The 72089-nt window shown below is 40.7% G+C and overlaps 2 protein-coding genes and 1 pseudogene across 2 annotated transcripts in view; 2 read left to right on the forward strand and 1 right to left on the reverse strand.

Moving 5' to 3' along the window:
- Positions 1-20838: 20838 nt before the first annotated feature.
- Positions 20839-47166, forward strand: TBPL2 (TATA-box binding protein like 2). The gene is made up of 7 exons (XM_047079877.1): positions 20839-21141; positions 24124-24584; positions 25435-25522; positions 28102-28193; positions 34404-34571; positions 39124-39218; positions 47090-47166. The coding sequence occupies exons 1-7, from the start codon at positions 20839-20841 to the stop codon at positions 47164-47166; spliced, it is 1284 nt and encodes a 427-aa protein (XP_046935833.1).
- On the reverse strand, positions 23377-23797 carry LOC124512358 (40S ribosomal protein S15a-like; annotated as a pseudogene).
- Positions 47167-48977: 1811 nt separating the features above from the next.
- Positions 48978-72089, forward strand: part of ATG14 (autophagy related 14) — a 39921-nt gene continuing 16809 nt past the window's right edge. Inside the window, exons 1-5 of the mRNA XM_047079606.1 lie at positions 48978-49198; positions 62681-62743; positions 64083-64125; positions 66518-66599; positions 70846-71083. Of these exons, the coding sequence (XP_046935562.1) occupies positions 48978-49198; positions 62681-62743; positions 64083-64125; positions 66518-66599; positions 70846-71083 (647 nt within the window). The remainder of the gene's footprint in view (positions 49199-62680; positions 62744-64082; positions 64126-66517; positions 66600-70845; positions 71084-72089) is intronic.

The following is a 72089-nucleotide window of genomic DNA, read 5'->3' on the forward strand; positions in this document are numbered from 1 at the left end:
ATGATATGTCTCCTCTACAGTAAAATAAGAATAACACTTGGATTAAGAACATGCCAAAAAAAAAAAAGAGAGAGAGAGAGAGAGAGAGAGAGAGAAAGAAAGAACATTCAGGTGTGCCTGGATGGCTCAGTCAATTGAGCATTGGGCTCTCAATTTCTGCTCGGCTCATGATCTCAGGGTCGTGGGATCAAGCCCTGCATTGGCTCCATGCTGAGTGTGGAACCTCCTTGGGATTCTCTCTCTCTATTCCTCTGCCCGTCACCCGTGCTCATGTGCTCTCTTTCACGCTAAAAAAAAAAAAAAAAAAAAAAGCATGTGAAGGATATACAGAACACCTGGGAGCAAATGCTCTGCAACTGTGGCCAAGTTAATTAAGCTCTAGGAGCCTCAGTTTCATTTGTAAATGGAGATAATAATAGTACCACTCTCAGTGCTGTCGTGAAGATTAAATGATTTAATTCATTAAATGAGTTAATTCAAGTGCTCAGTAAATGTTAGATATTAAAGGAATTAGTTTTCTTCTTTACATTCCACTCCTTCACTGCCCAATATCAACATACACCTTTTTTCCACATACTTGTAGTCCCCAAAGTGTTCTTACCTAACAAAATTAAAGTATCCTTATGGAAACAAAAATATATTCACTCCTTCTTTAAAGTCTCAGAGCCTAAACCATTGCCAGGTCCAGTTTTAAGTCTAGGATGTCTGGGAGATATCTATTTCTCTTTTGTTCCATCACAGCCCTTATTAATAGCCTATAGCATGCAAACTAAAATTTAAAGTTAACTGCCTCCCATTTGCCCTATATGTACCTGTAAGGGGAAAGTGGAGAAGAAAGGGAAATTGAAGTACATAAACATATCCATGACATAGCGGAGGAGAAAACACATGTTCCTGAAATTGTTCTTACTTCTGCAATGTTGTATAAATACCATAGTTGGTATTTTTGATTTATTTCTTGTGTTCCCTTGGCTTTCTACCAGCATCTCAGCTGGCTTTTTTCTTTTCTTTTCTTTTTTTTTTTTTTTTTTTTTTGTGATGAAGTGAACCAGACCTTAATTTCTGCAGGATCCAAGCCTTTTAACCATCCAGTTTCTGTCGAGTTACTATAGTGTTGCACTGACTGGTACCATGGGCAGTGGCAGTGGCAGCACCGGAGAAAGCCCGCTGGTTCCCCTGAGCCCCACGGGTAGTCCTTCTCCCCTTCACCGTGAGCCAGGTGTGCCGATTGGATTATCTGGAAGCAGATACTGAGGTAGAGCCTGGGGTGCAAGGTGTTTGTTAGGGGATCAACACCCGTGATGTTAAGAGAGCAGAAGCAGAATTGAGCCCAAGAATCACACTGCAGCACAAACCTAATGCCAGCCTGGTAGGGAGCTCTGGAAAGAGCATTGCCACACAGCTCTGTCACCGGCTATTCCAGGAACGATGTGGCCACAGGCGAGCTGGCTCTCTGCTGATAGTTGGGAGGACCTGATAGTTGGGAGGACCAGAAGCTGTCTGCTAACTATACTGCTCCTAGCACGGTGGCAAGTTTTTCCTTCAGAGAAAGCTGGGGGGCTCATGTCCTTGTTTTCCACAGCAATTCCATTTCTCTTCAGGAGGCGGGCACAATCATCCCATAAATGTTATAAACGGTCTTTTTTTTTTTGGTCTGTTTGCTCAGTGGCATGTGGAAACCTCACCTTCCAATCCATTAGAGCCATTGTTGTGTCTGCTGGTAGAAGCATTCCTCCCCGTGGGCATGAGGCAAATCACTGAGCTTTGAAGATAGGCAATGAGAATTTTCCAGTTGGGTCATTGCGTGTAATGGTCAAAGGTGCCTCCTCGATCCCTTTGTCATTTGGAGCATACAGCTCCAATATTGTAGTTTTAGGAAAACAGATGGACGTGTTTACGTTATAGATGTGCTCCTAGAAAAAAAAAAAATCTGTGTTTAAGCCAAATTGTGGCAAACTGAATTGTGTTTTAAAAACATTCAGGGAGCTTATAATGTACAGGAAATTGTTCTGCAAAAAGAATATTATTTTTATTAATCACCCTCTAACTTCCCTTTTCCATTTCTCTCTACCTCCAGCAAAAAGAATACATTTTTTCAATTAACTTGTTTGATACTGAGTTTTAAAAATAATACACACCTGCACTGTTAACCACAATGTAATATCCCATAATGTTTCCTGGAAATAGTGGTTTCTTACTCCTAATGAGATAACTAGGGCTTATGAAATTATCCCAGCAGGAGGTAATAGAAATGTGAATGTTAAAACCTTTCCATTAACGAATGAGAAAAATTAAATAAAAGTTCCCATCAAAGGGCCCAAGCACTTAATCTCATTAAGAGAAATTCACAGTAGCCTGAAGAGTTAAGTGGAGATATGTGCATGACGAGTTGACTACCCTGGAAAATGGAGTATTTTGGAGCTTCAGGAGTAAAATGAGTAAATGTCTTAGAATCATTATGATTTGACTTGAATTTTAATATACTGTGGGTCTTAAACAGACTCTTTAAATTCCCCTTACCTTGGTAAGTTCTGTTTTTGCGATGTTCTGTAGTGTTTGTACATTAATTCAACACTTCAGACCAAGGGCTTATAAAATACTGCCCTTCCCCCACTATGCTCATGATCTCATGGGCATACAGAAAAGTAAATAAAAAATTATGATGGTGCCCTAGTAGAGGTATGCACGAGATTGCCTGAAGGCGAGCCACGGAGGGTGGTCAGGAAAAGGGGCGCATGGACTTATCACTCAAGCCAGACTGTGAGGCTGTGTAGGAATTACCAAGAACATGCTTCATTTGTTCCTTCAACTGTAAGAATGCTCCTTCAGCTCGCCCTGTGGGAAATAAGAGTTCAGCTGTCTTTCACCCCTACCTTGTTGCCTGCCACTCCCTCGAGAAGCTCCTACTGTAATTTTGGTTAGATCAACTTCCGTATTTACATCATAGTCACAACATAAAGGCCATTCGTAGTTGAGCCGTTTGGCATATCAAAACTTCTCCTTATTATCTCTCTCTCCTCATTTGCTTGATTTTCAGCCGAAAATTCTGTTTGAGTCTCTGAATCTCCCCTCCACATGTGATATATCAGGTTTCGGATTGATTGCCTTTTCATCTCTCCTGGAGTCTTATGATCTGTTCCCAATCCAAACCGGTTGCCCTCCACGCCAGGGCCAGCAGCACAGATTGCAGCGGGCCACAAACTGGGATTTCCCGTCATGCCCATGCTGAGGGTTCCACGTTCTCTCTCCTGGGTTCCCTATGCCATTTCCTTCTCTCTTCACTTACCCCCTCATGTTGCGAGGCATATCTCCTGTCATCTCAAAAACGTGTGTATAGGAAGTAAAATTGCTGAGATCTCTCACGCTTGGAGAGAGGACTGGGGAGCAAAAGTTGGATTACAGAGGAGCATGAGGACACTTTGGGGTGAGATGGATGTCTTCGTTATCTTGTTTGTAGTAATGGTTTCATAGTTGTACATATACAGGCAGAACTCATCAAATTGTGTGCTGTATATTTTATGTCAATTATATCTCAATCATGCTGCAAGAAAATAAAAAGCATATAAAATTCAAAAAACTTTAAAATTGTATTGTTAGCAAGTCTGTGACAAAGCAGATGTTGTCCTGTTCCAGAGCGCAGGAGGGAATACTAACGTACAATCTCTGTGGAGAGGAATTTGACAATATCTAGCCAAACTGCAAATGTATTTAACCTTTGGCTCAGAAATTCCACTTCTAAGAATCTGTACCAAACATACACTGGCAGAAATGTGAAATGATGCCCACAAAACTCTTCATTGAAGCACTATTTTGAGCAGCAAAAGACTGGAATCAATCTAAATGTCCATCTGCAGAATATTGATAAATGATGGTACAGCTACATAATGAAGCACTACTCAGTAGTAAAGAAATCAAGAAAGTCTCAACATCTTGCCATGGAATGAACAGGATGTATTATGAAGTGAAGATATCAAGTTATGAAACACTGAGGATATTGTTACTTTTTGGTCCTGGAAATTCTCTATATCTTGATCTGGGTGGTAGCTACATAGGGTGTATGAATATGCAAAACTTCATTGAGCTGTGTACATTTAAGACTAGTGCACACTGCCATCTGTATATTAAAATCTCAACTTAAAATTTACAAAAAAAGGTTGAGAGCAGATTGAGTAGAGTGGGAGAAAAGGAAATGGAAACAGCAAGATTTTTGGCCATGAAGAGGAAGCACTAGCCGGAACAGAATAGAATGTTGAATATAATTTCCTCCTTCCCTGTGTCCCTCCCTCCTTCCTTCCTTCCTTCCTTCCTTCCTTCCTTCCTTCCTTCCTTTCTTCCTCCTTTCCTTGCTCCCTTCCTTCCTTCCTCCCTTCCTTCCTGTAATGGGAAAGACTCAAGCAAATGTAAAAGCTGATGGCTGATGAGCAAGACCAGTTGAAAAGTAAGACTGTATATACGAAAAAGAAAGTAGGCGCACCTGGGTGGCTCAGTCAGTTAAGTGTGGGACTCTTGATTTCCGCTCAGGTCGTGATCTCACAGTTGTGAGATGGAGCCCAGCGTTAGGCCTCATGCTGAGCATGGAGCCTGTTTGAGATTCTCTCTCTCCCTCTCTCTCTCTGCCCCTCTGGCCCTCTCCCCTGCTCGCACTTTCTGTCTCAAAAAGAAAAAAAAAAAAAAAGAAAGTATAATTGATAGCATAAGGTCCTTGGAAAGTTGGGAGGGTGTGGGAATGAAAGTACAAGTGGAGGGATTGTCCTTTGATGGAGGAAAAACATATCCACCATCCCAACAGGGGAAAAGGAGTCTCGAATGAGGGCAGCTATAGGAGCTGCAGGACTGGGCACGCCAGGCACACTGTGCTCTGTAAAGGAGCTAGGCCGGTAGAGCATGCAGTGGGAATGGAGAGAGGTGGTTATACAATCCAGAAAGTAAGAAGAGTTTGAAGTAGTATCACAAGAAGGTGGGAGAGTAAGAAGTGTGCTGACAGGAAATACGGTGGGATTATCAGATATTAGGGGCCTATTTGGGGTTCATGGTCCTATAGCTTTCTCCAGCAGGGCTCAGAGGAAGCAGAAAGCTGGATTCATCCACAGTTGGGGTTTTCCAGCTGAGTACAAGTAAGAGATAAGGGGGTTTAGATAACTGGCCAAGCGTGACACTAAAATGATGAATCATTCAGTCTAAGGTGGATAAACAGGGAAGTAAAGAAATCAGAGGGCTACTGATTAAAAATAAACAGAGGTGCTGGAAGGATTGGAGTTTCAGTTAGGTTGGAAGGTGGTTGCAGTGGGACTGGTTGAAAGCTGTGAGTCAGCGTTTCCCAGTGTGTGCTGAAGAGTTTTATCAGATAAATGGCTCAGGCACTAATAATGCATCATTAAGATTCTGAGAAGTCTTACATCACAGAAACCTGTTTACCGTGTTTAACCAAGAACTCCCTGAACCCTTGAATTACTAAACCTTTCTCCGTGTAACATCTATTAACATTTTTCTAAGCCAGTGGCTCTTCCAAACATCCTTTAGCAAGGATGCTTTCTAGGTCCCATGCTGAAACTCTCACATTAATGGGATGAAGTGAATAATTCGCACAGCATATGATCATTGTTTTTATATCTGCCTTAATGTATTTCAATATGAAAAGATGATTTTCCTGTTGTAAGTATGTATAAGAGTACAACATATTTCTAAAAGGTTGAGAGGGCTGTGGCTCAGGAGGCAGTACTGTTGGGTTTATCTTATTCCACTGTGAAGGTAAATAAAAGACAACACTATTTGGGTGCCTGGGTGGTTCAGTTGGTTGAGTGACTGACTTTGGCTCAGGTTATGATCTCAGGGTTTGTGGGTTCAAGCCCCACATCGGGCTCTGTGCTGAACGCTTGTTTGGAGCCTGGAGCCTTCTTCAGGCTTCTTCTTCTTCCTGTGTCTTCTCTGCCCCTCTCCCGCTTGTGCTCTGTCTCACTCTGTCTCTCAAAAATAAATAAATGTTAAAAAAAAAAAGACAACACTATTGTGTTGGATAATTAGAGTCCAGATTTAACCACTAAGATTACTATCTTGGTCTGTGTTAATAGACCTAATTTTGACCGTTAAGCAGCCTTCTGTTAAAACGAATTACATCCCAGCTGCAGAAAAGATATTGAATAAGAAAGATCCTGATGTTAATGTGTATTTCTATTCTTTAAACCTCATAATAAGATTTCTACCATATATAGTAAGAAGAATAAAGAATAGCCATTAAATTTTGATAAATAGAAAAGGTCTCCATTTTCCTTCACTTCATTTCTGCGACATTTAAGAACATTAAAGAAGGAGGTATCTGATGTAAACTGAATTCATGTCTTTGCTCTCCATTCCTGAGGGAAGATTACTCTTGCCTACGTCACTGACATTAGCCTTGGCCAATGAAATGTGAGTGGAAGTGACAAGCATTACTTAAAAGTAGAAGCTTTAAGAGTCAGCGCATGGTTCAACAGGATCTATTTCCTTCTGCCACTAGGCCAGCAATGTTCCGGATACAGGCTGCTCTGCCAGCCTGTCTCCCTGAAGAAAGGTGACACAGCAGAGCTTCTGCTGACCCTAAAGGACATGTGACATCAGCAAGAAGTACCAAGATTCAAGGGTCGTTCATGACCACAGTATAACCCAGTTCGTGCTGACTGATACAGAAATCACATTCCCCACACTCTGTTCATTTCCCCAAACTGGCAACTGTTAGGGAACAGAGAGAGAAGCCATCACCAGAAGCATAAACTCCCTCCACACAATGTCTACAAGTGTGGTGGCACATGGGCTTCATTCCTCATGTCAACTCTACTGGACTCCTAACAATGGCCTGAATCAATTCCGTAGAGAAGGACTCTGAAGCCGTGTCCTTTCCCAGCAGAAAAAAAGGTTATCACATTTATCAGTATGTTTTGTAGTGGAAGGAAGAATAATAAGCTGTCCATCCCTCACCTGTGAGTCACAGCCTACGTTCACCTTTATTTCTGTTTTTTTTTTTCTCATTTTGGGTGGGAAGCACTTTTTAATGCACTCAGATATAAATAGAAACTAGTTGACAAAAATATTTAGATCAATAAATAATTTCATCTCATTTACTGATGAAGGGAATAAAAAAATGTTTCTATCAGAGCTGGTCACAGAATTTCCCCTCAGCCAGAGAACAGTCTTTGTGAGAAACATCTCAAATGGGGCTTTTAGTTATCAGGATGGTCCCGTATAGGCCAAGTCTGGAGGGTTTGTGGAGAGAGGAAAATAGTTAAACTGTTTTGCTTCAGAAACGCACAGTAATTTTTGGAGTTATAACTGGATGAAACAGGAAGAAGCAAGGAGAGGTCCAAGAAGAACGTCAGAAGGGATCCAGCAACATGGCAGGAGGCTGGGGGAAGAGGACCCCAGGAATTTCCCCAGAGGATGGAATGGCTGAGGAACTTTTAAAACCAAGATGGTTAAGGAGTGCCTGGGTGGCTGAGTCGGTTAGGCATCCTACTCTTGATTTCAGCTCAGGTCATGATCTCACAGTCATGGGGTCATGGGATCAAGCCCTGCATTGGGCTCTGCACTGATGGCACAGAGCCTGCTTGGGATTCTCTCTCCCCCTCTCAGCCCCTTCCCCGCTCACGTTCTCCTCACTCTCTCTTCTCTTTCACACACAAGCATTAAAAAAAACAAAACCTGAGATGATTAAATATTCAGTTGCGAGTGTTTTGCCTTTCCATTCTTTCAGGTAACACCCCTGGCCCTGACACACACACACTGTTATGGATTGAACTGTATCCCCTCCAAATTCACATGCTCAAGTCCTAACACCTCTGACCTCAGAATGTGACCTTATTTGGAAATAGGGTTGTAGCAACGAAGACAAGGTTACACTGGAAAAGGGTGGGCCCCTGTTCACATATGACTAGTGTCCTTCTAAAAAAGAAGAAATTTGGATACAGACCCACACACAGGGAAAACACTCTGTGTAGAGAGGAATTATATTGCCATAAACCAAGGAACTACCAGAAGCTAAAAGACAGGCTGCAAATGAATCCTTCCCTCCTGCCTTCAGAGGAAGCATGGCCCTGCTGACCCCTTGACCTCAGACTTCTGGCTTCTAGACCTGTGGGACAATAAGTTGCTTTTTAGTCCATTCTGTGTTATTTCGTTATAACAGCCCTAGGAAACCACGTGCACAGGCATGCGTGTACACACACACACACACACACACACACACACGCATTCCATGGCCCAAATCCTCAGTGAAGTCTGAAGCACACACAGATACAAATAGTGGCATAATGGGGCCTGAGGGTTTGTTAGGAGTCCAGTGAGCAGATACTATCTGCAGAAGGAACAGGGTGTGCAGGAGGCAGAACACAGAGGCCAAGAAAGCAGTGCAGAGACTAGTGGCAGAGGGAACACAGACTCCTTCTATACACCTCACCAGCTAGGATTCTCAGAGCTATTGGAAAGTATCTGGGCATAAGGGCTGGGCATTCGAGACAATTTTTACTAAATCACAAAGGACCAGAGGAGCTCAGCAAGCTGGGGAAGTTAGAAACATCTAGTGGCTGACATCTGGCTCACACGACTAATGATGTCAAGTGGGTGTCTCTGGTTCACCGTCAGTGAGTAGCATAAAAGTCACGGGCGATTGAAAGAAAGTGGCTCATTGCACCATCCCTGAAAAAGAAAGCAGCCCCTGCCACAGTCCAGGCTGCCCTGTCCTTGGCCTAATGCTCATTATCTCCTGTGCAGCGATAACAAGTTTGCTGCTTTGTGGGCTTTAGAGGTAAGGGGGAGAGATGAGCTTGGTTTAATGCCTGCTGACTCATAAGACACAGGGGCCCTGCCCTGCCTCTGATGCAACATGTGCACTTGATTTGGGGACGATTTCCGTTTCTTCCCTAGCAGGGAGAGGTTGCTAAGGAAGGCCAGCTAAGCATCAGAGATGGAGACCTAAGAACCCTGTCTCTGCCACCAGGGAGGATGTGAAAGAAGAAGGAGCAGGTACATTCCCTGCTAGGTTTTAGCTCCCCTTCTAGCTCCTCTCCAGGCCAGCAAGCTGCTGAAAAGCATTAGAGCTGCTGCTGATTCCTATCAGACAGGAATTACACCGAGCACAGCCAGCCTTAACGAAAGGCTGCTCATCCTACGTTAGGCATTAATTGGATGCAAAGGTGAGTCAACAACTTTGCCTTCTGCTCCTCAGGCAGAGTGCAATCCAGAAGGGACGGAAACAAGGAGATACAGGACAAAGTTAAATAAAACTCAGGCCAAACTGGGCGAACATGACATGGTACAGGCATTCAGAAGAAAAACTCTCTTCACTGTGTCTTGGGAGATTAAGGAGGTCTCCACATAGAAGGTGGCCTCTGAAGGGCAGGAAGAATTTCCAGGGCAGAAAATCTGGAAATGATATTTCCAGCTGAGGGAATGGTAAGAGCAATGATAACCCAGTGCTTAGTCAGAGCCTGGAAGAAAGAATAGTTTGGAAACTAAACATGGGGAGTTTTGTTTTGTTTTATATTTTGCTCCTTTTGGGGGGGGGGGTTAATTCCATGCTCAGGAATTGCACTTTATTCTGTCCCCAGTGAGGAAAGTAATGCAGATTTTATAAGGTAATCTGTGTTGTAGAAATGTGTCTGCAATTTACAGATGCAATCAATAATTAACGCCCCCATTGAATGCCCAGCATTCTGCCAGGCACCGCGAGGCCAAAAGGAAAACTGAACTCCCTACGCTAAGAGGCTATAGTCAATTAAAGAGAGAATGCACAGACCCAGAATAAGAAAGAAAGCTGGGAGCAACACCACAGAAGCAAACTGGCTGCAGGAACTCAGTGATGGAAAGCAGACGAGGAGAGGCTTAGTGATGTGGGGCTGAGCCACGAGCAAAGTTTAGGATTGAATTGCAGAGAGAAGGGAGAAGTACCTCCTGGGAGTGAGCAGGAGAAAGGTGGGACAAATGCAGCATGAAGAGAGGTGGGGTTAGAGTGGTGGGCCTTGGGTCCTGAGGATATCGGCCTGGGTCTGGAAACTAGAGAGTTGGAACAGGGGTCCTAGCGTCACAGGTATTGCAGGCAGTACCACCGTGATGCTGTATCCAGGCCATTTCTTTTCCCTGAACCAACATAGAGATCAAGGCTACATAAGAGGACCCATTTTATTCATCCTTTCCAATACAATGACACCTAGAGATGCAACCAGACAACTGCAGACTGTAACCTGATGCTAAAACACACTTTAGTTTCCTTTGGGAAACAGCCCAAGTTTATCAGCCTAGAAAATTCTCAAACATTCCTGAAGCCGATGTCCAGGAAGTGCTAGGTCAGTGCCTGGGCTCTAGGAGGGACCAGGGGATACATGATGATCCAAAATCATGTCACAAATTGAAAAGGCAGCATGCATCAGGGAAATCCTGCACATATGCCAGAAACTGAATTCTACCATTTTAGTAGCTGACAAAAAATAATCTCCTACGTAGGAGGCAGTGTGGTATCTGGGAAAGTCCCAAGGTTGAATCCTGGCCGCACCACTCACCGTGTGACCTAATTGCTTTGAGCTTTCATTTCATCATCTGTATAAAGAGGATAATAGCACCCGCCTCATGGTTCTGACATGAAGAAGAGATGAGATAACATAGGCAAAGCGCCTCGCACGATAAGTAAGCCCTGGGTAAAGGCTGGTTCCTCTTCTTCCCCTTTCATTCGTTCCGGATTCTAAAGCCAGATGAAGAGAGTCAGTGTGATTTGGGGAAACTATCGAAAGGAATATGATGCTAATGAGGGTTGAAGGTTCAGACCACATTAAAGGTCTCCAGGGCACGGGCAATGTCCAACTTCTGACATGACTGGAAGATCTGTTCCAGATGTCACAGCTTGATCAATGCCGCCTCTACATCACCCTTAGCATCAAATGTTAAGACGGGATCTGTAACAGAATGCTGGAGTGAGGCCAGCGCGGCGGCCCTGAAACCCTGCCTCCTGTGCCCAGCTCAGGCAGAACAGGAGCCAAGAAGAGGTGACTAAGGGTACTGAAGCCGTTTCTAAAGGCATAGCTCACATAGGAGGAACAGGGCAGAGAAGGCAAAAGAAAGGTTCCCTAAGATTCCAGGAAAGAAAGTCGTCTACACGGAGCACAGCTTGACTGCCAGAAAGCCAGGACAAGTTAATAATCCAACTTGACAGGCAGCCAAAAGACTTAGGATAGCTCATTTAAAGTGTGGGTGTTCGGCATCCCCAGAAGACAAAGATGCATAAACAATAGCAGGTAAAATATGAATCAAGCTACTTAGCAGGAGTCAGATCGAGAATCTGCTGATTGCCAAGTGTCTTAGATTCCTACAAGATACTTTCCCTCTGTCCCTTCTCTTCATTCCCACTGCCCTCGCGCTAATTCAGGCCCACATTACCTCCTGCCAGCTCAGGGACACCTTGATTCTCTAAATATACAGCACTCATCAAGTTCCTTATTGCTCATCAAGGAAAATCTATCTAGATTTCCTAACCTGACATTCAAAGCCTCCATCATGTGACCTTCGCCTCAGAAAGCTAGCTCCCTTTCAGGGTCCTTGTGCTTCAGGCAAACCAAAACAGACACTCAAACCTCCGTATTTTTTCGTTTTGCTGTCTTTGCTCGAGCCAGCGTTTCGGAGCAGTTCTCGCACACCCTCACATCCCCAGGGCTGCCATAACAAATTACCACACACTGGGTGGCTTAAAACAATAGAAATTAATTTTCTCACGGTCCTGGAAGCCACAAGTCCAAAACCAAGGTGCTGGCAAGGTTGGTTCTTGCAGGAGGCTCTGAGAGAGAATCTGTTCCCTGCCTCGCTCGTAGTTTTCGATGCCTGCCCGTATCCTTGGCGTTTCTCGGCTTAGAGCTGTCAATCTCTGCCCTCCAGCTTCATGTGGACTTCTCTTTGTGTGTCTGAGCCTGGCATCTCCCTCTGTCCTTCTTTTATAAGGACACCTATCATTGGCTTTAGGCCCCACCCTCAGTCCAGGTTGACCTCATTTTGAGTTCCTTAACATAATTACATCTACAATAACTTTTTCAAATAAGGTCACATTCACAGGTTTGGGGAGGGCGTGTCTTTTGGAGGGGCCACAATTCAACGCCCTACACCCTTCAAGACTTTGTTTCTCCTACCTCCTCTGGAAGTATGCCCTGATGCCCATGCACAGGAAGTGATCTTTCCCTCCCATAAACTGCCAGGACATTGAACTGAATTCTGCTTGGTGTTGTGTGTTTGTATGTAGCGCTCACCTTTGAGTGTGTTCCCTAACCTCCCCAGGCCTCAGTCCCCTCATCTTTGAACCTGAGATGATCATTACACCTACTTACAGCATTGTTTTGATAAAAAAGGGGTTTCAAGGAACTTGAAGAGTACCTGGGGTAAGTAAATCATCACTGAGTGCCGTTATTATCACTATCCTTATTATTATTGTTGCTATCGTCTTCCTTACCATGTTGTAAGTTGCTTATAAAGACTGGCATCTCTGGGGCACCTGGGTGGTTCAGTCAGTTAAGCGTCCAACTCTTGGTTTCAGCTCAGGTCATAATCTCACAGTTCGGGGGTTTGAGCCCCATATCGGGCTCTGTGGTGACAGCATGAAGCCTGCTTGGGATTCTGTCTCCTTCTCCCTCTTCTCCTCGCCTGCTCACTCTCTATCTCACTCTCTGTCTCAAAAATAAATAAATAAACATTAAAAAGAAAAAAGACTGAAATCTCTGCATCGTTTATGGTGTCTAAGGAGGGTCTTGCACAGAGTATTGGATGAGTGACCATGGTATGGGGGGATGACAGATAACTTGTCTTGAAATAAAATGCTCAACGCAGACACCTGTCTGGAAATGTTCCAAAGGGAATGAGTCCCCTGCCCAATTCTCTGTCAGCAGTGGTATCGTCCCCAAAGACAGAGAGTCTCTTCTTGGTCACTGCTAAGACATTTCTGCCAACAGTTACTGCCTCAGACTTACACGAAGCACAACTTGCAGAGACACCACTCAGTGGCCTTTCTGAGGAAGCACAGCATATCCAAAGGAGAATTCATTTTCACAAGGAACATCGTTTGCAGATTTGTCATCATGGTAATTATATTTTATTATTCCCATTATACCTCTTAGCATTAACTTCACTCTGAAATAGAAAGAAAAAAAGGGTGGAGGAGGGGCTGACTCCTGGTTTAAGGGAAGAGTGACTCAGTGGCCCTAGGGAGCCTTCTCTCAGGAACTGGGTAGGTGTGCTGACTCACCTCAGCCTCCAGCTTGCTCCCAAAGGTTGCTCCCTCGAGGGCCTCTCAGGGGCTGTGGAAGCTTTCAGTGCAACTGCACCCACAGCATTCTCTCCCCCACATAATCCCAGGGGCTACCTTATAAAGTTGCCTCCTAAAGTCTCTTGACGTATGGTTCTGACTTTTGTTTTAGAATCCTCTGAAGTTTTCCAGAAGATTTTCACTATTACAAATGAGGGCTAAAAGTCACCCCCACGTGGCTGCAGGTAATATTCTAGCAACCCCACCACACTGACCGGGCACTGTACTCCGTGCTCTACTGATTATCTCTCATGTAATACTTACCATGACTTTAGGGTTAGCTCCATTTCACAGGGGGAGAAAGTGATGTTAACAGATGTCGAGTAACCTGCCTAGAGTCACAATCCTTGTGCGTGACTAGGCAAAGATTTGAACAAAGTTCTAACTCTCAAATTCTGGCTCTTAACACACTGTACTCCCTGCCTCCTAATATGCATCTGCTCAACAGGAAAGGCAGATTTTCTCTCTCCACAACTGCAAAAATGAGGCCCACTTGACACGGAAGTACTGAATGAAAATAACAGTCTCCTTGCGTTTCCCAAGTTAGAAACATAGAGGCCGAGCGTGCACAGATGAGCAAACAGCCACGATCTCAGAAGTTTACTTTTTTACCTAATAAATGTAAACGTGTTCCAATTTTCCTGAGAATGCCTATCAGAATTAAGATTTTAAATGTTAATTCTCGGGGTGGGGAAGAACGGTATTGGAAATTCACTCCCAACTTGACTCTAATTATGTAGTATACAAGTACAGGCACGTACAAGGTTTAGTTCGGTGAGAAGACTGAAGCCGAAATCCGTATATGTACTTTGCTGAGCAAATTCTGTAAACCCTGAGCTGCTGTGCATGGCAGGGGGCCGGCAGTTGTCCTCTGGGATGGGACTGCCCTGGATGAATTCAGTTTGACAAATGGTAAAGCAACTCTCTCCTGCCCAGACTCAGTGCTGATGGTCTCCGTTCCATTTTCATGGAACAACAGCCAAAAGTGTGCCCATAAATAATCCTTCTTATTTACAATATGCTTTTAAAAATAACGTGTTCTTTATTGTAGAAACCCTCTCACGGTAGATGTCCATACAGAGAGAAAAGAATAAGGATTCATCAAAACGAGAAAAGGAACTTGTGAAATTTTAATTCTTGGCTTTAATTTTACATGAGATCGAGCCATTTTCCTGGGAAAATGACAATACAGCAGGTCTCTTTTACATTCGGTGCACAGTACCACCTGAGAAGAAATGCACAAGTGTCATTAAGGGGGAACAGTGTTGACGTTATCATTCAAGATTTTCAGGGGACTGAGAATGGTGAGCTGTGGCTGGGGTGACTAAGAAGGCTGTTTGTGACAATGCTTCATCACCTCCTTGATTAAGCCATCACACAGGCTCCTTCCCAAACGCTGGCATTGATGCTGCGTATCCAATGAGAAGGGGAAGGCTGGGTTATTGTGGGATCTTTTTATTTCAAATGATGACCGAAAGGATAAAAAGTCACTAAGTTTTGACCTCAAAATGACCTTCAAGCAATGCTCTGGTGCACTTTTATATTCTCGTGTATAACATCCCTGTCAGGAAACTTACAGCTCAATGTAGAGATTAATTGCAATGAACCTCCACAGCTCCTAAGACAAAAAGAAGGCTGCATCTAGAAAAATTGCCACAGATCAAAAATGTTCTCTCCTAACATGGCTTCAAGAAACCTAAAAACATTTATGAAAATCCTTGTTTTTCAGATTTTTCCTAGGTAGCAAAATTGCTTCTCATATATAACACCCATCAAGATAGCATGAATGTGGATTACTGTACAAGCACTTTCGGTTGGTTTAGCCACAGTTAGGTTGAATCTCCTTGTATAAATATGTGCAAATGCATTTGCGTTAATTGGTACAGTGACTAATCCTATATTTTGGAAGTATCCCTTGGTCTTCTGCCACAGAGAAATATCCACGTTTTATTTTAACAGCTGGGGATGCATTGACCCCTTTGTTACCTGATTCCAAAAGTTGTTTGCTCCCCAACCAGAAGATATCTACGGAGAGAAAAGAACGCCCCCTAGTGAAACAATGTTTCCCAACATCCCTTCAGCCCTGAAATTCCATCTTCTTCCTGTCAGAGAATAAATAATCTGGCCCCAATAGGGGCGATTGCATTGTATTTTTTTTAAATTTTTTTTAACGTTTATTTATTTTTGAGACAGAGAGAGACAGAGCATGAACGGGGGAGGGGCAGAGAAAGAGAGGGAGACACAGAATCGGAAACAGGCTCCAGGCTCTGAGCCATCAGCCCAGAGCCCCACGTGGGGCTCAAACCCACGGACCGCGAGATCGTGACCTGAGCTGAAGTCGGACGCTTAACCGACTGAGCCACCCAGGCGCCCCTGCATTGTATTTTTTTATGTTTATTTATTTATTTTGAGAGAGAGAGAGAGGATGAGCGGAGAAGGGGCAGAGAGAGATGGAGACAGAGAATCCCAAAGCAGGATCCATCCAACCTGTCAGCACAGAGCACTGCACAGGGCTCCAACTCACAAACTGTGAGATCATGACCTGAGCTGAAACCAAGAGTCAGACGATTTTACCCACCGAGTCACCCAGGCACCCAAAAGGGCGATTGCATTTTAGAGGCCCAGTGCTCTTGATTGTTTGAGAGATGAGATGAATTTATTGGCTCCAAAATGTTTTTAAATTCCAAAATTAAATTAGTAAATCTGATTAAATGTCTGCAAAATGGGACATATCAACTGGTCATAAGCAACTCAACTCTTAGAGATTTATAAATTACATTTAATGTGGGATATTGGTTCATTTTAATATTTTCAATGATGAAGGACAGGGCCTATTAAAATAAGAGTTAAAGGCCTACTCTCCAGAGTTGACCTCTCTTAAATATTCTTCATAGCTATTGGCATGAGCCATCTAAGTCTTGACATTACTCTCTTGAAGACGTTAAAAACAATACTTTAGTGGCCCCTGGGTAGCTCAGTCAGTTAAGCCTCCAACTTCAGCGCAGGTCATGATAACACAGTTCGTGGGTTCGAGCCCCTCATCAGGCTCTGTGCTGACAGCTCGGAGCCTAGAGCCTGCTTCAGATTTTGTGTCTTCCTCTCTCTCCACACCTCCCCCACTCACACTCTTTCTCTCTCAAAAATAAATAAACATTAAACAAATTTTTTTAAAAAACAATAATTCAGGGGTGCCTTTTGGCTCAGTCAGTTGGATGACCAACTCTTAATTTCAGCTCAGGTCATGATCTCGCGGTTCGTGAGTTCAAGCCCTTCATCAGGCTCTGCCGTGACATTTGGAGCCTACTTGCAATTCTCCTTCTGTCTCTGTCCCTCCCATGCAGTCTCTCTCTCTCTCTCTCTCTCTCTCTCTCTCTCTCTCTCTCTCAAAATAAACTTAAAAAAATTAAAACAAACAACAACAAAACAGTATTTTATACTTTCTGAGTGCTTGCTAAAAGCTTACACATACTCCCATTAATTCATTTAATGTTCACAACAGTAAATTAAGAAAGAATAACTTGAATAAGGTTATTTTGTTTTCCTTTATCTTTTTTTGCCAAAGTAAAAAATATAAAAATCTGAAGAAAAAAATCAGAATCAAGCTGATCAACAAACACAGTTCAAATGAAACAAACTACTAATTTGAAATGGCATATGTAGACTTTGGTGGGGAACAACACATAGCATGAGGCTCAAGAGTCAAATACTCTGAATAGAGCTGTGTTATCAGGGACAAGTTACCTCCCTCTCTGTGCCTCTGTATCTTCAACTGTAAGTGGGGATAAAAGAGTACTTACCTAAAAAGAGTGTGGTAATGTTTAAATGTGTTCATGTCTGAAACACTAAGAATAGTGTTTGGCACATAATAAGAGTTCAGTGAGTGCTCGCATTTAATATTTAATCAAACCATATCAATCTTTGATTCTCAGAAATACAATTTAAGATTTTGGATAAATTAACTCTCAATGAAACAGCTAAAAACATCCACCCAACAGTCATGCCTGTTTTATTCTAAAACTTTATTCAGAAGCGATTTCAAACTTAGAACAAGTTACAAAAATAAAAGTAGTACAAGAACACTCATGTACTTCTTACCCAAATTTGCTTATTGTTAACATTGTATTCATTTGCTTTACCATTTACCACTGCAGATCACTGCAAATCTGTGTCCCTACTTCTTATTTATAATTTATGATGTATCACAAGTTTTGTGGCTTAAAACAACACCACAAGGTTGTATAGCTCAGAAGTCTGGGCCCAGCATTACTGGATTCTCTGCTCAGGGCTTCCAGGGCTGAAATGAAGATCTTGACCAGGCTGAATTCCTTTCAGGGATTCCTTTCTTTCTTGTTGGCCAAATTCAGTTCCTTGCAGCTAGAGGAGGAGATCTCCATTTCCTTGCTGGCTGTCAACTCTGGGCCACTCTCAGTTCATACAGGTCACCCACCTTCATTGAGACGTATCTCCAGTCATCTCCAGAGCCAGAAACGGAGAACCTCCCTCATAGTAAAACCTTCTCAAGCTTTGAGTCTCCCACACTCCTAGTTCCTTATACAGTCTCACCTGATTGGGACAGGCTCACCCAGGATAGTCTTTCTTCAAGTTGACTGATTTAGGACCTTAATTAGATCTGCAAAATCCCTTCACAGTGGCACAGTAAATTGGTGTTTGAATAACTGGGAGAAACTGTATGCATCAGGGGCTGGGAATTTGGGGAGCCATCTCAGAAGTCTGCCTACCACATATGATGAGACCCTTTATAATTCAATGTATTAGTTTGCTACGGCTGACATAGCAAAATAGCACCGACTGAGTGGCTTAAACAACAGAAATCAACTCTCCCACAGTTCTGGAGGCTGGACATCCAAGATCAAGGTGTCAGCATGTTTGGTTTCCTGAGGCCTCTCTCTTCAGCTTGTAGATAGCTGCCTTCTCACCATGTCCTCACATGGAATTTTTCTCTGTGCACATGCATCCCTGGTGTCTCTCTTCTTATAAGGACAACAGTCATGTTGGATTAGGGCTTTGACATATGACTCTGAGGGAGAACACGATTCATTACATAAGAGTCTAATAACAAAACCAAGAGCTAGTATTTCAGCTACAAGGCAGGTATCGTGCCAAACATTTTTTGTAGGCATAATTGTAACAAAATTACATGCCATTATAAACCATTATATAAAATTCAACTTTATCAAAACGTTTCCTATATTCTTGATTAGAAATTCCGTAAGATTTCTATTGTGATCTGATAGAGCCATAATGTGCTTCGCATGCTCCATTTTTTTTCAATATATGAAATATATTGTCAAATTGGTTTCCATACAACACCCAGTGCTCATCCCAAAAGGTGCCCTCCTCAATACCCATCACCCACCCTCCCCTCCCTCCCACCCCCCATCAACCCTCAGTTTGTTCTCAGTTTTTTTTTTTTGAATTTTTCCTTTTGTTTTTTTTTGTTTTATATATATATATATATATATATATATATATATATGAAATTTATTGACAAATTGGTTTCCATACAACACCCAGTGCTCATCCCAAAAGGTGCCCTCCTCAATACCCATCACCCACCCTCCCCTCCCTCCCACCCCCCATCAACCCTCAGTTTGTTCTCAGTTTTTAACAGTCTCTTATGCTTTGGCTCTCTCCCACTCTAACCTCTTTTTTTTTTGTTCCTTCCCCTCCCCCATGGGTTCCTGTTAAGTTTCTCAGGATCCACATAAGAGTGAAACCATATGGTATCTGTCTTTCTCTGTATGGCTTATTTCACTTAGCATCACACTCTCCAGTTCCATCCACGTTGCTACAAAGGGCCATATTTCGTTCTTTCTCATTGCCATGTAGTACTCCACTGTGTATATAAACCACAATTTCTTTATCCATTCATCAGTTGATGGACATTTAGGCTCTTTCCATAATTTGGCTATTGTTGAGAGTGCTGCTATAAACATTGGGGTACAAGTTCGCATGCTCCATTTTGAAGGCAGTTTCATTCACCAATGAATTTTGTTGATCATCTATGAGCTTGGTACAGAGACACAAAGATGAGCAATTAAAATTCCTGCTCTCAGAGAGTATAGTCGAACGGGAAAGACATATTTTATGTGTGTCTCCTGCACATTTTGAAATATCTTACATAGAAAGTGTCAATTATATTTATAGAACCATCCTACACATGAAGTTCTTATGAAAGCTGAAGCATTGAAAATTAATGATTTCAAGAAAGGAAACTCTTGGGGAGGCGCCTGGGTGGCACAGTCGGGGCTTCTGACTCTTGACTTCCGCTCACATCATGATCTCGTGGTTGGTGAGTTAGAGCCCCACGTGGGGCTCCTTACTGGCAGTGAGGAGCCTGCTTGAGATTCTCTCTCTCTCTCTCTCTCTCTCTTTTCTCTCTCTCAAAATAAATAAATAAACTTAAAAAGAGAAAGGAAAATCCGAATATTTGATTTTTGTATTATTTTCTTGAGCTGCCTCAAACTACAGCAGCAATTCAAGTGTATGTAGCTTTATTTTTTAATTCCAGTAGAGTTGACACACAGTGTTGCATTAGTTTCAAACTGTATGGAGTTGTAGGCTGAATTCTGTGAGTGGAGAAAAAAACACCTGGGATTTGAGGGTGAAAAGCAATCATAACATAAAAGTACTGCACCTGATTGGGTAAGGGTGTTTGAAATTTCACTTGCTCTGTTCGGGAGAGAAAAAGACATCCCTTGAAAAGAGGGGTGGGGATATCCTTTGTTTTCTCATTGGCCAACGTGTTCACCTTTTTTTTTTTTTTTCCACAATGCTTTTTATTAAAAACTGTTTTAAGATAGGTAAAACTAAATTCATGCAATTCACAATACTTCTTGAGAGTCTAATACACATACGGGCACTAAACACATTATTCATAAATTGATCGCTCCCTGTCTCAGTCCTTCAGCACAGAATCCTGAGGATTAGTGATACCAGTTGATTTCTATCTATCTATCTATCTATCTATCTATCTATCTATTACATTTAAATCCAAGTCAGTTAACATACAGTGCAGTCTGGGTTTCAGGAGTAGAACCCCAGGATTCATCTTACATATGTCACCCAGTGCTCATCCCTAAAAATGCCCTCCTTAATAATGCCCATCTCCCATTCAGCCCACCACCCCCGCCCCCACCTCCCTTCCAGCAACCCTCATGTGTTCTGGAACCCTAATGTGTTCTCTGTATTTAAGAGCCCCTTATGGGGCCTCCTTCTCTGTTTTTGTCTTATTTTTCCTTCCCTTCCCTTCCCTTCCCTTGTGTTCAAAGTTTCACGTCCTTTGCTGCTAACACGGAGACCTCTGCCCTTTGGAGGCCAAGGCAGCCCTTGGCAGGTACTGAAGGAAATCTCCAGATTTGTGGGCCAAGCGGCTTCTCAGCTGTAGGCGGAGTGCGGTGATTGCACCCAGGCGAGGGCCCCTTCCCTGCGGTCTCCTCGCACGCTCCCCTCTCCCCCTTTCTTCTAGTGACCCGTGGGCAGGCGGCTGAGTTCGGGTGCCCTCCCTGGCTCTTCACATGGCTCCCACGGTCTGCAGCGCCTTGGACCGGGTGGAGGCGGAGGCCCAGGGGAGGGACCTGAGGGGCCCCTGCCCAGCCCCTTCACGTGCCGACCCCCAGCTCGGCCCCGCCTCGCCATTTGCGCCCGCGGGGCTGATAAATGGCCCGTGCGCCACGCGCGCTCAGTCGGGCTCAGCTGCAGCTCAACTCGCCTGGGCGCTTCCCCCTTCCCGCCTCTCAGCTCTCCTAACGGTGGGGCCTCCACCCATGGAGGAGGAGCGGACGTACCTGGAGCTCTACCTGGACCAGTGCGCCGCCCAGGTGAGCCCGGAAGCTGCCGCCACTGTCCCAGAGGACAAAGCGTGTCCCCGCCCGGTTGCTGAGCGCCCAGTCCCCAGCCCAGAGGGTTTTGCCTTAATGAAGGCTTAATGAAGAACTCCTAGCGACCGTAAGAGGTGGGCTTGATTGTCCTCCTCTTTATGTTGAAAAATAGAAGCTTCCAGAGGGGGAATAACTTGCCACGGTTGCCAACCAGAAGTGGAACCTGGCATAGTGTGACTCCGGAGCCATGGTTCGATGGCCCCATCACGGTTATAAAGACGCAGACGCGGAGAGCTTGCTTCTGTGTCTCCAGTAGCGACCTCTGGTCCCAAACTGTCTCTGCTTTGCTAGGACAAACGTACGCGGGAAGCGTTGATAGTACACTTTCAAGGGGGTAGCTCCCAAACTGTCTCTGCTTTGCTAGGGCAAACGTACGCGGGAAGCGTTGATAGTACACTTTCAAGGGGGTAGCAGCCTTGGATGCTAAGAACAGGCCTCAAAAAACAGCCTCGAGGTGGCTAGGGGTGGAGTTGGCCGTCCTCGGAGTGGGGGGTGGGGGACAGACAAGGGTGGCCAAACTTGAATTGGAAACACCTGTGGCTTCTTTCAGTTCGGAGTTAAGTTTTTGGTTTTTTTTTATGGAAGGCATCTAGGTTTTTAAATTTTAAAAAAATGTTTATTTATTTCTGAGACAGAGCATGAGTGGGGGAGGGGCAGAGAGAGAGAGAGGGAGACACAGAATCCGAAGCAGGCTCCAGGCTCTGAGCTGTCAGCACAGAGCCCGACTCGGGGCTTGAACTCAAGAGCCGTGAGATCATGACCTGAGCCGAAGTTGGTTGCTTAACTGACTGAGCCACCCAGGCGCCCTTAATTTTTTTTTATTGTAGAAAAGAGAGCAAGGAATCTTCAAAAAGAAAGGCAAAAGGGCAACTTTCAGGGGCAGGGGGATTTTTAAAAAGAAGATAATTAGCACTGAGGTAGAAGTAGTGAAGCCTCAGCGTTTCACAAAGCAAATGAAAGCCCATGCTGGAAAGATGAGTTGATGGTTCTGCAAAGACAGTGTAACAAAACATTTCTTCTGATGCAAGGCCGAAGATGCCGTGAATATGCTGTAAGTACATCCTCTAAAGTGTGTTCCTAGGGTAAACTTGAAAGGAGGCTGTCAAGCTTCCATTGCCATAAAACATCCTCCTTGGATATCCTGTTGGCATTGCCTCAGGAAGCTGGGTTGCCTGGGTGAGAGCTTCCTCCCAGCTAAAATGCCTTGAGGGAAGAAGGAGGGGAGGGAGACCCCAGAGTGTTGCAGACAGTAGTGCTTTGGTGTAAACTGGCTGATGAGATAGATCCTTTCCAGCTAGTAAAGGAGAGGCCAATAAAACAATGGGGAGGAATCCAGGCCATTGTCCCCACCTCACTTTTCTTAAAGGCCACCTGTGGGTGAGGGTAAATGGGGAGAATTACATAATTCAAAATGAAACATAGTGCAAAATCTTATTTCAAGAGAATGACTGCATTCTTCTAAACAAGTGTTTTCTTTGAACAATTAGCCACCCCTGCCATCTGCTGGACTTAGAGTAACAGAACAATTCAGTAGGATCTAACCAGTTTGTTAGCTCGAGGTAGCTTTGTCACCAAGAAGATCCAATCTGAGACGTTCATGAGTGTTCAGTTGTTAGAAGTCTGATCTTCTAACGGATGAGGTTATCCTGCAAGCAGTGCTCAAAGTCTAGAATGTAGGTCTGCAACTTGGGCGAAGCAGGTGGCAATGTATGTATCAAGGTAATCGATTCTTTTCCATAAAAAAGCCCATGAATTTTACATTAGCTGTTTCCTTCAGTTGCACACCTCATTCCCTCAGTTGATATTAATAGAGGTTGAACAGCCTTCCCTGGGCTGGAAATACAATACATTGATTTAAACTATTCTTGTCATTTAAATTTCAATAACTGTTTTCCTATTGTAAATTCATGAAACTAGAACATTTACTCATCTCTCCTTTGACTAGAAGGAATAACCTTAGGTCTTCAGTGGAGTATTGATCAGCACTCACTACTCCATCTTAAACTTTGTTCACTTTTCTCTTTGAAATAGGAATTTAAAACTCTAAAAAATACCTAAATTAACTAAAGTTTATAATCAACTTATGGCATACAGTAAATCTATTCAAAGTACATACAAGTTTTAAAAATTATTTTGTCCATTGAGGCATTTTATTTGCACGTATATATTACATCTCTAGAAAAAGAATCCCAGGACTTTCCCTCCTGTGTGTTTTCGTCTGTCTTCTTCATGGTCCATGATGCCAGCTGAGGTTGTCAGTATAGTGAAACCAAGCTCTTTTCTACAAGCTGGTGGGATGGGAGGAGGTCATTCTGCTATTTTTCTAGATCTTGGAGTTGTCAAATCTGGGGCTGATCACTCCACGCTTGTTTAACCTGCCTATGAGGTTCACAACAATTTTCCCAGCTCTGGGATCATCAATGATTTCAAATTCGCCGATGTAACCATACTTCATCATCATAGTTACGAACTGGTTGAGGACTTTGGAACATGGCCTAATAAGGACCTGGTGTTTGCCTCTCTTTTCAACATTGTTCATGCTCTTGAGAGCTTCTGCTAGGACATTCATGCACACCATTATGGAGGCACAGAAAGAGGACTCAGAGTACACACAATTTAGAGTATGATTGCTGTGTCCTTTATTATAAAATTACAGTGGTAACTTCCTACGGATCTAACGTAGGAAAAATATTTTATGAAAAATGCTGTCTCTGCATTTTAAGATCTACTTTCCTGTTTCTGTTAAGTGTGCTATAACCCTGTAATATAACTTAGTGATACCTTATGGAAGGAGGCTTGAAATGACTAGAAGCTATCTTGGATTGCTTTGCATCTTGAACATGCTGCCTGCTAGCTGTAGTGGTATCCTTTTGGTGTGACATGCTATTCTGTTTCTTGCATTTTGTTTTGGAAATGGCCTAGGATGATCTCGCTCCACCTGGGTCACCGCTGCTCAGCCCAGTTGTACCTGATGATGGGTACATACCTAATACATCCAGTTCAGAGACTGTGTTTAATTCACATCTTCAAGAAGTCAAAGGAGCATCTGGCCATTTCTCATCTGTGGATCTTAGCTTCCTACCAGATGAACTTACCCAAGAAAGTAAAGACCAGAGTGTTATTAGAAGCAAGCAGGACATAGAAGAAAATTGTAAAACTCAAAGTCAGCAAAGTAGGTTGTCATTACCCAGAGAACAGGACATGGGTCTGGGGTTAATCAGTGACAGCACTTTGTCAAAGTCCCATTCACAAGCATACCCTGGTGATGCTGACTCAGTCCAGCCCTCTCCTGAGAAACCAAACTCCACGCCTCTGATGTCCATAACTCCCATGACACCAGTGACCCCTGTTTCAGAATGTTCTGGAATTGTGCCTCAACTACAGTAAGTTGTTTGTGTGTGTATATGTGTGTGTGTTTTTAATGGGTGAGCTCCTGGGTATACCGTTTATGTTCTTGAATGTGAGGACAACTAATTTCAGAATAATAGTGTGGGGAAGAGAATTTTAGATTTAATTATTCTTTTTTAAAATATTTTTTTAATTTATTTTTGAGAGAGAGACAGACAGAGTGTGAGCAGGGGAGGGGCAGAGAAAAAGGGAGACACAGAATCCGAAGGAGGCTGAGCTGTCAGCACAGAGCCCCATGCGGGGTTCGAACTCATAAACCGTGAGATCATGACCTGAGCCAAAGCCGGGCACTCAACCGACTGAGCCACCCAAGTGCCCTATTAATTATTCTTTTATCAGTTTTTAATGGATTGTGTCTTTAGACAGTTTGGTTATCTGTTAAATGAAGTACCAATTCTTGATCTGCTAAGAGAGGGTTAAGAGTTAGTATATACATTCTTAAGGATTATATTGTTTATACTAGAGCACTGTAATTGCTGAGAATTGTGGTTGGGGTAGGATAAACACAAAGAATATAAAGATGTAAAATTGGATTCAACTTGCAAATTGATTTAGGATTACGCTTGCTATTTTGAGACATGGTTTTGAAAAAGATTTAAAACTTGCTTTTATTCAGCTACTCACGACATTACAGAAAAAACTATTTTAGTACTTCACTTTGGAATTTTTACATTTTACTAGAGTTCTTCATGATACAATGTATTTCACATTGAGAATAATTCTAGGAAGTTGCTAATAGCTACTTATAAGATGAAGTTAATACATTTTAATTTTTTTTTACTTCTTGTGTCTGATATAATTTTCTAAGTTGACTTCTTTCTTCAGGAATATAGTTTCCACTGTAAACCTGGCCTGTAAATTGGATCTGAAGAAAATAGCTTTACATGCAAAAAATGCAGAGTATAACCCAAAGGTAAGATTTCTCGGTATTTCATTCAACAATTAGCTTCTATTTAGATTTACTTTAGTGCTTGCTTTGGCAGTACATATACTAGATTTACTTCATATGATCATGTTATTGACTCATTCCTTTGGTGTTGTTTTTTTTATTAAAAAATTTTTTTTCAATTACATTTATTTATTTTTGAGAGACAGCGCGAACGGGGGAGGGGCAGAGAGAGAGGGAGACACAGAATCCAAAGCAGGCTCCAGGCTCTGAGCTGTCTGCACAGAGCCCGACACGGGACTCGAACCCATGAACTGTGAGATCATGACCTGAACCGAAGTCGGACACTTAACCTACTGAGCCACCCAGGAGCCCCGTTTTGTTATTGTTTTTAAAACAGGAAAAAATTGTTAGTGCAGAACTGTTAACAACTCAAGGGATTAATTGCCTCATTGTCTGTTTTGAAGTTATAAAAAATAACCTCATTCCCTGTGCTGAATAAAGCAGTGGTTGAGCGGTTCCTAAAAGTTAAGATTTTTCCCTTGTCATTCAAACAGATTTTTCAGTATGACCACTTTGAGCCTACAAGGATGCTAACTTTCTTAAAATGCCATCATATTTCTGGAAATAGTTTTTTCTAAATGTTGTTCCACCTACCTGACACATACTTTTCCTATTACAATTTCTCTTGTTTGAGAAAGCTGAATTGTTTAAAGTGTGAAGTTCAAGCTTCTACTTACTCGAGTAAGAGTCAGGGATTTCTTTTCCCTCAAAGTTTAATAAAGTCTACTCTTTGTTGTGTCCTGCCAAGGCGAGGCATCCAATTTTTAATGGCCTATCAACCTAAGAAGTAGGTTTATTCATTCAGTCAACATTTAGTAATTTGCTGGCCTCTGTACTTATGAGTACAGTGTAAGATCTGGTGCCTACTGGGGAGAAGTTCACCATCCTGGGTGGTGGAGGATTTATGGCGTTAGATGAAGAAGGCCGTGCAGAGTTCCTACAGAGGAACCCAGTGGACCTTGTGAGCATCAGCTATGTATGGATTAAGTTGTTTTTACTGTTTTGGTAGTGTTCTTGCTGACATCTGAGTTTAAATGTACTTCAATACTACCCAGATATTTCCTTTTCCCCTTTCATGTAGGCGGCTATGATGAGCACAGAAACACAATGCTAAGCTAGGATTCGTACAGCCGCATCCATGATTGACCACACTATTAAGTCAGCATATTTAAGCATATTTTATTGCCCATCATGCTCAGTGCTCCCTCATTTTATTTCTGTGTATAGGATCTATCCAAACTTGGACTTGATAGCCAGAGAAATTCTGGCTTGGCACTTGAGCTATCTTAAGATAGCTCACCTTAAGGTGAGGGCATCACCTTAAATGTTGGAAAACATTCACAAGATTCAATCGGCTCTGTGCGGTGCTGACTCGGGGTTCTTTCACTCTCTGTCAACACTTCAAATCTGAAATTTCTAGTCCCACCTTGGTTCTGTGGAGGAGCTCTGACCCAGGGGACCTGCAGTCTTGCATACTACCCACTCCAGTTTCCTTCCCGGCTTAATGGGGGAAGATGAGAGCAGGAGAAGGGAGTGCGTGTGTAGGACCAGAAGGAGAAGCAGGTCTTTGGTGACATGTCAGTGTGGCAGCCCTCCCTTGCATCAGTACCACCTGAAGGGCTTGCCCATGCTGCTCATGTGGGGGAACCGCACTTCGAGAACTACTATGGTAGGCAAGAACTTGACAAATATATATATATATATATATAGTTATATATATATATATAGCTATATATATATAGTTATATATATATAGCTATATATATATAGTTATATATATAGTTATATATATATAGTTATATATATAGTTTTATATATATATAGTTATATATATAGTTTTATATATATAGTTATATATATATAGTTATATATATATATAGTTATATATATATAGTTATATATATAGTTATATATATATATAGTTATATATATAGTTATATATATATATAGTTATATATATAGTTATATATATATATAGTTATATATATATATAGTTATATATATATATAGTGGCTACTAGTACATTATAGAGTCTTGGCAAGCCTGTAACATACCTCATACTTCTCCCCCCTCCCCAAATATTCTTTGAAAGAAAAAGGAAGTATTTCAAGGTAAAAAAACAGCATCCAATTAGTCATGGTTTTAAATCTCAACCTTACCATTCCCTGTGTAATGCTGGAAGCTGAATAACCACTTAGTTTCCCTGTGCACTAAATGGTGATAATCATGGACTCAGTTGAGATCTAGCATGAGGATAAAGGTGACAAAACTTTTAAACCTCTTAGCATTGGGCTTGAAATATAACAGGCATTCAAATTTTAGCTCTATTGTTATTATTCTTACCTGTTTTTTCTGAGTACATTTTAGAATCATGATTGTTTTTATTAGCATTAGCGCGGGGAGAATAGAGACCCAGACATTTTTTCCCTTTCCCATCCAAAATCAATTTATTCAAGACCGATTTCATGTCCAGCTCAGCTTTTCAATTGGAATAGTGTTACATCCTGGCAGAAGCTAATTGTTCTTTTGACTTTTGTGTATAGAGGTTTGCTGCTGTCATAATGAGGATCCGAGAGCCCAGGACCACAGCCCTCATATTTAGCTCTGGGAAAATGGTCTGCACGGGAGCCAAAAGGTATGCGGAACCACCTTCACTGTTATCAAACAAATAATTCCGTATGTAAAACAAGGAAGGATAGTATTCATGTTCTAAAACACATAGTAGGAACAAAATACTTTGCTAAAGAGTTTTAAGTTCATGAAATGCCACGTAAGACTGACTTAGGTGTCATTTTGCGGTTCCCCTGTTAAAACTGAGGGGACTTAGCTACGCTGCTAGAACTTGTTCTTAAGGTGCATTTAAAAACTATAGTGGGGTGCCTGGGGGGGGTCAGTTGGTTGGGCACCCGACTTCAGCTCAGGTCATGACCTCACAGTTTGTGAGTTCGAGCCCCGCGTCAGGCTCTGTGCTGACAGCTCAGCCTGGAGCCTGCTTTGGATTCTGTGTCTCCCCCTCTCTCTACCCGTCCCCTGCTCATGCTCTGGGTCTCTCTGTCTCTCAATAATAAATAAATGTTTTTAAAAAATTAAAAAACTATAGTGGTGACAAAGCCTGTTATAAGCCTGGGGAAGTAGTTATTGTATATTTTCCTCATTGCAGATAAATGGATAGAACTTTTTAAAGGAGGTAAATTAGGCACTTCTTGACCATTAGCTTGAGCATTAGCTCAGAAGGCAACTCTTAAAAGGCTTGTTTTTTTTCTTGAATCTCCTGCAGAGGCAGCCCTGTACTGATATAGATCCTTTCAGCATAAAACTGTGGTAGGAGCTGCTTTTCCCTCTAAGTGTTAGAAGATGAGTAGTAAATTGTCCGCCTGAAAGGTTGTACGAACTTCTCCTCACTCTAGAGATTCATCAAGTATTCATTTTCTCCAAACAACACTGGATGTTAATATTTTTTATATTTGTGTTTTTTATGTTATTTATATTAAATTTTATTATAATTGTTATTAAATATATATTTATATATGTTTATATTATATATACTATATATATATAATATATAAATTAGTACAGTTGACACAGTGTTACATTAGTTTCAGGTGATTCAGCAAGTTTATACCTAATGCTATGTTCACCATACCATGTTACCATCTGTTCCCATACAACGCTGTTACAAGGCCATTGATTATATTCCTTATACTGTGCCTTTAATTCCTCTGACTTATTCATTCCATAACTGGGGAGGCTGTGTCTCCCACTTCCCTTCACTCATTTTTCCCATCCCTCAAACCCCCTCCCCTCGGGCAACCATTGGTTTGTGCTCTGTGTTTCTAGGTCTGCCTCTGATTTTTATTAATTTTTTTAAGATTCCACACATAAATGAAATCACATGGTATTTGTCTTTTTTATATGGTATTTATTTCACTTAGCATAATACCCTCTAGGACCATCCATGATCTCTCAAATGGCATGATCTCATCCTTTGTTATAGTTGCATAATCTATTGATTTGTATACCACATCTTCCTTATCACTCTATCAATGGACACTTCGGTTGCTTCCATATCTTGACTATTGTAAATACTACTGCAGTAAACATGGGGGTACATTTATCTTTTCAAATTAGTGTTTTTGTTTTCTTTGGGTAAATACTCAATAGTGGAATCATTGGATCATATGGAATTTCTATTTTTAATTTTTTGAGGACCCTCTATACTGTTTTCCACAGTGGCTGCACCAGTTTACATTCTCACCAACAGTGCACAAGGGTTCTTTTTCCTCCACATCCTCACCAACACTTGTTATTTCTTGTCTTTTTAATTTTAGCCATTCCAACAGGTCTAAGGTGATGTTTCATTGTGGCTTTGCTGTGTTAGTTCCCTGATGATGGGTGATGTTGAGTAGCTTTTCATGTGTCAATTGGTCATCTGTGTGTCGTCTTTGGGAAAATGTCTGTTCAGGTCCTCTGCCCATTTTTTAAACAGATTTTTTATATATTTTTTTGGTGTTGAGTTGTAGAAGTTCTTTATATATTTTGGATATTAACCCCTTATCAGATATATCATTTGCAAATATCTTCTTTTATTCAGTAGACTGCTTTTTGGTTTGTTGATGGTTTCCTTATTGTGCAAAAGTTTTTAAAAATTTTTTTAAACATTTATTTATTATTGAGAGACAGAGAGAGACAGACCATGAGCAGGGGAGGGGCAGAGAGAGAGGGAGACACAGAATACGAAGCAGGCTCCGGGCTCTGAACTATCGGCACAGAGCCCGATGTGGGGCTCAAACTCATGAACCGTGAGATCATGACCCGAGCCAAAGTCGGATGCCCAACCGACTGAGCTACCCAGGCGCCCCTGTGCAAAAGTTTTTACTTTGTAGTCCCAATGGTTTCTTTTTGCTTTTGTTTCCCTTTAGGAGACCGATCTAGAAAAATGCTGCTATGGCTGATGTCAGAGAAATTACTGCCTGTGTTCTCTTCTGTATTTTTTATGGTTTCAGGTCTTGAATTTAGATCTTTAATCAATTTGAGTTTATTTTTGTGTAGGGTGTTAAAAAGTGGTCCAGTTTCTTTTTCTTTTCTTTTTTTTTCTTTCATGTAGCTATCCAGTTTTCCCAGCATTATTTATTGAAGAAACTTTATTTTCCCTGTTGTATACTCTTGACTCCTCTGTCATAGATTAATTGGCCATATATTTGTGGGTTTATTTCTGGGCTCTTTGTCCATTGATCTAAATGTCTGTTTTTTGTGCCTGTTTTTGTGTTTTGATTACTACATATTTGTAGTTTATCTTCAAATCTGAAATTGTGATACCTCTAGCTTTGTTTTTTTTGTTTTCTCAAGATTGCTTTGGCCATTTGGGGTCTTTTGTGGTTCCATACAAATTTCAATAGTATTCTAGTTTTGTGAAAAATGTGGTTGGTATTCTGATAGGGATTGCATTGAATCTATAAATTGCTTCGGGTAACAGGGACATTTTAACAATATTCTTCCAATCAACGAGCATGGAATTTTTATCCATTTGTTTGTGTCATCTTCAGTTTCTTTCATCAGTGTTTATAGTTTTCAGAGTACAGGTCTTTCACCTCTTTGGCTAAGTTTATTCCTAGGTATTTTATTCTTTTTGGTGCAGTTTTAAGTGGAGTTGTTTTCTTAATTTCTCCTTCTACTTTTTTTTTATTAGTGTATAGATACGCTACCGATTTCTTGGTGTTAATTTTGTATCCTGCTACTTTACTGAATTCATTGATTACTTCTAGTAGTTGTTTGGTGGATATTATATATAGTATCATGTCATCTGCACATGATGACAGTTTGGCTTCTTTACTAGTATGAATACCTCTTATTTCTTGTCTGATTGCTTTGTTTAGGACTTTCAGTATTATGTTGAATTAAAGTGGTAAGAATGGACATCCTTGGCTTGTTCCTGATCTTCGTGGGAAAGCTCTCAGTTTTTCACCACTGAGTATGATGTTAGCTGTGGGTTTTTCATATATGGCCTTTATTAGGTTGAGGTATGGTCCCCTAAACCCACTTCGTTGAGAGTGTTTTTTATCAAAAATGGATGTTGAATTTCGTCACTGGTTTTTTCAGCATCTGTTGAGATGATCATATGATTTTTATCCTTCATTTTGTTGATGTCATGTGTCACATTGATTGATTTGTGAATACTGAATGCTTCTTACATCCCCAGAATTAATCCCATTTGATCATCATGCATGATCTGATTAATGCACTGTTATATATGGTATGCTAATATTTTGTTGAGGATTTTTGTATCTATGTGACAAATCTATTCTTAATCCATATTTTCCCCTACCTGTTTTTACATGTTCTTTATATATATCTGGGTAAATTTCTGTGCTGTCTCCTCTGTTGATCCATGTATTCTTGGACCTAGAAGTCTCCCATTAAAAAAAAATTTTTTTTTAATCTTTATTTATTTTTGGGAGAGAGAGTGTGAGTGGGGGAGGAACAGAGCAGGAGGGAGACTCGGAATCTGCAGCAGTCTCCAGGCTCTGAGCTGTCAGCACAGAGCCCGACACAGGGCTCAAACCCATAAATTGTGAATTCATGACCTGAGCCAAAGTTGGACACTTAACCAACTGAGCCAGCCAGGCATCCCCATAAATCTCCCCTTTTTAGGTCCTTATTGGACGACTCTGCAAGGTATCTGCAAGGATGTTCATTTCAGCATTGTTTAAAATGGGGGGGGGGGGGACAAATACCTGATAATAGATCTTTGATTAGATCATTAAATTGTATTTAGCTATTAAAACATACACATTTTGAGTTGGAAGGATGTCACATTGTGTTACGCTGTAGGGGAACAGGAAACTAAATTGTAAGTTTATTATCCAACTTTCACTTTAAAGTATGCTTATATTACACACACTTTCATGAGTATCTTTCCCTATCTGAATTTATTTGGTTGCCAAAATCTAATGGTGAAAATTCAGATAGTGAGTTCAGATAATGAGATACTTCTTCCCCAAATCTATTTGGTTCTTGAGTCTTGAACAGAGATTTGTGAAATTTTGGTTAGTCTAAGAGCTATCAGAATTATCTCCAAAAATTTATCCAAACCTCTTCTCTTTAGTTGTAATAATTGGAGTTTGCTAGTGAAGGTTACCTGTGTTTGCACAGGGAAAGTACACAAACGTCAAATTTAATCAGTGGTTATCACTGACAATTTAATCAGTGTCACCACCACTGGTTCTTACTCTATTTTCTAATGTTTGTATAAGAACATGTATGTAGACTTTAACCGTAAGTTGTTTGGGAATTTCTATGTCCCATTGACAGCTGATTTCCAACAAAACTACAGGGTTCCCCAAACTCTTAAATTTTGACCTTATAAACATCAGCACTATGGGAAACGTCAGCAATATAGCCAGTTAGGCAAATGTATGTTTTCGAAATTGAGACTGTATTTATTTCCTTGCTAACTTGGAGACATGGCCTTGGCAGGGACATCTCAGGAGTTAGAAGTGGGTGAGGAGAAGAAATGTGAAGTGAAATATGTGATGTAATTAATACACTTAAGAGGGGCAGTGTTGTGAAGGCTCTAGATAGGAAAGAGAATGGAGTGCTTCCTTTGGTCCAAATGTTCAATCTGGCTCTTCCAGGTGCTTCTGATTTTCAACATAAAGATGAGGGTGGAGTTCACATGGTTCACCCACCAGGTTTCCATTCTGTTTGGCAACCCCTGCTGAGACTCCTTGTTTTGTTTTGCCAATGGCCAATGAAAAGCACGTAATGAAAAATAAAGCCTCACTTCTCAAGACTTGACATTCTCTGACCTGGATTTCAGGCTGGAGCAGGACAAACACTTAGAAGAATATGGCCACAAAGTGGAATAAATTTCTTCCTTTCTCATATGGGGTGTGAGTTGAGTGATAATTCTGTGAGAAAGCCTGAGCAAAATTTGTTAGGTTTTGAGGTATTTTTGTGCTTAAAAAAAAAAAAAATTATATATAATTTGTCCCATAAAGAACCTGGTCCTGATATCTTGTCTTTGCTACCCAATTGGCGTACCTCTTACTTCATGTTGATTTTTTTTTCTTTTTGTATACACATGTCTGAATTTTTGTTGCTGTTGTTCCCATCTATGTGACACAAACTTTTAGACCAGATGGATGGTTCTCAAACTTGACTGAGCATTAGAATCTGGAGGGCTTGTTAAAAAACAGACTGCTGGGCCTCAACCCCCAGAGTGCTTGAGGCTGGGACCTGGGGCTTTGCATTTCTAACAAGTTCTCAGGTGCTGATTCTGCTACAGGTCTGAGGACACATTCTGAAACCAGTGGAATAGTTAATTTTATCTTCTAGCATTTAAAACAATTAGAAGAGAAAAATAGGGGCACCTGGGTGGCTCAATTGGCTAAGTGTCCCACTTCAGTTCAGGTCATGATCTCGAAGTCCCTGGGTTCGAGCCCTGTGTTGGGCTCTGTGTTCACCGCTCAGAGCCTGGAGCCTGCTTCAGATTCTGTGTCTCCCTCTGTCTGTGCTCCTCCCCTGCTCATGCTCTGTCTCTCTCTCTCTCTCTCAAAAATAAATAAAGATTAAAAAAATAATTTAAAAAAAGAGAGAAATACCCTATATGTGTAAGATGACAAATGAAGACGGAAATGTGTTTCTGATTTGGTTTTTACTGGGTGCTAGGGACAAAAGTAGGGGAGGTTGGTCCTTGTCCTCAGCATCTATATGTGTGTAGTATACATTGAAAGACCAACATGGTACAGATGCTAAAGATACAATCAGGGAAGTGTGTGAACACAGCCCAAGCAGTACAGGGGACATAGTGATTAAGACCTCTTTAAATACATTTGCCCCTCCCCAGTGAAGAGCAGTCTCGACTTGCTGCGAGGAAATATGCTCGTGTGGTGCAGAAGCTTGGGTTCCCGGCCAGATTCCTCGATTTTAAAATACAGAACATGGTTGGAAGCTGTGATGTGAGATTTCCCATCAGGCTGGAAGGTTTGGTGTTAACCCATCAGCAGTTCAGTAGGTATGACGGTTATAAAACTTTCTGAGTTTCCCGAGGTATTGAAGTTGTATTACAGGCAGGCTGCTTACATAGTGTATCTTTCAGAGAAAGTGTTGTGCTTTTTTTGTTGTTTTGTTTTTTTTTTTAAGACTGTAGGTAAAAGGATTAAGATGCTGTGCTTGAGTCTTTACTGGTTACTGTATGTGTTCAATCTTCTGAAATAGTGGGTCTCAAAATTAAATTGCATAGTAATCACCTGGACTGCTTATTAAAGCACTTTCCTGGGGGCGCCTGGGTGGCTCAGTCGGTTGAGCGTCTGACTTCAGCCCAGGTCATGATCTCGCGGTCCGTGGGTTCAAGCCCCGCATCGGGCTCTGTGCTGACGGCTTGGAGCCCGGAGCCCGGAGCCTGTTTCGGATTTTGTGTCTCCCTCTCTCTCTCTCTGACCCTCCCCTGTTCATGCTCTGTCTCTGTCTCTCTCAAAAATAAATAAAAACATTAAAAAAAAAAAACACTTTCCTGCCTAGGCTGCATCATCATTGATTTTTGCCTGAATCTGCAGTTCCAACAGGCTCACAGGTGATGTCAGAACTTCTTGCCAGAGGCTTGAGACTCCCTAGTGTGCAGATTTCTGAAACAGGCACACCCAGCTTGGCAGGGGTGGTGGCAATGGCCGGGAAAGAAGCAGTATGAGATGGGTAGGCAGGATGGAAGGGGCTGATGACTGGCAGGGGAGAAAGGGTCAGAGAGAAGATGGAAAAAGAATGGCCTAGCACATTCTATGAAGGCAGTCCTACCTAGTTTTTGTCCTATTGAGTTTGAGGGGGTTTTACACGTGTGTAGCTATGGCTCCCACCCTACAATTTGTTCGTTAGTGGAGTCCTGGGAGTATCTCTAGCCTGCTTCTTCAAATGTAACTTCCCAGTTCAACAGCAAATGTACCAGGTCTGCTTTCCTCAGTTGCATTGGTGCTTCTCCCAGCCTGTTCAGGCCCTCAGCAGTGATGGAGGCTGACTGGTCAGCACCAAAAAGCCCCCTGCCCTGGGGCATATATACCTGGCCAAGGCCCTGTGAGCTGCTTAGAATCACAGATGCTTCACCTGCGAGTGATCATTCCCATTTACAGAGTGAATAGGGATCCTATAGCTGTGCTGTCTCTGACATTTGTTAGCTTTCTTTTTCAGACATGGTCTGAACAGCCGTTAAAAATTGCTTTGTTTTTTCCTAGTTTTTCAAAAATCTCAGTTCATTCTCAGATTTAGCTTTTAGGACATTCCTCAGGCTATGTTTATTTCCCCTTGATTGTATTTTCTTTTCCCCTCTGCATTAATTTTTTTCAACATATGCTTATTGGATACCTATGATATTACCATTGAGTTCAACTGTGAAGCACCCCATGCAGGAAACGCTGCCTTTTTAGGTACCTTTCTCATTCTTCAATCTTGGGAAGGGTTGTAGATTAATAGCAAAGCTTTGTTTTTAAGGATTTCTTAACACATGAGGCATCTTTTCTTCCAGATTCTCAACCATGGGCCTCTGGTTTGTCTCTCAACCAACTTTTTCTGATGAAAGATCTCTGCCTGGATTCTATGTCTGTATTAGACTTAACACTCTGCTTTCTGGCCATTTAGGCCTCTAAAATGACGTGTACATTGGGGCGCCTGGGTGGCGCAGTCGGTTAAGCGTCCGACTTCAGCCAGGTCACGATCTCGCGGTCCGTGAGTTCGAGCCCCGCGTCAGGCTCTGGGCTGATGGCTCAGAGCCTGGAGCCTGTTTCCGATTCTGTGTCTCCCTCTCTCTCTGCCCCTCCCCTGTTCATGCTCTGTCTCTCTCTGTCCCAAAAATAAATTTAAAAACGAAAACAAAAACGTTGAAATAAAATGACGTGTACAATTTCTCCCAAATTTCACTTTATTTCTTTTCCACCAACATTGTCGTCTTTGTAGGTCAGATTTAAGTCTAGGGTAGGAGTACCCCTTGTCACTACTTGTGCTTTCCGAAAGATAAAATTGCCACTAGGGGAAGATGAGAACTCATCCTATGCACTGATTTCAGCCACTTGGAGTGGGTCCATTACTTGTTCTGTCTTCCTTCCAAAGCAGTTTTAGGATCTCATCCATCTTTTTTTTTTTTTTTTTAACGTAGCCATGCAGCCTGCATTATATTCCCACTACTATCTATTTCTAGTCTTATCCTTGTCTCCTCCAAAAGTTTGCCACTTGGGCTCCACCCTTAGGATATGGATTATAGCTCTAATGTGTGGACTGAGGGCATTGAGGCATGAAAACACTTCTTTTTCAACAGGTTTGTATCTTTAAAATGAGACCTCTCTTTAATTGTCTGCAACCCTGTCAGGGAACCATGGCATATACCAGTTGTAATTATTAGGTTATGTTTGCCCATGTTAAAACCTCAAGTTCTTTTCATTCTCCTGGATCTACAAATTTGTGTATCAGCATCTGATACCTTAAGTATCCCCTAGTTACTGGGCACCTCCTCTGTCAACATTTCTATGCCATAGTTGTTTCCAGTTTTCTCTGAACATTGTTCTCCCTTCCTTTACTTTCTAAATCAAAGATATCGTGATAACAAATACTAAGTGACTAATATCTAGGAGGCTACCGTGTAGCATATGCTATGGTGATCATGACAGTCATTACAGCCATGGTCCCTTGCCCTCATGGAGCTCACTGTCTTAAAGGGAAGACAGAGAAGCTAAAGTTAATATGGTAACTATGAGGGTGAACACCCCTTGGAGTGCTATGGTACCATTAAGCAGGATATTTCACAAGGTGGGGGGAATGTGGAGGTCAAAGTTCTTACGGGAGGTAACACTGAAGCCAACACTTGAATGATGAGTTGAAGTTGGGTTGGCTAAGAGATTGGCAAGTGTTAGTTATTCTTTATCCTTATAAAATTCTGTCTCTAACCAAGTCTCTTTTCTTTTCCCCTGGCCTTAACCTTCCTTTGAAATGAGGCAGAGAATAAATAAAATGAAGTAGATATCTTACTGGAAGTTCGTTATGCTGGTATCTTAAAACTATGGTTCTGAAAGCCAATTGAAGTTTGCCATCATTTATATACTGAAGACTTTGGTTTTCTTGTTTCCTTTCTAGAATGCTAAGATTCTGTTGGAAGGGGAAATGGGAACATTTCTTCTGTGCCCCTAGCTTTCACTTTCTTGGCTAGAACTTCATAGCTCCCATACAAGTTTTCCAGGGTTCCCGCCAGTATCGTTGTCTCCCCAGTGTTGAGAAGTGGTAAGTGAATAAAGTCTTAACAGGCTCTCTGCACGAAGAGTGATGTCCTAGGAAGACAAGTCCACCCATAGTAGCCTCCACACACTTCAGCAAGTAGTCTCACCGCTGCAGTGCATCTTTCTAGTACCAATAAGAGACTTCACATCTGCTGTTGTAGGAGTCTTACTCATTGCAGAATGGAATGGAGTTTTTCTCTGTGGTCTGGATTTACCCTTTAAATGCAAAGATTTATGTGTATTGTGTTTCATTTGTCAAATTTCTTCTTTTTCTTATATCTGTTCTTCATTAGTTGTTGCTTTTATTTCCTCAGCCTCCTCTTAACTTTTGACTTCTTTTTTGAAGTCTCTTCAAGACTTTTCTAGGAGTCTCTACTTCTCTCTGCCGGAGCCTGGAGAAGCAGTTCTTAGCCCTATCATCCTTCTACATTTGGTAGTAAATACAACTGAGTTACCATTTATAGGAACAAATCCTAAAGTTTTTAAAGTTTTTCTTTCTTTTTTTTTTTTAAAGTAATCTCTGCACCCAACGTGGGGTTTGTACTCACGACCCTGAGATCAAGAGTCCCATGCCCTTCCAACCCAGCCAGCCAGGTGCCCCACAAATCCTAAATTTTTAACACTTGGGACAGTTTAGTTTTCTTTACAGCACCTTTCCAGAGACAAGTGATAGTGGTCTAGAAAGTTTTTTAGGTTCTATCTGCTAAAATTGTTAGCTTTAGCAGTTTATAAATGCATATAAAATGTGCTTATTATTGAGAAACTTGGAAAACTTAGAAAACACGTTTATGTATTTTTATTGACAGGTTTTTTTTTTGGAAAGATGGAAAACATTTAACCAAGAAGATCTTAATACATTAAATTTGATGCCCTAAGTTATCTTAATTTCTAATAGCTTAGGATGATCTGCACTTTGAAAAAAATCTTAGGACCAAAGATGAGTTTTGCTCTTGACTCTACCGTAAGAAATTGCCTACAGCACTCCAGAGTACTTCTTTTAAGACTGGGCTGGGTGGCTCAGTCTGTTGGGCGTCCAACCTCAGCTCAGGTCATGATCTCACAGTCCGTGAGTTTGAGCCCTGCATCGGGCTCTGTGCTGACAGCTCAGAGCCTGGAGCCTGCTTCAGATTCTGTGTCTCCCTCTATCTCTGCCCCTCCCCTGCTTATACTCTGTCTCTGTCTCAAAAATAAATACAAACATTAAAAAAAAAGGCCAAAAGTTCTTGGTAAAATAGCTTCAATATTCTGGGTCTTGAATATTATGGGAAAGTGGTTGAATAGTACTATTTTTAACTTTTCCCTTTTATATCTTAACAGTTATGAACCTGAACTTTTTCCTGGCCTTATTTATAGAATGGTAAAACCACGAATTGTGTTGCTTATCTTTGTATCTGGAAAAGTTGTGTTGACAGGTGAGTTCTAAGATTATTTTCTGACTTTCCTAAAATTCAGTAGCTGTGTGTATGCTTTGCTTTTCCTCTTAAATAGCTTTGTTCACCATTATAAAGCCTTGCTATTGTAGAACACCTGGAGGAAAAAAATGAAAAGTAGAAATGATTATAACATCACCCATTGGTCTCAATATCCAAAATGATATTTTTTTCATGTTTTTATTTTCTTTTTATATGTATATTTATCTTAACATCCTTAACATCCTCTTAGAATACTTTCAAGAGTTGAACAGTATTCTTTTTTTTTTTTTTAATGTTTAGTTTTGAGAGAGAGAGAATGACAGGGTGTGAACAGGGGAGGGGCAAAGAGAGAGGGAGACACAGAATCTGAAGCAGATTCCAGGCTCTGAGCTGTCAGCACAGAGCCCAATGCAGGGATTGAACTTGTGAACTGCAAGATCATGGCCTGAGCTGAAGTCAGTGGCTTAACCAACTGAGCCACCCAGGTGTTCCTCGGCTACAAATGTTCTAACAGAGGGGTCATCTAACCTTTTTCTGTAAAGGGCCAAATACTAAATATTTTAAGCTTTGTGGCCCATAGGGTCTCTGTTGCAACAACTGAACTCTGCCATTATAGTATGAAAGTAGCTATAGGCATTACCTAAAGGAAAGGCCTCTGAAATGTGAATTTAATATAATTCATATAATTTACATGTGTCATGTAATATTTTTCTTCATTTGATTTTTTTTTTTTTTGCCCCCAATCATTTAGGCCATTGAATTTAAAACCATTTTTAGCTCACACGCTATACAAAAACAGGACTAGATTTGGCCAACAGCCTGTTTCCTACTTCTGTTCTCACACTTTATCATATCAAACTTATTTTCCATTGCCAAGCATTTAAATGTTCTTTCTTTGTTTGCTGCTTATAATGGCACAGACTTTGGCTATTTTTATGTGTGGAGAATTATATTGTTAGTGTGGATGCTCAGAAATGGAACTTTTGTTTAAGGATATGACTACTCTTAAGGTTCTGAATACAAATTATCAAATTGTTTTTTAAAGGGATACACAATATAGTTCTCCCATATTCTATGTTCTTAACAGCAATGATTTAAGTATCAACCCTCAGTAGTATTCAAAACAAAAATGGCATAAAAAAACTTTTACTTTATAAGTGAAAATGATCTCATTTCTTTAACTACATTGGCAATCAGAAACAGAAATTGATGACTTTTCTAAGATAGTCAAGAAATAGCATTTTGTCTTTTGTAGACATTGTGTACATGACTTAATCTTTTTTGTCTAGTGTTTTATTATTTTTTCCCTAAGGTTTTGTATGAGTTTGCCATAATACTAAAAGTAATTACTCTTTGTTTTATACTTATGGCTTTTTCCAGTTGACTTATTTTTACATAAACAAGGGTTTTTCAAACTCTTGAGGTAAATGGTTGAGATTCTCTCCATACCATTCTACTGACGTTTGCTATTCTTGTCTAATTTTGTCTTACTTTTTACATATTTTACTTTTCTGTACCAAGACGAATGCCAAATTTATATAGCAGGGGCCAAAGTGATTAGGACCCACCCTCACATAGCCAGCCAGCCATCTTACCACTGCATATTACTCTACTTATTCTTAATTTGTGATCATTCCATTTGACCTTTATATATGGGTCTGTTCTCTAGTCTTGCCTTTGCTCCAGAATTCTGTGATAATCCTATTGTATATATTACTATTGTGGTATAAGTGTGCCTTAATTTTAGTGGTCTTTATTTCTGCTAGGGTCAATTTCCCCTCTCAGTTTGCTTCTTAGCTCCTCTTGAATATTTAGTCTTCCAAATAAGCTTTAGAATTTTACAAAATCTTGTCCCATCTAAAAAAATTTGAGATTTTTGCATTACCTGAATTAATTTGGGGAAAAATGATAAAGTCATCACTCAGCATCCCAAAACATGGAATTTCTGTTCTTAAGTCTTCTTTTAGAACTCTCAGTAAAGTTTTATAGTTTGTTTTATTGTAACAACTAATGTGTCTTCAAAGTGAGGAAAGCCTGTTTGGAATTCAAGAACGTTTTGAATACAGCAAAGCTATAATTTCTCAGATGCTGCCAATTTAGAGTCTAGAATAATGAAGACCTCCTAGTGACTGACTTAAAGTTTACTTCTGTATATCCTGAAGGAAAGGGGGAAAGTCTGCCAAGTAAATTGAATAGTATAAATACTGGAGCAAACATATGCCATACTATATATGCCCTACATATGCCCTACATATAGAGGGGACAAACTTTTCAAGACCTTTGGAAGATACTTTCATGTACATGCTTATATAATTATTAATCAGTCTTATTAACAGTGCCAATTGACAAGTACTATAATAGGCTAAATCTTTATTAGGAGTACACAAAAACAAATCTCTTTAAATATCTTTCATTAAAACCAGCTTGGGGCACCTGGGTGGCTCAGTCGGTTAAGTGTCCGACTTCAGCTCAGATCACGATCTCGCAGTCCATGAGTTCGAGCCCCGCGTCAGGCTCTGGGCTGATGGCTCAAAGCCTGGAGGCTGCTTCCGATTCTGTGTCTCCCTCTCTCTCTGCCCCTCCCCCGTTCATGCTCTGTCTCTCTCTGTCTCAAAAATAAATAAACGTTAAAAAAAATTAAAAAAAAAATTAAAACCAGCTTTCCTACTTACCCCAATTAAAACAAACAAAACTTGCATGTACACATTTGCTACAAGTTTCAAATCACACAAATAAAGAATTGTCCACACGTTATACTGAAGACCATGCAATACACTTCCCTTAAAATTTGTTACGCATTCAGCATGTGGAACAAACAAAGCTAAATTTCTCCATTCTTGCAAGATGTAGATCATCACTTTTGTGAAGAGGAGCGGGGAGGATGAGATGTATTAACTGAAGGGCCCACCACCTTCAGGTACTCGCTTTGTCCCTCAGCTCTTTGGATGTCTGTGCAAACACCTGTGTGGGTTTCGGGGGCACCTTCTCCCTTTTCCTTCTTGTCAGATGAAGGAAAGAGAAATACTTTTAGTGGTGAGAGGCAGCAGGTGTGGTGGCTAAGAGGCTGGGCTCTGGAAACCAAATGGTCTAATTCAAACCCAGGCTTTACCATTTATTGGCTGTATGACCTTGGGTGAGTTTAAGTTCTCCACCTTGATTTCCACATATGTAAAGGCAGGTGGCCATAGAAAATACCTGCTAAATGCGAGGAGGCAGAAAAGCAGTGCCTGGTGTATGGTAAATGTGATATAAATGTTAGCTGTTATTCCCTTGGTGAAAGCCCAGTCTTATTTTTTCCCCTAGCATTGAAAGATTGGAATTTTGCTGTGATGCCTTGCCCTGATGATAGGAATATGAAGTCTAAAGAGGCTTTAGTCTATGGTCTAAAATGCCTCACATGTATCTCTTTCCCTCTAGCATAATGGACTTCTTAAGCTGGGTTTTTGTTACGTAGGGTCACTCTCAATCAAGCAATTCTTGGAAATGAGGAGGTCAGAGGGCAACATACAAATGGCAAGACTTATTAGTGAGTAGGCCAGAGAGATAACAAGATCCCTGTCAGTGGTTACCAGGAATCCCCCAACAATAGCAAGTTAGTATGTACTGTAAAATGTGTACTTTGAAGGGTTGAATGCTATTTTTAACAAATTGTAAGACTTTCCCTGATGTAGGAATAGAATTGGAAAATCTAAGTAGTATTGGAAATTGATATTTGGGCTGGCCAAGGGGTAGGAATGAACTTTTAAACCTTATTACAGATGGTAGATATTTCATAAAGTTCGGGTGACTACCAGCTACACATACTGGACAGGAAAGCAAATATAATACCCTCCCCCCACCACCTCACCCATGGCCGGAATCAGCCCTGGGGAAAGGTGACAGACAAATTATGTGCCACTGGCTCTTACAGAACCAGATGATAAACTATGTGTACTTGGACAAGCCAGCCATCCCAGTGTCCCTAACCCTGAAGCACATTCTCCTAGGACCATAAAAATAGCTTAGATTTTATAAAATGATATGGTTTGCAGAGGACTTTTTACAACATTCACTCATGTCATGCTTACAGCTGCCCTCTGAGAAGGCTATTGTCCTTATTTTACAGGTAAGGAAATGGAAACTCCGAGGTTAAACAATTTGCCTGTGATTTCAAATCTAGTTGATGGTAAAGCTGGTATTTGGGCTCATATAGTTTGATTTCAATGCCAGTCCTTTCTTCATTATGCCAGCCACAGAATTTCCTCCTCCATCACCCTGGTCAGGAACGGTGTTTATCCCCAAAAGTGGTGGTCATTTTCTCCTGCAGGAAAAGACTGAGAGGCCAGTCACCTAATTGGAGCCTGGTGTTTTAAATTGGGATGTCTGATAATAGATTAATAGGACTAGAGGACCAATCTGGGTTCCCATAAAGTTGTGATACCAATATTTCAGTGAGGAAATATTTGACTAGATTGACCAAATCACCTCATTGAAATACCCAGTTACGACTGCTGGCAAAGTTTATTTGGTGACTTTTAGATGGGACACTGGATACGTGAGGTCTTCACCCATAGCTGTTATTCATGATTCAGGGGAACTTCAGCTTCTTGGGCCTCATTTTCCACATAGGAAATGAAAGAAATTGTATTAGCTAATTTCCACAAAGCTCTTTTGTGTCTACTGATGTTATTCTATCATATAAAATAATGATCACTGTCAATGTCTGTTCCCTCCTGGGCAACGGGTGTGTTTTGCTCTTCAGGGGATGCCAGAATGCTAAACTTGCTGGGGCTTGAAAATCCTCTTAGGTATGATTTTTTTTTTTTAGTTTACATCCCAATTAGTTAGCATATAGTGCAACAATGATTTCAGGAGTAGATTCCTTAGTGCCCCTTATCCATTTAGCCCATCCCCCCTCCCACAACCCCTCCAGTAACCCTGTTTGTTCTCCATATTTATGAGTCTCTTCTGTTTTGTCACCATCCCTGTTTTTATATTATGTTTGTTTCTCTTCCCTTATGTTCATCTGTTTTGTCTCTTAAAGTCCTCATATGAATGAAGTCATATGACTTTTGTCTTTCTCTGACTAATTTCACTTAGCATAATACCCTCCAGTTCCATCCACGTAGTTGCAAATGGCAAGATTTCATTCTTTTTGATTGCCGAGTAATACTCTATTGTGTGTATGTATATATATATATATATATATATATATACACCACACTTTCTTTATCCATTCATCCATCAATGGACATTTGGGCTCTTTCCATACTTTGGCTATTGTTGATAGGGCTGCTATAAATATTGGGGTGCATGTGTCCTTTTGAAACAGCATACCTGTATCCCTTGGATAAATACCTAGTAGTGCAATTGCTGGGCCCTAGGGTAGTTCTACTTTTAGTTTTTTGAGGAACCTCCATACTGTTTTCCAGAGTGGTTGCACCAGCTTGCATTCCCATAGGTATGATTTTTAAGTGTTATGAAAAACTGAAGTACATAGTTATCTTGAATGTCGGACCTAGATCCTCCATTTCTCAAATATAAAAAGAACCTTGATTTTGGTGGGTGGGGATGGAGGTTGAATGGGTGGGTGAGTGGGTGTTTGCTGTATCTACTATACTTTACTGTCTCCTATTAAGAAAGCTTTCACATTCAAATGTACCTAAAAGGGGGAAAAAGTCCATCAAATCAGAGGCAGAATTTTTTTTTTTTAATAAATGTTTCCCCAAACTCACTGTTTGGTTTCTACAAAACAACCACTTTAGAAATGAAAATTTTAGTGCTGTAACAAAAATCTGAGGCTTAAGGGATTTTTCCTGCCCCAAAGGTACAGAGTTTCTGTTACCCATGTCAGTAGTTTCCCCTCCTCCCCTTCCTTCTCCCCACCCCACGTCTTTGAGGATGGAGACTCACATGCAGTAAACTCCTTGGAATAAGTAACTTTTTGTCCTTGTCTCTCAAAAAAAAATTTTTTTTAAGCTTATAAGGACTTCATCTTTGATTCTTTAACATTTTTTAAAATTTTGAGTTGAAATTCACATAATATAAACTTAACCATTTTAAAGTGAATAATTCAGTGACATTTAGTATAGTCACAATTTGTGCAACCCCACCTGTATCGAGTGCCAAAACATTTCCATTACTCCAAAATAAAATCCCATATCCTTAAGCAGTTTGCTCTCCATTCCTCCCTCCCCTTAGCCCTTGGCAACCTCTGTGGAATTACCTACTCTGGATATTTCGTATAAATGGAATCATACAGTATGTTACCCTTTGTGCCTGGCTTCTTTCACTTAGCATAATGTTTGTTCCTCCCTACCCCCCCTCCCCCCCGAGAGAGGCGGGGGACAAAGGCTAGAGGGAGAAGGAAGAGGGAAAGCGAGAGAATCCCAAGCAGGCTCCAAGCTGTCAGTGCAAAGCCTGACACCGTGCTCAATCTCACAAACTGAGACCATGGCATGAGCCGAAACCAAGAGTCAGACACTTAACCAACTGAGCCACCGAGGCACCCCTGGCATAATGTTTTTGAGGTTCATCCACACTGCAGAATATATCACAACCTCATTCCTTTTTGTGGCTAAATAATCCATTGTTGGGGGCACCTGGGTGGCTCCGTTGGTTGAGTGTCCCACTTCAGCTCAGGTCATGATCTCACAGTCTGTGGGTTCAAGCCCTGCATCGGGCTCTGTGCTGACAGCTCAGAGCCTGGAGCCTGCTTCAGATTCTGTGTCTCCTGTTCTCTCTGTCCTCTCCCACTCATGCTCTGTCTCTGTCTCTCTCTCAAAAATAAACATTAAAAAAATATTCCATTGTATGTGTATATTACAACGTGTTTATCCATTCATCTATTGATGGACACTTGGGTTTCCACTTTTTGGCTATTGGGAATAATGCTGCAAGGAATCCGTGTGTGCATGCATGTTGTTGGAGTATCTGATTTCAGTTTGGGGACAAATACCCAGGAGTAGAATTGCTGGGTCATCTGGTCATTCTTAACATTTTTGAGGAACTGCCAAACTGTTTTCTACAGTGGCTGAATCATTTTACATTCTCCAGGAAGAGTCTTTATCAGCGTAAGACTCTTCATGCTAATAAGTTCTCTTCATGCTAATAAGAGAATTAACTTGCATCTTGCCAATGATAGCAGATAATAGTTTCCCAATTAGCTGAGAGCTCCATATGAACCTAAGTACTACCAGTCTAGAACCCTTAATACAATGTGCCTGCATAGCTTTGAAGGTGGAAGCAGTTGGTGGCAGTGAGTGGTGGTGAGAGATAGATGAGCAGGGCCTGACTGCTATCTCTCAAGGGTAGGGACCTTGTCTAATTCATGTTTTTATCCATTTTAATCCCTAGGACAGTTACAATGAAAGATCCTTGAAACTTCAGACTCTAAGGAGTGACAGTGGCACAGTTTTCCTCTTCTAATAATCTCTCCTTATACAATGAAATGTAAAATTTTTGCTGCAGTTTGTCTTACTCTGCTAGGCAATATTAGGGAATCAAGGTGTCAACTAGACATGAGGGGATCCAAGGAAGTCCCTTGTGCTGGCAGCTGAGTGCCCACAAGTGCTGACAAAAGTCATGTTCTCTGGTCATGTTCATAGCATGCTGAGAGATAACATTCCATATTTCATACTCTGTGAGACTAAAGATGAACTGATACACCCACACAGCAAAGTACTAGAAAGCTCTGCTCTAGGGTATGTGTTCATGGGAATGTGGCTGTCCTCACCAAATTCTTTTGTATTTACCAAAATGTCACTTCTCAGGTAAACCTAAAGAGATATCTTCATATTAAAGGTAATTGGAGGTGACAGATGAAATTTTATTCTTAAAACAATTTTTGTATTTTTATATTAAATATTATATAAACTTGGATTTCTTTATAGGTGCCAAAGAACGTTCTGAGATCTATGAAGCATTTGAAAACATCTATCCTATTCTAAAGGGTTTTAAAAAAGCCTGAGTACGTCATTCAACCATTCAGCATCTCATAATATATTGGTTTGAGAATGTGCATAAGCCCAGCACACAAACACGCACATTTTGACTTTATTTGTTAAAGGATGATTCTATATGAGTATTCATGCCTAAAAACTAAAGAAACTACTTTTTCAAAATGACACCCATATTACTTTGAAAATTGAACAAGTAAACTTTTCAGAATTTGAGAGATTTTTGGCCTTGCTAGGATGATAATCATGTTTAATCATCAAAATGTAATGTTCTGCTAGAGATGTAGTATATTAACATGTTCCCCGCAAATATATAGCGATATATAGAAATTTCAGATAACTGCATAGACTAGATCATAACTGCAACATCACATAGCAGGATAGAAACTAATGTGTCTATTTTTTTCCTTTTAAAATATCTTTGTGCTTGAAATGATAGAGGAAATTATTCCTCTTGTTTAAAAATAAACTTTCAGGAACCATTCAGGTTTAGTGTAAGCTCTATTTTGAAAACAGTTTAGGGACTTCTTTTTCGTATGTGTTTATCATTCTGTGTCCTTGTATTACAATAGACCAGATAAAACTAAAAGAATGGAGCAAAGGGTTCAGATTCAAGACCTAAAGAGATTGTGGAATCCTCAGAATTTGATGGAGATGTGCAGGTTATCAGTGGGGGATGGGGCTAACATGACTCAAGACTCTTGTTCCCAAGTGCTCAGGGATTGTGTCTTTCACCAAGATGAGTAAACAGATTTGTGAGGAGCAAGCGTTCAGTTCCTGACATACTGAGTTTGTGGTGGCCACTGTACATCACTTTATGCCTCCTAGGGAGTTGTGAATCTTTAGGTGTGGAGCTTGAGAGAGAAGTCCCAGCTAGGGAATTCAAGGGAGTCATCAGTTGACAGCCTACCAAAATAATCCTGGAGAATCACTTGTCTAGGTAAATTGACCTATAAACACACTTTCCTTTTTTTCCCTTTTGTAGTTTGGAGGCATTTTCAAACACTAATTATTCTGACTTCATCCTCCGAGCCACCCTATTTATCTACACAGAAAATAGTCTGGAGTAATCGAATTAGGTTAAATTCTACCTAGTTCAAATTTTCAGAGCATGGCCCAGAGTAGAAGAATGTTGGACATTAATTTAAAATTCAGTTTTCAGAAAGATAACTTTGATTTCTTTGGATTGATTCCACTGGTTCGCTATTATCAGTAAAGTACTGTCAGATTGCTAACAGATTACTGTTAAACGTATTTTTAATCCTCCCAACGTTTGGTAGGTACTGTTCACTATCTCCATTTAACAGATAAGAACTCGAGTACAGACCAAATCACAAAGCTATAGAGGAGGTGAGTGAGCCGAAATACAACCTCTTTCCAAAACCCAGACTCCTCGCCCAACTTTGTTTGCTGTAGTTTTAACCAAATTTAAAAGCATCCATAGCGAATTAAAGAAATTCTCTGATTTTGTTCCCAGCCCGTTTTCCCCAAATCCCTAGGGCATTGTGTTACTATTTCTTGCACACGTTTGTGGCGTTAACTTGTAGCCCTGGCACGATCAAGCGGATGATGACATTTTGTTTGGCTGACCCGCCCCTCTAACACAATTCTCCCCGCTGGGGGCGCGCTGCCCCTCAAGCCGTAAGGAAAAGTAACAGCGCCTCCCGCCAGCGGGCCTGGCAGACAGCTCTGAGAGGCTGGGCGAGGGGCTCGCGGGGATCCCGCCCGCCCTCTCGGCACCACCCCAGGCCCCTCCTCCTCGCCCAGGATGCACCTGGTTGAAAACAAAATCCCACGTGACTGGCTCCGCTCTCAAGCCATCATGGCGTCTCCCAGTGGGAAGGGAGCCCGGTCGCTGGAGGCTCCTGGCTGCGGGCCCCGGCCGCTCGCCCGGGACCTGGTGGACTCCGTGGACGACGCGGAGGGGCTGTACGTGGCGGTCGAGCGTTGTCCGCTGTGCAACACCACCCGCCGGCGGCTGACCTGCGCCAAGTGCGTCCAGAACGGCGATTTCGTCTACTTCGACGGCCGCGACCGGGAGAGGTACGGCAGCCGCTCCGGCTCTATTGTTTCTTTCCCGAGTGTCTCCTCCCGCTCGGCGAATAGTGAGGTTTGAGCCTGGGGCCCGCGTCCGGGGCCCGGAGAGAGGAGGGGAATGGGGAGGGTGGGTAGCTGCTCTGCGCCGGCGCTTTGCTCCCAGGGGTCAGGGTCGGGGGGTGGGGACCAGACGAGGAAGGTCGCGGTTTCCCCGTAACCCGCGGGAGAAGAGACCCCACGGTGCTCCTGGGTACTAAAGATAAAGGAATAGATGGTGACTCTGGATAAGTCTTCCCCTATTGCTCCCATAGAGTTGCATTTTCGGCACTTTGCTGCACTTCCATTCAAAAGCTTGGTTTAACCTTTGTGTTCTAAAGCACATTCATTCTCTAGAGGAGACACCAGAAGAGAATCAGATAACTGGTTAAGAAGGATTCGGGCCGTGATACCCTGTGTCACAGCTGGACCTTGTTATGAGACACGCTTACTCTGATGTATGATTAGGACTAGCTAGTTGCTCCCTTTCCCCCTATGCCTCCAAGGATGCTAAGGCTTTTGGCAATGTGTTTTGGCTTCTGTAAAAATCCAGACTGGGAGCCACAAGCCCTTAGTTAAGAGAATTGAATTTAGGAACATGTTTTGGCCTTGTTTTGAAATCTAAACACAGAGCTACAAGTCCCTGGTTAAGATAATTGAAAAATTAGTCTGATTAACTGCAGGGTCTCAACGTTTGTTTCAGTGATTTAGTGTCATTGATAGTAAGAGCTTTTTGAGCGTGAAAGTTCGGGTATTAATTCATTTGCAACAGCCCAATATGTTATTACCTTCAACGTACTCTTGAGGAAGCTGCACAGTAAGTGCCTTGTCTTGGTCACACAGATAATGAGCATAAGAAGCAATTAAAATCCAGGCAGCATGAACCCATATATTGTGCACCTAACCACTGGATTGTACCACCTCTATATTTGGAAATATTTTGAGTTCCTAGTATTTCTCTGATCATAAATGGAGTTTCTCTTTTGAGATTTGTGTATCTTTTTAGTTCATTGCTGTGTCTCATTGATGCACTTGATGACTTTAGAAACTGCTGGTGTAATAAGTGATAGCTTTAAAAATGAAATCAGTTGCTTTCTTATAAGACTACTAGGCATGCAACGGAAATGTCTAATTGATGGAGTTTATCAAGGCTTCAGTTGTGGATTCTCTTCTCTGTCTATACTTTTTCCCAGATACATTCTCATGAATGCTAAAGACTGCCAGACTTGTGTCTCCAATCCAGACCTCTCTGAAATCCAGTAAACAGCTGCCTACTCAACATCTGTCTCTAAATTTGTAATAAGTATCTCCATGTTTTTTTTTTTTTTTTTCAATGTTTATTTATTTTTGGGACAGAGAGAGACAGAGCATGAACGGGGGAGGGGCAGAGAGAGAGGGAGACACAGAATCGGAAACAGGCTCCAGGCTCCGAGCCATCAGCCCGGAGCCTGACGCGGGGCTCGAATTCACGGACCGCGAGATCGTGACCTGGCTGAAGTCGGACGCTTAACCGACTGCGCCACCCAGGCGCCCCTATATCTCCATGTTAATATGGCAGACTGAACTCATGGTTTTCCATGATAAATCTGTTCTTCCTCCCGTGCTCATCCCAACCCAGTAAATGGTCATCTCATTCTTTTTTGATACAGGTCAAAAAACCCTGCCAGCCTTTCTTGACTTCTCTCAAAGCCACCATATCTAATCCCATCAACAAATCCTATTTGTTCTTAAAAACCTGTCTAAAACTGACCCTTTCACTAGCTCCTGGTCTGATCTGCCAGAGGATTATTGACTCTTGAGTTTCTGCTTCCACCCTTGCTCCCTCATAGTGTAATTTCGTACGTATTGCGGCTGGAGTAACATTTCTCTTCCATTCTTCAAATCTTCAATCTTGGAAGGGTTTCCTGTTTTACCCAAAGTATTAAAAAAAAAAAAGGCAAAGTCCTTAACAAAACTTCCATGCTGTCTCTTCTTCTCTGATCTCCTATTTTTGACTTACCTCATCTGCTATACCACCCTGACGTTGCCAGTCCTCAAACATACCAAGAACACTCCTGTCTTGGAGCTATTGCAGTCTTACTCAAACTGTCAGGAACTCTTTTCTCCAAGAAATCTTCAGCCTGCTTCCTTTGTTTCCTTTAGGGCTCTGCTCATACATTGGAGAAAGTCTAACCATTTAATTAAAATAGTAACCTCTTTTTCCACTTAACCCGCTTTGTTGTTTTCTTTAGCACTTAGCACTATCTTATGGTTTATATATTAATTTGTCTGCCTTGCCCCACCCCCACCCCAGTGATAGAAGCTCTGTGAAGATGAAACTTTACCAGTTTTGTAGTCTGTTTCACATAATAGAAGCTTAATAAAGATTTGTCGAATGATTGAATGACTATCCCTTTTTCCTAAACTTAGTCTGATCCTAAACCATTTCATGATTATCCATCATGATCCATTTGTTACTAAATCCAGAAGCTTAGGAGTTGAGACTTTCCCTTTTTTCTTATTCCATGTATCCAAATCATTGGCAAGGCTAATTTTATCTGCTCCAAGATAGATCCTGAATTGGTTTACTTCTAGTCCAGACAGTCATCATTTCTCTCCCAACTGCTTATTGATTTCCTTTCGTTTACACATACAACTCCTCCACACAGCAGCCACAGTAGAAATGTAAATCAGATAATGTCACAGTTTTGTTTAAACTTCTCAGTGGCTTTCCACTGCATTTAAAATAAAATTTAAGCTCCTTAATGTGGCATTTGAAGCTCCACTTGATTTGTCTACTGTTTATCTTCTAACTTTGGCTGTAAGTTTGAGTTAAAGTGTGGGCTTTGGATTCATGCTGCATTGAATCGAATCCACACTCTACCACTTGCTGCGTGATTTTGAACAAGTTTCTTAATATCTCCTATGCTTGTTTATTTCATTTTGAAAAGGGGGAGGGGACCCTAACTTCATAAGTTTGGTAGTGCTCATGTAAGGGGGAGCATTAAAGTACTTAGCGTGATGTCTAGCATATATTAAGCACTCAATTAAGCACTCAGGAAAGAAACTTCTGCCGTGCTCCTTCATACTTCTCCATAGTCAGGGACCTTCTCTCAAATCCTCAAACACATGAAACTTTTTCCACCACTGGGCCTTTTCCCTTACTGCTCCTTGTGCCTGAACACTTTTCCTCTTGATTGCCACTTTGTCTTTCATGTCCCTACTTAAAAAGTCACTTCCTCAGCAAGGCCTTCCCTGTCCTTTACTAAGGTAGTTTTGCACTTCCGTCTCTCCCCATTCTTTTCTGTTGCAGTATGCAGTTCTTTCATGGTGCTGAGCATGATACAAAATGTTGTTTATTTGAGGAAGATATCTCCATCCAGAATGTAGTTCCATGAAGGCATGAATTCTGGTTTTGTTCAGTCGGATCACCAGTGCTTTGTGGAGCAGCAGTGGGTAGTACATAGTAGGCATACTGTTGAGAGAATGGTAAAGGTAATACCACTTTAAAAATGGAGATAGAAATTTTTTGTTAAATCTGAAAATTAAAGTGAGTTTTCAGAAGAGGAGTGTGTAATAGTGGGTTTCTTTTTCTGACTAAGCAGAAATACCAGAACCATTCAAAATTTAGAGATAAAAAAGGCATTTTTTTTTTTTTTAATAAAAAACGGCATTTTAGGGCTCAGTGATAACAGGACTGCCACAGTGGTCTGCGTAGCTAGCTTCGCTTCTCCCACCATCTCTCCCTTTTCCCAACTGTGCGCTCCTTAACAAGTGGACTGTTTTGTTTTGTTTTGTTTTCCTTTGTTCCCAGAACAGTGCCCTGTATCTAGTACGATGCAAGAACCTTTTAAGACCCAGGACCAGTGTCCTAATAATCAAATCATTCTTAATGAGCTCTCAATGGATACAGCTATCTCCATAAAATATCCTGGCAAGTTACAGAGGAGAAAGGTCTCTTGCTCTCAAGGATTTACACTTACTACTAATAAGCCTTCAATTGTGGAGGTCATAGCTTGATTGTGAGATATTTCACTGTCTTCAGTATTATAAAACATTTTTGTCTTCTTTGCCTTCAGACTTTTTTCCCCTTTACTTTATGAAAAGCCCCTCACCAACTGTGGGGAAACACTTGGAAATAAAATATGGACACTTACAGCACAGTTTAAAAACACTTGTTTAACCTCTGATTCTTTTCAGCAAATTAGCCAAATTAGCTGTGCATACGTAGATCTTGAACATTACAATGCATATCAAAATTCTTGTAAATGTGTTTTTTCAGTTTTTGTTAATAGACTAGCTAATTGTGAAGGTTTTAATTGTGCAGTTCAAAGAAAATTAGATATTAATGAACAATCTACCTCACCACAATTAGTTCCTTTGACTCCTAAGAAGGGAACATGTGTCTTTGTATAACTCTGTGGACTAAATGAGTTTGGCGGGTAGATTGATTGAAAAATATCTGAATGATTCTTTTTCTGTTAATGTTCAGTGGGAAGACTTAAAATCTTGGTATCCTCACCAATGCTATCCTTTCCTCACCCCCCACCTTGGTCCCATTCCTAAAACAATATCCACTTTTTTCTCTGATTTTCATCTGCCTTTTAGCTTGTGCACTGCTTTTTTTGTTTGTTTGTTTTAAGTTTATTTATTCTGAAAGAGAGAGTGAGGGAGGGAGGGGCAGAGAGAGAGAGAGAGAGAGAGAGAGGGAGGGAGAGAATCCGAGCAGGCTCCATACTGTCAGCACAGATCTTGACACAGGGTTCAGTCCCACAAACGGTGAGATCATGACCTGAGCCGAAATCAAGAGTCGATGTTTCACCAACTGAGCCACCCAGGCGTCCCAGCTTGTGTGCTTCTTTAAGAGATGAAGAGGAATGATATTAAGCAGTACTCTCAACACAATCTTCTTTGGATCTTGTACTGGTGAACATTTTTAAATTATGGGGCTTTTTATGGGAACATAATTTTCTGGTGTACATTATTTGACAGCAAACATAATACTGTTACCCAATAGATAACTGACAAGTTAAATAATCTTTCCACTCAAGACTGGAAAGAAATTGGTTACCAGGTTATGATAGGTGTAGGAATGGGACGGGAAACATAATCTGAGTACAACAGACAACATAGCACTCCAGAAAATCTGCCTGTAGGTTTAGGAACCAGTTATCTTAACTTGGATCAAAAAAGACATTTATAAGCATATGGCTATTGCTTTTATAAGTAGGTTTTCAGGAATGATGTGGCATTATCGTCATTGATGAGTTTTAAGAATATATGTTATGCTTTTACCAGGAAACAAATAGGGGTGCTAAAAAGAGTGGTGGGATAAAAGATGAGCAGAAAATCCTAGATGTTACTGAAAATTTCAAGGGGGAAGACACACCCAACATCAAAAAAATTATTCTTTAGATATTTCTGTTCTCTCTCCAGGATCTTTTTGGTTGTCAATCATTGTAGCCTATCAGAATGTACTGTCTTGGGGCACGTAGGTGGCTCAGTTGGTTGAGCAGCCGACTTCAGCTCAGGTCATGATCTCAAGGTTTGTGAGTTTGAGCCCTGCATTGGGCTCTCTCTTGTCAGTGCAAAGCCTGCTTTGGATCCTCTGTCCCCCTCTCTCTGCCCCCTCCCCTACTTGTGTTCTCTCAAAAATAAATAAACATTAAAAAAAATCTGTCTCGAAGGGGGCACCTGGGTGGCTCAGTCAGTTAAGTGTCCGACTCTTGGTTTCTCTCAGGTCATGATCTCATGGTTGTGAAATTGAAACCCATGTTGGGCTCTGCACTGGCAGCATGGAGCCTGCTTGGGATTCTCTTTCTCCTCTCTCTCTGCTCCTCCCTCATTCACACATGCATGCTCGCTCTCTCCCTCTAAATAAATAAATAAACTTAAAAAAAAAAAAAAGAATCTACTGTCTTGAGAATTCATTTCTGCACCCACGTTTGTATACCTTCTTAGCAGAACAAAAGCTCTATGGGTGGCTAAACACTCCATCTTTAGATAAGAGTTTATCAACCTTACTGCTGTTTATGTCCTTCAGAAAGGGTCTCAACTCCCATCCCATGCAGCTTATTAATTGTATTTGTGCCAACGTCTGTGGGTCTGCTGAGAAAATACAACTTCTGTTTTCTGTCAGTGTCAATGGCTGCTCTTTCGTTATGCCTTTTAGAATTTATAAAAGGCTTTCACATAATCTCGTTTGTTCCCTACCGCAGACCCATGAGTTATTAACCTATTTTCAACATGAGGCAGTTCAGAGTATTTGTATCTTACTCCTGGGCTATGCTAATTCTTAAACTCACTTCCAGATCTGAACTATATTGTTATATATGTAGTTTATTTTAATACATTAGTAAGATTAAGTACAAAATCACTCATTGCAGTGAAGAAAAGGGAAACTAACATGTATTACACACTAAGTTGTACCTTATGTTTGCATTTATCTTATTTAATCCTTGCAACCAAGTAGGGTAAGCTTTATTCCCATTTTACAAGTGAGTAAACTAAACAGTGGTTTCGTTTCTATTTTCTTTTAATGACTTAGCCTTCATTCCTGCTAGCGGAGTATATTTTTACTGTATTTTCTCATATTCTAACATAAAAGAATCGTCCTGATCTGGACCACATCTTGTTTTGTTTTGTTTTGTTTTTTCATATTACATTTGTCAGTAAACATCATACCCTTGTATGCCTAAAGAATTTAAGGAAAAAAATTTGGTGACTAGTAATTCTTACTGGTTAGTATTTTAATTGAAGAAGTATTTAGTTCTTCAACAATCTCTACTTGTATAAGGGAGATTGCTGTGTTCTCTTTCCCAGGCACAGGCTGTGCTCTCTCACTTTTGCCTGGGAAGCCAGAAATTATTAATTCTTGTAACAAACCTAATGTCCAAATCAGAGATGGGGAGTCTTCCCCACCAGTGACCTAAAAGCTATTCATGCTCATTTCCCTTTTTAGATTTAAGGAACCCAAGGACTATAATCTGTCTCAGGAGACCTAAGAATTTAGGTACTTTTAGGGGATTATGTATATATTTTTATGGTGTATGTGATCCTCTAAGAAGGAGCATGAGAAATTTTGATCAGCATCTTTTTTTTTTCTGATTATACATGTACATGTGATTATTGTAGAAAACTTATAAAGTACAGAAATACCTAAAGAAGGAAACACTTTATCTGTATTCCCACATCTCTGTTAATAATTTGTTGTATCTCCTTCCAGCCTTGTGTGTGTGTGTGTGTGTGTGTGTGTGTGTGTGTGTGTGCGCAATACATTTTTTCATTTGGAATCATACCATGTGTACATAGTGTGTTGTGCCTTCCCCCCCCCCCCCAGCATCTCCTAAAACACATGCTTATGTCTTGTCCTCAGAAATGTTACAGTGTCCTGCATGGCAGTATAGTATCATTTAATAAATCATTCTCCTATTGAACATTAACATTGTGTCCAGTTTTTGCTGTTAATGACTGATTTTGTGATTGGTGCCTTCAAACATAAATATTCATCTCATCTCTCATCTATTTCTTTGAACTGCAATAGCTGGTTCAAAGGGTTTAATATTTTTTAAGTCTCTCAACTCCATATTTGAAAGGTTTTATTATTTGCCTTTCTCAAAATTCATTAGTATTTCTCAGACTTTTCTGTTGCCATATTCTTAGGCATAAAGATCTCTAGGATGAGGGTAAGCACTGGGCAGGCAGATGGAGGGATTAGAGTTATTGTAGGAAAGGATATGCTTAGGACATAGTACTCTAAGTTACGGGTGTTATGAGGATGTTATCACCTAGAATTAATAGAATTAATAATATGGATCCCTGATAGAGTACACGCCCTGGTGCTGTTTTCTCGTGGTATGAAGCAGGTTTGTGTGAATAGTCCAGCCTGTGAATAGATCCACTCAGTCGCCCATGATGGTCTGTGGCCCTGGAACAGCGTGGAGTGACGGGGCTCACACTCTTGACTGATGCCTCAGCAGCAGCACACTCCTAACCCTGTTATCCTACCTGCTGTGTTGAGATGCGTTGGTGCGGATAAAGTAGCTCTTTGCCTTGTGAAACAGCAACATCTCCTTTGCTTTTAATGCCTTCCTTCCCTTCGCAGGGCCGGCTCTAACCCATCCCCAGGTTAGCCCAGACAGGTGTAATGCCCCAAACTGGGCCATGTGCCAACTCTGGTACCACCCAGGTGCTGTGTGACCACGGGCTCCTAATTCTCATCACTCTCTGTTGCAGGGGGACTGTTTGAAAGTCAGTTTAAGGGAGTACTTTGTTAATGGGGGAAAAAGATCATAGTTGCAAAAGTATGGAAGAATTTAGGAGACGAAGTCCATTTAAGGAAGTGCTTTTTTAGGGAAAAAAACAACTCTTAAGTTTTGGAGGAATTTGGTAAATAATATACAAGGTATTTTTAAATTGGGAGAGAAAATATAACAAATAGTGTTGTAAAAGCCCTGGTGCTTGGTACAGGTTCACTGGCAGACTCCTTTCAGAAAACAACACAAAACTAGAGTCATTCGACATCAAAATAATTGCTAAATGTATCTGTGTAAAAGTTTGGAAAGTTCTCTAAAACAGAAACATAAGTAGGCAGAAAGCAAATTGAGAAAAAATAATGTCATGATGTTGGAAAGAAAAATGGCTAATTTCCCTAATAGCCCTTAAAAAAGCTATTAGAAAAATGAACAAAAGACATAGGGGAACAATAAAAGAGAAGTAAGTAGTCAATAAGGAAAAGGCATTCCAACATTTCTAATAGTGAAATAAAGAAAGACAAATAAATGAATTATGAACTATCTTTGGGGGAAGGGGTAGGAGGCCGATTAATTTAGTAAAGACTAAAAAGAAATGTGCAGTCTTTGGAGAGAGTGAGATAAAACAGGTTCTGTTACTCCCTGTTGGTGGGGTTGTAAATTATATGAAATGATTGCGAGGAAATTTAAAGCCAACTGCCAGAATTTAGCATGTAAGTATTTGACCCAGCAGTTTATTTTATTTATAGGAATTTCTGAGAAATAAAAGCTTTTAAAGATTTGTGCACTAGGATATTCACTTATAACATTACTGATAAAGAGTGAAAATTCAGAAATGATGCCCATGTTAATCAGTAGGAGTTCATATAAATAAACTATAGGATGTCCACTCAGTGAGATTCTGTGTGTTTGTTAAAGATTGAAATTAGTGTGTATGTTCTGACCTGGAAAAAGACCAGATATTTTACGTGATCAGCCCTCCTTGAAAGGCAGTACATAAAACATTTCCTTCTTCCCCCCTTCTTTGGTAAAACATGTATCCTTAAATCTAGTTGAGTGTGATGATTGTATGAATCTTTCTACCTCTTGGAAACCAGATTGAGAGAGCACAAAATTGTGGAGTGGATTTTTTTTATCTTTCTATCAGTGGTGTGATGGAGAATGCAGAGAACGGATGAGTGTGCAGATGAGCAGTTGAAATGCTGACCTGGCCACATTCCTTGATTTCATCCACTCTACTGTTTAGCTTTGTTAACACCACCTATTTTTAATTTCCTTCCTGAAGAATAACATGACTCAGAAGTGTTTGATACGGTAGGAATTGTTGTTATCTTTTGTTTATTATTCCTGCTGGCAACTGCATATTTACATTTTAAGTTTGTTTTTAACAAAGCCCGAGAGAACCTGCTCAGTATAAGGCTGGGCACGGTTGTTTGTCTTCCCAATTTGTTTTAGTGCCAAGTGGCATTTTTACAACAGATCTGAAAGAAGAACTTTTATAGTCTCTAAAAGCAAGATTTCATCCTCCATGTCAGTCATTTGTTTGCCTAGTCTGATGAGTCTTGTAAATTTGTCATCTTCAGGTTATTAGGACATGAATCACCACGTAGCCTCAGTGAGGTAGAAGTAAATACCATTAGTTTCTCATTTTTGATACATGGAAATGGAAGCATATGTCAATAATGTGTCCAAGAATACACAGTAATCTATGTAATTAGATTTCTTAATATTCTGGAAGATGCTTTGCTGTAAGTTGCAGACACAGACTAAATGCCTGATAAATTAACTGGTGAATCTATGGGTTTGTCTAGATTCCATACTGGTTTTGGAGTGTTCTAGTACTGTTTCAAGTCTAGTAGTAACTACTACCTTACTCGCCATTGCAGTGCTCTTGGTACAACTTTCTGCGATGATGTTTTGTATCTTTCCCGTCAAGTAGGCTAGCCAGCAGCTGTATGTGGCTCTTGAAATATGGTTAGTACAACTGAAGAACTGAATTTTTTTAATTTTAATTTAGTCATACAAATGTATAAAATTACTTGATTTGCTCTCTTAACATATATTTTACATTTTCAGTGACTATTAAATGGTAGGGTCATAATTAGAATTTTTTATCCCTTCTTTTTTCTCTTTTTAAAATTGAAGTATAATTAACATGCAATGTTATATTAGTTTCAGGTGTACAACATACTGATTTGACACTTCTATTCATTACTCAGTGCTCATCGCTGTAAGTGTAGTCACCATCTGTCACACCATACAATGTTATTACATTATTGACTATGTACTTTTCATCTCCATGACTTATTTATTTCATAATGGGAAGTTTGTCCCTCTTAATCCTCTTTATTTTGCCCCTCCACCCCGACCCACCTCCCCTATGGCAACCACCAGTTAGTAATCAGTATTTAAGTATTTTCTTGTCTGTTTTGTTTTCTAGATTCTCCATATAAGTGAAATCATACGGTAGTTGTCTTTCTGTGTCTGACTTATTTCACTTAGCATAATTCCCTCTCGGTCTATCCATGTTGTCCCAAATGGCAAGGTCTTACTCTTTTTTTTTACAGGGGAATAATACTTCATCACGTATATTTACCACTTTGTCTTTATCCATTTGTGTATCAATCTCTTCCATTTTGAAGTAGAAATGATATTTCAGACTCCTTTTAACCTGGATGATTTTAAGGAAAGAGATTTCTGGGGCTGTTACTATTCTGTTGTTTTCATTTAGGCTAGGAATTTGGGAGACAGCCAAAAGCCTAATCTTGGACTCCATACTATGTTACTTACTATACCATATAGCATTATCATTGTTTTTTTTTTTTTTTCTTTGAAAATAGCCACTGTTAACTTGTTTAAAAATCGGTTGTGTGATGTTAGTCCTATGATTTTTTTTTTTTTTTTTAACCCAGATCCTTATAATGCAGCAAGGCACATTTTAGGTATTCTGTAGCACATGTGACTGGTGACTACCTTAGTGAATAGCACAGATCTAGAAGATCTGAATGACACTGTTAGTCACCTTCAGCTGGTTGACCTTTATAGAACACTGTATCCAACAGCTATAGATACATATTCTTTCAGGTGCACAGGGAACTTTTCACCAGGGCATACCAGATACAAGGCCATAAGACCCTCTCAAATCAAAAGATTGAAATCTTATAGAGTATATTCTGTGACCACATCAAAAAAACAGAAGACAATAAGTTACCTAGAAAAGCTCACATATCTGGAAATAAAGCAATATACTTCTAAATAACTTACAGGTCAAGGAGGGAATTTATGGAAAATTAGCAATTCCAAACTAAATGATGATCAAAATATACCCTATCAATAATTTGGGGTTTAGGGTACCTGGGTGATTCAGTTGGTTAAGCATCCAACTCTTGGTTTCAGCTCAGGTCATGCATGATATCATGGTTCATGAGTTCGAGACCCATATTGGGCTCCATGCTGACAGTGCAGAGCCTGCTTGGGATTCATTTTCTCTCCCTCTCCCTTCCCCTCCCCCTCTCCCTCTCCCTCTTTTCCTCTCCCTCCCTTTCGTTCCCTCCCTCCCCCTCTCAAAATAAGTAAATTTAAAAACTTTAAAAAATACTTTAACTTTGGGGGTTTAACTAAATATGACTTTATATGGTCATATTAAAAAGGCTTAAAATTGATTTAAATTGATCTAAGTTTCTACCTTAAACTGCAAAGAAAAGAAAAGAAAAAAGAGGGGGAGCAAACTAAATTCCAAATAAGGGAGCAGGAAGAAAATGATAAGGATAAGGGTGGAAGACTGACAGAGAAAGTGAACTGCAGTGTGATATCCCTTCCTTTTGATAACTTGTTCTAAGTAACTTGTTAGCCCATAATGACTGGCAATAAAATTAGTAAGGAAAAAACATTATACTTTAAAAATTATAAGGAACCAATTTATAGGTGAGAGCAGGATTGAATTAAGCTAAATAATTAAAATCATGTTTATATTAGAAGCCTTAGTTTCCTTGAATTCCATTCACTGTAGTGCTCTGATGTGCCTGTTTTAGAAGATAATTTAACCTTTGGGGTGGGGCTTCTAGACATATTTTATAAACCCGTGAAAGAATTTTACTGACTGAGCCAGCCAGGCACCCCTAAACCCATGAAAGAATTTTATTTATCTTTATTAAAAAAAATTTTTTTGGGGGGCGCCTGGGTGGCGCAGTCGGTTAAGCATCCGACTTCAGCCAGGTCACGATCTCGCGGTCCGGGAGTTCGAGCCCTGCGTCAGGCTCTGGGCTGATGGCTCAGAGCCTGGAGCCTGTTTCCGATTGTGTCTCCCTCTCTCTCTGCCCCTCCCCCGTTCATGCTCTGTCTCTCTCTGTCCCAAAAATAAATAAAAACGTTGAAAAAAAAAAATTTAAAAAAAAAAATTTTTTTTTTTAACATTTATTTATCTTTTGAGAGACAGAGCACAAGTGGGGGAGGAGCAGAAGGAGACATAGAATCTGAAGCTGTCAGCACAGAGCCCGATGCAGGGCTCAAACCCACCAACCATGAGATCATGACCTGAGCCAAAGTCAGACGCTTAACCAACTGAGCCACCCAGGCACCCCTATTTATCTTTATTTTTAAGGTTGACTTATTTATTTTGCATGCACAAGTGGGAGAGGGGCAGAGAGAGAGAGAATCCCAAGCCCAATATGGGGCTCGAACTCAAGAACCTCGAAATCATGACCTGAGCCCAAGTTAGATGCTTAACTGACTGAGCCACTCAGGTGCCCTTCCCATGAAAGAATTTTAAAGCTGAGAATTTGAACTTAGTTTGGAAATGAGCAAATGGCATAAGCAGCTGTGTGTGCACCCGACTGAGAAGATGTGTACTTACTTTCAGGACTGTGACATCTCCAAATGACTCTGCAGAAATGATTGGCTCTCAGGGGTTTGCAAAATCTCACTGAACTGAAAAGAATGAATATTTAAGGGGTGCCTTGGTGGCTCACTTGGTTGAACATCCAACTCTTGATTTCAGCTCAGGTCATGATCCCCAGGGTCATGAGACCGAGCCCTGTGTCCATCTCTGGACTGAGCTTGGAGCCTACTCTGGATTCATTCTCTCTCTCTCTCTCCCTCCCCCCCTCCCTCCCTCTCCTCCCTCCCCTGTACGTGAGCTCTCTATCTGTCTCTAAAATAAAAAATAAAAATAAAAATTTAAAGAATGAACATTTAAATAAGACAATACATTTTTTTCTTACAGGTTTATAGACAAGAAAGAAAGGTTAAACCAACTTAAGAGCAAGCAAGAAGAATTTCAAAAAGAGTGAGTTTCCCTTTTGTTTTTCCATGTGTGGAGGTTCTCTTGTCACCCTGTGGTTTAATTCAGTGCTGTGGTATGCAGATATATGGATTGCTAACTTGCTGAAGTAAGGATACAATTTCAAAGTATGGAAGAGCAGTGCAAATGGAAGAAGCATTATAGGAGAGATTATCAAGTTCCTAGAAAATATTGGGATCAGACCCAGTGCCTGGTACACAGTAGGCACTCAGTGACTAGACGGATGAATCAAATCCCTGGCCCTCATAATTGATGTGGGGCAAATGGGTCCAGAACAGTAGGCAAATAAGTGTCCTATAGGGCATCACCCCTTCCATTTATCTTTCTTCTTTAGGATCAGCGTTTTTGCAAATTGTGGTCTGCATATCATCTACATGCATTAGCTAATGTTACTACCTTAAAAATGCAGAGTCTTGGAATCCTTTCCTCAGATACTCTGACTCACTGGGTGTGGAGTGGGGGAAGGCGCTGGAATCTGAGTTATTAACATGCACCCCTGATGAATCTCCTACTCTCTGGATTTGAGAATCGTCTTGTAGAATCTTCTGTCCCAAACTGACCCAGTCGCTTTCCTCCAGATGCACCCCAGGTCTGATGAACACATTTGTAAGCAGATTAAATCTTCTGAGACTCCCCACCTGACAGAAACCTGCTTAGATTTATTTAAGTCATTTCTCTAACTTAATCACAGGAACTTCTGTTTCTTCCATAGAACCTTTCACCCCACAGAACGGATTTGTACAGATGTCAGGTTGTGCCGTTTCTTTAGAAACTGAACATCCACATTTTATATCATGAATACTCTTGGAACTGTTATTAATAATTATGACTGATGGAAATGATTGATTACGACTGAGGACAGAGGCTCTGGTTGTTATGGAAATTTACTATGAATGTTTACAGAAACGTTCTGGGCGGTATTAAAAGTGTAAAAAGTGAGGCACCTGGGTGGCTCAGTCAGTTAAGCATCCGAACTCTTGATTTCAGCTCCAGTCATGATCTTACAGTTTCATGAGTTCAAGCCCCACATGGGCTCTGCGCTAACAGCTTGGAGCCTGCTTGAGATTCTCCCTCTTTCTCTGCCCCTCCCCCAGTTGTACTCTCTCTGTCTCTCTCAAAATAAATAAACTTAAAAAAAAATTTTTTTTTAAAGCACAGAAGGAGGTGACGAAAAAAATTAGAGAATGGGGAATTTGGAAAACATTTTTAAATGCCCAAGTTCCACTTTGGTATTTCCAGCCATTTTGAAGAAGTTACTTTAAAAACACATTGATTTTACATTTTGGAACTTTACAAAATTTATTATTGTCTTTTCTCTGTACAGGGTGTTAAAAGCTATGGAAGGAAAATGGATAACAGATCAGTTGGTAAGCTGTAAGAAGTATTTAAAGAATACTCTTTCTATGTGAGGTTACATGCTTTTAAGTTGGTAGTGCTTAAAAATTCATTTTGAATTTAAATTTATTTTGATCATTTTTTGGCAGTCTTCTATTTGAATATATTTGTAGTGTGGGCCCTCACATATTTTATCTAGATACCAAACACCGAATATTGGCAGTTAATTTTAGAGCCATTATAAAGGATAAGTATCAAGTCTGGTATTGACATAGGAATACAAGAACCATAAACTGTCCTTTTTGAAAAAAACTTACTCATTGTAAATATACACTCCCTACATGGATTGCTGATTAAATGTGAAAAGTAAACTCCTAAAAATATTAAAAGAAAATATGGGAGAGTATTTATGTACTCTGCAGATAAGCAGGCCTTTATAAGCCATAAAGGAAAACATTTTGACAGACTACATAAAAGTTTAAAAGTTCTGTGTGTTGGAGACCCTGAGCAAAATGAACATAAACTGGGACAAAATGAGTACAACATATGAAAATAGGGAGTTTGATTAATAACACTTTTACTCAGTGTTGGTGAGAATATATACATTGACATATTTGTTTGGAGGGTAAGGTGGTGGTTTGGGTTTTGTTTTTGTTTTTTGTTTTTTATTACACATGTGGTATTTAGCAATTTTCCTCCTAAAACAAATGCGTGAATACAGGGATTAATGGATAGAGAAGCTGATTGACTACTGCATGGGTAGTAATCCATAAATAACTTAAATGCTCATCAGACAGGATAAGATAAATAATGGATACCGTGTAGTTGTTAAAAAAGAATGTGATCAATCCATATGTGTTGATACGGAATGATGTCCAGGATAAATTCTTTAATGAAAGAGCAAACAAAAAGGCTAGAGTAAAGTATGATTCCATCTGTGTATGTGTTTTAAATACAAATATACTCTAAAAAAAATCTGAAAAGATACATATTAAACTTTGAGATTACCCTTGAAGAATGGGAAGGAGTCAAGCTAACGATCATTTTATTTTTTCTCTTCTGTGATGTTTACTTTTTTTCACAATAAGCACCACTCATAATTTTTCAATAATACTTGAAGAATATATGTGATATAAGTGAATTCTTATGCTCTGTTATAGAAACAAAGTATGTCGTATAGAAAAAGATCGTTAAAGGCTATGTATAAAGAATCCCATTTCCATGTTTCTAAATTCCCTGTACTGTTTCCTAGTTTTTCTATCAAAAACTTCAGTACTGGTTCTTAAAGACTAATACCCTATAAAAGTGAAGACATGACATTGCTATTTCATCTCTCAATCCATCCATCAGTCCCCATGAATCTGTTTTCAAATGTCTGTCCAGCAGAGAGGTTAGCACTTCGCCAGCTGGACTATCTCTGCAGTCTGCTCTACCTCTTATACCATCAGGATTAAGACCAGTGTTAAACACCATAAACAGTTGAATGCTGTTTTAAGCTTTGAATTATCCACGTTTACAGAACAGATAATCATATTTTTTTTAACTGACTACCAGGTTGCATTTTTACTGATCTTTTATTCACCTTAGGGGAAAAAAAACTTCTGTTTTTATTGAGTTTTTTATTATTTTGCAAGTAATAGTTTCTTATTGTATTAGTGAGATAATACAGTGATGTTAATGGTCTCCTCAGGGAATAGCATAAAGAGTTTCAAGCAGTGTAGTAGTGGAATCTTCTGTGGTCTGTCTGTATCTGTACTCACCAATATGGTAGCCACATGTGGTGTTGAACATTTGACCTGTGGGTGGTGTTGAGTAGGAACTGAATTTTATTTTATGTAATTCCAAATTACTTTTAAATAGCCACATGGGATCACTAGCTATATATTGGACTGAGCAGGTTAAGAGAATATCCTGAGAATATCCTTCACCATTTTTCTCTGTCCTCATTAACACATAAAAGAACTATGTGAGAGAGGGAGGCAAACCATAAGAGACTCTTAAATACAGAGAACAAACTGAGGGTTGCTGGTGGGGTCTTGGGGTGGTGTGGGGCATGGACTACTAAATGGGCGATGAGCATTAAGGAGGGCAGTTGGGATGAGCACTGGGTGTCATATGTAAGTGATGAATCACTAAATTCTATTCCTGAAATCATTATTACACTATATGTTAACTAACTTGGATTTAAATTAAAAAAAACTATGTGAATTTCTTTGTCTTAATTTCCTACAGAATGACATTTTTTTCTGTTTTGTAATCCACCATTGTTAGTTACAAAAGTTATAATAAGTATAATTATATTGGTCTTTTCTTCATTGTGTTTTCTAAGATATGCTTCAAAATAATAATGATCCTGGGTAGATAATCATATTCATCATAAGAGACCAACATTTGTGATATTTATTGTATATATATTTTTTTAAGAGATGGAAAATAATGTCCTGCAAGATGAGGATTGAACAGCTAAAACAAACAATATGTAAAGGAAATGAAGAAATGAAGATAAGTAAGTATTTTGCCCCTCTTCTTCTAGACCTAATAAAGCGCCAGTGTGGAATTTTGTTGGATTAATAAGCTAGAGAGAGACAGAAAGAGAGGAGGGGGGAAGGCAATAGCAACCTGGAAAGGTTTCCTGCTTGCCTTCTCCTCTTGTAAAACATTTCTGTAAGGATTTTAAATAAATAAATATATTTATATTTTTTTTCAAAGAGATATTATATATATACATGTATATGTATGTATAAAACTACTTTGAATACACTACTTCTCTCAGTTAAAAAAATTAAGGAGTATGTATTTTACATTTGCCTTTGCTAACAGGAAGCTTGGTACTCAGTTATAATTATTAGTTCATTCCAGAAGCACAGAATATTGGCTTTTCTCCATGAGTGAGTCTCATACACATTTTAATCTGTATTAATCTTACATTATATTTGCATATATCATACTTTATCATAGATGGTTGTCAAAATTTTGGAGAGCCCTCTTAGAAATCTTGTATCCTTAGAAACATTACATGTATTTTTGAAAATCAGTGTTTAAAGTTCAGAGTGAGTCACCATCATACCTCATGAATCCCTTTCTTGTCTGCTCGTTGTGTTCAGAAGCAAGTATTTTATAGTGGTATGTAACAGAGTAAAAGCTTCCTTTGAAAATGTCTACTAAGGTGCTCCTGTGGCGTTTCACAGGGTTACTAGGCTAGAATGGCAGGCAGCCTGGTGAAGAGGTGCTGAGCATGTGGACAGCTGGTGACCCACTGAGCTCCACATGCATCTCCAGAGGCCCTGGTTCAGGAGCAGTGTAGAGACTCGTGACTTAACATTGGTTCATCCTCTTTCCACAGCCTTCTGTGATGCTCACACCAGGGGTTTGCCACCAGGCATCTGTGAGCTCCCTGAAATTGCTGGAGTTACTGAGTTTGTGCGTTTTCCCTAATGAGCGAGTTTAAGACTTTGATCAGCTGATTTTAACAGATTCCTAACCCCCCAAAACAAAATCGCCACAGAGAAGATTTGGTACTAAACGCAGTGGGCCTGCCTCCTACTGTGGTACCTGATGGAGACGTGGCCACAGTACAGCAAGCTGTGCGTACGCTGAGCAACAGGAGGCCTGGGCTCACCTGGACCATGAGTTTGGCCTGGTGTAGGCACAGCGTGCCTTTGTTCACTGGTATAGGGGTGAGGGCATGGAGGAAGGAGAGTTTTCTGAGGCCCTCAAGAAGGATTATGAGGAGGTTGGTGTGGATTCTGTTGAAGGAGAGGATGAAGAGGGAGGAGAGGAATACCAGTTACCATTCTTTTCAGCCCTGTGGCACGTCACACTCAGAACTTCAACATGGGCTGACAGGCAACAAAGCTTTCTGGTTAGACTGTCTTCGCTTTTAACTGTGATCATGTCTTTTCCACGTGTGCCTGTCACATTTTTCCATCACGTATCGGAGTAAGGGCTTTAAAAAGGAAAACATTAAATAAAAGCAGTGGACCCTGTAACAGTGGATTCTCTCCCTAGCAAGCCATCAGAGTCACCTGGTGACCCTTGTGAGGTCGAGAGAGAGCCCTAGGGCCCACCCTGAGCATGAGAAATTGAAATCTCATGCATGGGGACTGCGTCAGTGGTTCACAAACTGTCTGGAGTAAAAGACCAGTTTTTTTCCTCTGTGGTGTCTAATCTGTCATAAACTGACACCAGTACTTTTATAAAACAATAAAATACTGGAAGCATGATTGGACACTTGGATATCATGGCACTGGCATATTGCCACGTGAGATAGGCAGTATCTGTAGGCTAAACTTACTCTGTATTTCTGTACTTCTCTTGTCTGGCTGGTAGAAGTTTACTGATGGGCCCAGATCCATAGGCCGACTCTTGAGTAGCCCTGCTCTGGGTGGTACTGCTGAACCTACCAGGGTTGGGAACCACAGATGAGACTCAGAAAATTTTGCAAATAATTTTAAGGAAGTTAATGGATTCCAGAAACTATGCATGGTCTCAAGTTCACAGATTAAGAGCTTGCTACCCAGTAGATAGTATATTTTTTTTAACTTTGTTGAAATATCACAAATATTCAGAAAAGGTTATATGTTCTAAACTATAGAGCCTGATGAATATTTCTCTGGAATCTTTTGATTTTATGTGTCATGATACAGAATAATACAGACATTTTATATATATGCATACATATATATGAACCTTGAATGAAGGTTGAGTTGATCTGTGCTACAGACTTCCTTATCCAAACAACCAGGAGCAGATGACAGAAAGAGCATCGAAGTGCTTTTATGTTTAGGGGAGATGGCATGGAGAGAAGGACAAGTGAAACTCTTGAGTGCTGAGTCTGCACTAGTGCAGATTAGGTGACTGATGATTTCCTGCCACCTGTGGAGGATCTTGGTATTAAGTTCTAAACTGTTTTTAAAACGTCTGACCACCATATGGCCAAACATTCAGTTGAGCACTTGGCAAAGAACTCAGTAGAGATCATGAAAATGAATGAGCTTGCTGGAAAATTAGTGTGATGGAACCAGAAAGACTTAAACATTAGAACATCCACATTGAGCAAGAATGGTAAAGAGAATGTGAACCTAAGGAGAAGTAAAACTGCAAGAAACTTTATGGCTACAGTGAAATACCTAGGTTCAGTGGGCCTCAGTCAGAGGACGTGTCAAACACGTATTGGATGCTTATATTTTAGTCAGAGGACAACAAAGCTTTGGTTGGATCTGGTATAAGGAACTAAGCCGTGTGCCATAGGTGACATACCCATAGTGCCATAGGCCTCTGAAGAGCAAGAGGTCTGTGGAGCATTTATGGAGGGGGGCCTCGATGAATGAGAAAAATTTGGACATTTGAGGAATAGAAGCTAATAGCATTCCTAGAGAGACATTGATCTGAACAGGATAGGAGTGAGACCTCATAAAGGGAATGATGACTGGTTCTGTATCCATGCATGTGTGCATTTAAATAGTTCCACTTTGGAGAGCCTGGGTGGCTCGGTTGAGCATCCAACTCTTGATTTTGGCTCAGATCATGACCCCAGGGTTGTAGGATTGAGCCTGGTGTCAGGCTCTGCACTGAGTGTGGAGCCTGTTTGGGATTCTCTCTCTCGCTCTCTCTCGCTCTCTCTGTTTCCCTGTCTGTCTCTCTCTCACCCTTTGCCCATCTCCCCTGTTTGCGATCTCTCCCTCTCTCCCTCTCTCTAATTAAAAAATAGTGTCACTTTGTGGAAAAGGTCTGGAGTGTCTAGTAATTGAATGAGGCTTGAATGAAGGGTGTGCAGAAGGGAACAGTGGGGTATGTGCCGGTGTGGGGGTGGCCTCAAGTCCAGGGAGGTCGGTCTGTGTTTGGCAGTGGAGACCTGCCAGGCACTGGTTATGGTTGAAGAAGACTGAGCCAGTGACAGCATGGAGTGGAGCCAAGCTGGAGATGGAGTTTGGGTGAGAGTTAATAAGACTGTAACAGTGGAAATGAAAAGAAAGCCCTAGATCTAAGGAACTGTCATGGAGTGATCAGCTCATGGAATTGACCAGCAGGGGACTGACTTGGGCAGTGGGCGGGTCTACTTAATCATTAAGTAGAGAACCTAGGTATCAAGATGAGGCTTTTGTGGGAAAATGATGAGCTTGATTTTGAACTTGTCTGACCTCCTACATTGTTTCTAGGCGTCTTTCTGAGATTTTACAACTTGTTTTTGCCACTTTAGAGAAGTTTAGCCACAACCTAACACTCTAGCAGGTCTTAATCCCAAACCTGAAGGAGCTCCGTGAAAAGGACACACATCAGACAGGATGAGCATCTGTCTCCTTTCCTGGTTGTGTGGCTGGGCTTTTGTTGTCTCTGCAGAGCTTCAGATGTGGCATAGAATAGCGGCTTGCTGGACAGGAAAATCAGATGGCCAATAAGTTTTTCAAACTTGCACTAGATACCTTTTCTGCCCAACGTGGTTATTCTTCAGTGCTTACCATAAGTCGGGTACTGCCTGGTCTGAGCTTAAACTTGATAGCTGTTGAGTGGTTCTTGCAAATGATGACTACAGATGGAGACCCAGAGTCCTTTTAGTGGTGGTCCACATTGATTTATATGTAAAGTCTACTTAAGCTGAACTCTCAGTTTCCATTTAGCTTTATCTAGTTAACCTGAATGAGCTTTTGCTTTCAGTTAAACTGCAGGAAGACGCTTAGGCTTGTGTGGTGGGTTCTGCACTGCCCAGGAACTATTTGTAGTGATAATTGTTGCATGTGATTTATTTATTTTAGATTCCGAAGGCCTTCTTAAAACTAAGGAAAAGAATCAGAAGCTTTATACTCGAGCACAGCGGCATCAAGAGAAAAAGGAGAAGATTCAGAGGCACAACCGCAAACTGGGTGACCTGGTAGAAAAAAAAACCATCGACTTAAGGAGTCATTATGAGCGTCTGGCAAATCTTCGGCGATCTCATATATTAGAGCTCACCTCTGTCATTTTTCCAATTGAGGAAGTAAAGACTAGTGTGAGGTACGGTGAGTCTTTTGACTCTAGGAATAGATCAGGTTCCAAAGATCAAGTATTTTTCAAATATGTCAGCACCTCATTTATTGGGTTCATTCTAGGGTCATTGGCTTTCCTGGTAATGAAACTGAAGTCTTATCTGCTTCAGCAAACAGTACACGCTGCATGAAATTGGGGAGGCAGCCAAGGTGAAGGGCGGTGGCCCTCAAAAAAGTGGGGCGCTGGCTTGTTGACTGATCTGAGCCTTTTCCTGGTAACTAGCCACCACGGTCAAGCATTGGATGCTAAGTTTAGTCTTAGGCTGTAGTGCATGGAGACCCTCTGGAATCACTGGATGGACAAGACAGTAGTTCCCCACCTGGATGTTCATTAGAGTCACCCAGGAATGTTTGAAAAATACAGGTTCCAGAGGATACAACTTCAGCCTCCCAGTCCATCTCCCATTACTTTTATTTATTTATTTTTAACCTTCCCCAGATGATGATGAGGTTTGAAAACCGCCACTGAGGAATTTCATTTGCTTTCTCACTAACCATCAGGCTCTTCAAGTTGAGGATTTTCCTCTCCCTTTCAGTTGCCCTCACTTCCCAGCACTCTTCCCTGGACCGTCCGTGGACTGTTGCTAGTTAGGACTATTACTATTTTTTGCTCTACTTTACTGTATCCTTTTAGCTCTTGCAGAGTTAACTTCCTAAAAGCCTAAAGGTCTGGTTTTTGCTTCTGACTTGAAAACCTGCTCTCTGACTCTTACCAAGTAATTTTTCATTAGTAATACTTGTTAAATATGAAAAAAAAAGGCAGATTCAAAATAGAGCAGAACAGAAAGTTCAGAAATAGACTCTAAGGTAGCCTTTTGGGTCTAGAATTTGGGTTGTCTAGAAACCTCAAGCACAGCGGCAGGGGTGCTTGGGTGGCTCAGTTAAGTGTCTGACTTCGGCTCAGGTCATGATGTCATATTTGTGAGTTTGAGTTGAATTATCTGTCTCCCTCTCTCTCTGCCTCCCTCCCCCCA

Source organism: Lynx rufus, unplaced genomic scaffold (genome assembly GCF_022079265.1).
Source record: "Lynx rufus isolate CCGP_SWC_20201006 ecotype Redwood Valley unplaced genomic scaffold, mLynRuf1.p SCAF_17, whole genome shotgun sequence".
Taxonomy (NCBI): domain Eukaryota; kingdom Metazoa; phylum Chordata; class Mammalia; order Carnivora; family Felidae; genus Lynx; species Lynx rufus.

What these genes read in the sequence shown, in the direction of transcription:
- TBPL2 (XM_047079877.1), top strand. Translation starts at nt 20,839, where the DNA reads ATGGCTCCCACGGTCTGCAGCGCCTTGGACCGGGTGGAGGCGGAGGCC. An exon ending in ATGCAGAGTATAACCCAAAG is followed by an intron (nt 25,523 to 28,101) that starts GTAAGATTTCTC and finishes TTTTGTGTATAG; the next exon opens with AGGTTTGCTGCTGTCATAAT. An exon ending in TGGAAAAGTTGTGTTGACAG is followed by an intron (nt 39,219 to 47,089) that starts GTGAGTTCTAAG and finishes ATTTCTTTATAG; the next exon opens with GTGCCAAAGAACGTTCTGAG.